Source organism: Notamacropus eugenii, chromosome 5, assembly GCF_028372415.1.
Source record: "Notamacropus eugenii isolate mMacEug1 chromosome 5, mMacEug1.pri_v2, whole genome shotgun sequence".
Classification (NCBI taxonomy): domain Eukaryota; kingdom Metazoa; phylum Chordata; class Mammalia; order Diprotodontia; family Macropodidae; genus Notamacropus; species Notamacropus eugenii.
In genome coordinates, this window is record NC_092876.1 from 206,413,791 (window position 1) to 206,485,879 (window position 72,089).

A 72,089-nucleotide genomic window follows, 5' to 3' on the forward strand; every position below is an offset into this window, starting at 1 on the left:
TTTCCAGAGGACCACTAAGTAATTTTTTTTAAAGGGGCAGTAGGCTAAATAAATTTGGAAACCTCTGGTCTAAAGCCTACATGAGACCAGTTTCCTGTCCTAGGGAGCCAAGAATGAAATTTCTAAGGGCCCTAAACTACAGCAAACTCTAGGAAGGGATATAGGAGATCCCTGCAAAGTCAGTACACTATGGCCTGAAATATTTAGGTCCAGGTGGGAAAGTTTCTTTTACAACTGGGGAAGAGGTAAGCTTGTAAAAGTTTAACAACCAGCTCTCCAGGAAAAAAAAAAGTACATGTGACACATTTGTAAATTTAATCTACAATATTAACATTTCCCCCATTGCTCTCTTAAGTCTAGAAATCAATAAACAAGGCCCTGATATTCAGCATTTGCCAGTTTCCAAAGTGCAAATACTAATACTGAAAACTGCACAATTGGCTCCTGGGCCATTAGGAACAGAGTCCAGAACACTCAGAGAGAAAGTTTGAAGTGCTTACTCAGAACAAACAGCTGTCAGGTGCACAGGCTAGCTTAGCAGTTTCCTCTTTCCCCTTGGTAGAGCTGACTTTTGTGGAAAAGTTGGACCACTCTACAGCAGCTGCACACAGAGATGTACTTGGGGTAGAGGGGGGAAAGGCAGTGTCCTCCCTCTCACATGGCAGCAGGTACCTTATGACCCTGTAGATGTCTTTCACCAGTCAATTAGCACTTAAAAAGTAAGTTTTTTGTTTAGTTTTCAGTTGTATCTGGGATTTTCTTAGCAGAGATACTGGAATGGTTCACCATTTCCTTCTCCATTTTTACAGATGAGGAAACTGAGGCAAATAGGATTAAGTGACTTGCCCAGGGTCACACAGCTAGTAAGAGTCTGAGGCTAGATTTGAACTCAGGAAGATGACCTGACTCCAGGCCCAGCACACTATCCACTGCGCTACTTAGCTGTTCAAGGTGAGCGTTTACCATATGTCAGTTACTGGGAGTAAAAATACAGGTAGAAAGAAAGTCTCTTCCCTAAGGGAGCTTGCATTCAAATGAAGGTGAAAATCAGTGTAGGAGGCAAGGTAGAGGAAGTCTGCAGTGCAGCCTGGACAGGAATGAGACGTAGTTTGTTTGAGTCCATTCCTTAAATGGAGATTCTAGGGGGGAGCCATTTGATCTGAGCAAGAGAATACAAGGTAGAAGAAAGTCTTAATGTGTGGATTCCGAGGCTGGAATGAAGCTTCAGGATAAGAAGTTGGGGTACAGTGATGCTTTGGGGTGGTAGAGACAGGGTGGAATGTAGACTGGAGTGGCATCACTTCTTGATGGTTATTATCGCCACCTTTCTGGACACAGAGGTTCTCCATTGCATTAACACTAAGCTTGGTCAGCTTCCTTAGGGGATAATGATGGCAAAGCCAGGGAATGACAGTGATTCCACCCTTATAATCATGAGTAACATCCCCTTTTCTCCTTTAGTGGGAGATTTGTTCTCTCTCCTGCAGAGTAGTCTCATTGCCCTGTCATCATAATCATCTTAGCCAGGCTTGTGATTTCGTTGTCCCAGGGATGGTCAGTAACAGCTTCGGCAGCTTATAGAGTTGCCTGGGAACGCTGAGAGATCAAGTGACTTGCACAGGGGCAAACAGCCAGTATGTATCAAAGACTAAGCTCGAACCCAAATCTTACTTATTATGAGACCAGATTTCTATTCACTATACCAGTCTATCTTGATCATCATTGTCATATTAACTACAATTAGAGACAACTAGGTGGATAGAATATTAGGCCTGCCTGGAGTTAGGAAGTCCAGAGTTCAGATTTGGCCTCAGACCCTTAATGTTTGTGGGAACCTGGATAAGTCATTTAACCTCTGTTTGCCTCAGTTTCCTCATTGTACAATGGGAATAATAATAGCACCAACCTCCCAGAGTTATTGTGAGGATCAAGTAAGATGGTATTTATAAAAGGATTAGTCCAGTGCCTGTCACCTAGTAGGCACTTAATAAATATTGATTGCCTTCTTCCCCATTTAGGATGGTGTTCTATGGTTACAAAATATTTGACATGCATTATCCTGTTTGATCCTCACAACCACCCTGTGAGGTGGGTAGCACATAATAATACTCAATACTTTGATGGATTTCTGATTTCATTTATGTGGATACACCTTCCAACAACACAGATCACACTTCATCTGAACCTTCTCATCCTGTGCCACTTGTCTGTATCTTCCTGTCTATAGAAGATCCAACCAGTGTCCTTCCTCTCATTCTCTTGACAATGGAGAACACAAGTGGTTCATTTGTCATTCCTCATTCTTGCTAAGGGGTCACCTCACTTCTTTTCTATTCATATACATATTCAGTAATATGACCTGTTTTTCAGCTGAGGAAACAAGCTCTGGAAAATGGGGCCATTTGTCAAAAGTCACACTTATTTTAAGTTGTGGGTCCAGGACGCAAACTCGGGTCCAGTGTCCTAGACTTCTCCATTCTGTGTGGCCCCAGTGCTCTCAGGGTGGGTAGTCATAGAAAAGAATAGCCGTGTATCCGCAGAATTATTCTACACAAGCTATTCTAAGGGGTGTTCTGTGATAAGGTTTGTCTCACAGACCATTGCCTGAAGCCATTATGTGCCTTAGGCAACACCCTTACACATCTTTCATTGTAGACTTGAATATAACATGGAAATGTAGGGAAGATTGACTTTTGGTCTGGCATCCAACCCAGACAGAACTGGGGCAGGGCTGACTCTGGGGGAGAGAATTAAAAGGATGAGTCAGTGCAATAAGAGGAGGGTGAAGTAAGAGGAGACCTAACCCCGTTTTTATCTTCATTGAGGATTAAGTCTAGCCTTTAGATTTTATAACTTTGTAACTTGTCTCCTTTACTTATTATTTTAAAATTTTTCTTGCCCCTGCCCCTACTTTTTTTTTACTAGAAAAAAAAGAAAATTTTTAGAATATTTAAAGGAAGATTATTTAGGAAATATAAAACAAGTTGGGGGAGAAATGGAATCCTCCCACTTCACGTTGAAGCAGCTCAATTGAGAAAAGGAGTGGGGATGCAATGAGCTAAAAAGAGTAGGTGAAGAAGAGGAAGGAACTAGAGAGTCAAGCCCTCGGATTCATGGATAAAAAAAAGTAGAATATAATGAGGAAATGTAGGGAAAGCTGGCTGGAGAGCTGATAGACCACTAAGAAGAACTTCTAGGGGTATGATATCAACAGAAATGCCTCGGTCAACAATATACACATGTATGTATGTATATGTGTGTGTATATATATGTATATGTATGTATATATATATATACATATAAATGTATATGGATGCCATATAAGGTAATCCCTGGGGCAGCTAGATGGCACAGTTGGTAAGAGCTCTATTCCTGGAGTCAGGAAGACCTGAGTTCAAATATGAACTCCGACACCTACTAACTGTGTGATCCTGGGCAAGTCATTTAACCTGTGTTTGCCTTAATCCCCTGCAGAAGGGAATGGCAAACTACTCTGGTGTCTCTGCCAAGAGAACCCCATGGATAATATGGCCCACAGGGTTATGAAGAAACAGACAAGATTAAAGGGGTTGAGTTTGGCTTATTTCTTTAGCTCACCTGTAGAAATTACAGGAGCATCTTGCTACCTCAAGGACTGAGTTATATCGGACTTGAGCAATATATTGGGCATTTCTCTTACACTAATAGGAAAAGCCTGGAGTGCAATTGTTATCTCTCTTCTGGGGCAGCAGCATTTAGACGAAGCTTTCTTGCATCCTTTCTGCTAACATAAGTGAAAAAAGAAGTGACATCCTGGCTGTAGTCCACTCATCTTAATACCTAATACTCAGGTATTAAGTATGGTGGAAAGAGTCTAGGATTCAGAAGACCAGATGTGACTCCCACTAGCTGTTTGATTCTGGACAAGTCACTTAGGCCTCGCTGAAATGCATTTGTAAAATGGGTCTAATAATAATGGTAGTATGGACCTCACAAATTAGTTGTGAGGGAATGGTTCATCTACCCTAAAGCTGACAGGGAAAGGGACTGGACCTAAGATTGCAGTGATGTAGGGTCCTCCTGGATGAAGAAGTCTCCTCTACCAAGGCAGGTGCACTTTTTTTGAAACTTATTGTTCTAACTGGTTGCCTAGAGCATGGAGAGTTTGTGTGACTTGTATAGGGTCATATGGATAGTAAGCATCAGAGACTCTGAGGCTAAAGACCCCTAAAGTACAATAGAAATACAGGCTATCCTTTTTTAAAATCTTGCTACTTCACTTAATTTGCACATGAGGAAAATACAAGGAGAGGATAGCTAGGACTGTTTATAGTTCAGCAAAGATTATGGGAGGCTCATCTGAGCCAAAAGCAGCCTGTCCTGGTTTTGCTCCAGCTTTTATCATTCCTGGGACATTCTCCTAACACAGTTCTGTCCCCTCTACCTCCGACCCTCAATCTCCTTTCACCTCCACCCACCCACACATACAAAAAAAAAGATCATATTTTTTGCATAACTACAAATTGAGACTTTGGACGATTTCTTTGGTTGTAAATAACAGGTCTGCATTTTCCATCTCAGACATGATGTTTATTAGAAACCTGGGGCAGAATAACTTGAATTGAGTAATTTCTTAGCTCCCAAATTTATGAGGAATTGTCTATTAGAAGGGGTGGGGGAATGGAGTTTTACCTCTTCAAAACATGTTTTTATTGGGACAGCCCATTTGCCATTGCTGCTCAGAAAGGACCTGAAAGGGAAAAGACCATGAATCACTGGACTATTTGCCTTGGAGTCATGCCAAGAGGCAGTAAGTTTTCAAGATAAACAGTGCTGAGGCTGAAAGAATGGCACCGAAGGTGGAAGACTCTTCCCTTTAGGCATGTACTGTACTTTACAGCTGTTGGCAGGGAAGGGGCACAGAGACTTGTTGTAGAATATTGTGCAGAAGGCAACTACCCAGCAGTATTTACTTCTTGGCATGTTTTCCAAACTCATCTTGAATAGAAGAAAAGATTTCTTGAGCCTGGAAGTACATATTCATTGGGGAAATACTATCTAGATCCTTGTTCCCATTGATTTCTATTTGATTGTGAATCAAAGAGTTGATTTACTTGAATGTGGGTAGATTAGACAGGCTTGTGATATTTGGTGGTTCTCTTTTGTCACAACTCTTCCGTACAACTGTGTAGTATAATGGGGACATCAGAATGTTGACCTCATTTGTTCATTCAACAAGTAGTTACTGAACACATGCTATGAGGAATTAGGTGCTTTGGCAGGGTGCCCTAATGCATATGGCATAGTTCCTCTTCTCTATGATCTTTCAATGTAATAAGAAGGTTAAGGCATATATACACATAACTAGAAAATATGGCAGTAAATAAATAAAATATGTCAATGAATGGTATCAACAACATTTCAATTGAATCAGCAACTCAGTAAGCAATAATTAAGTGTGTACTATGTGCCAGGCACTGTGCTACAAGTTGGGGTTACAGAAACAACAACCAAACTGACCCTATCATCAAGGAGTTTACATTCTTTTAGGGGGAAATTATATATGCATTAAAAATGAAATACATATTATATACAAAGTGATTTCTGGGAAGGGGACATAGTCTAATGTGAAAGGTCATTTGTAAGGTAAGAGAGATTGGGCTGATGTGAATGGGCATAAGGGAACAAAAAGTTGACTAGCTCATAGCAGCCAGGTAGCCCATGATTCTGAGTGAATCCACAGGGCAATCTAAATTGTTATACCATTCCCCGTAGCAATGGTAATGTTGATTTGATTATCAGTCCCTGAGTAACTGTTAGAAAATGGGCTTCACCAATTCATGGGATGGAAAGATCAGTTCTATCTGGGGGGATCAGGGAAGGCTTTATGGAGGAGGTGATGCTCAAGCTGAGATTTAAAAGATGGGTAGGATTTTGATAGGTGGACAGGGATGATAATGGATAGCATTTCTATAGTGATTTAAGTTTTGCACTTTATGTATTTTATCTCTTTTGGTCCTTACAACAACCCTGTGAGGTAGGTCAACAAGCCATCAAGCATTTATTAAGCACTTACTATATGCCAAGAACTCTGACAATCAGTGGGAATACAAATAGAAGTAAAAAGAACAGTTCCTGCTCTCAAGGAACTTACATTTGAATGGAGAAAGACAACACATAAAAAGCGAGAGTGAGGAGAAGGTGCCCAAAGTGAGACAAGATGGAGAAAATCCAGAGAGTCAGGAGTAAAGGTGGGAGATGGATGAAGATGTGGCTGACCTGGGAACTTCCCTTAAAATGGGGGTCTTGTAAGCAAGTGACCATTCAGAGGAAGGGACCACACCTCACCCTACCTTCCAGGGTTAGAGGGCCAGTGGTGACATCAACTTCAAGGGTTAAAAGGCTGCTGTGGCAAGATGGCAGAGGCAGAGGGGAAAGCAGAGAGATAGGTGTTTTCATTATTCACATTTTATGGATGAGGGAACTGAGGTTCAGAGATTAAGTGCCCAGAGTCTATCACAGCTATCACATGTCTGAGGCATGATTTGAACAGAGTGTTTTTTGAGGTCAAGTGCAGCACTCTAACTACTGTCATCTCCTGGCTTCAGAGAGGCAAAGGAGCAACCTATGACTTGGGGACTGTTACTATAGTTCTGTGCAAATAGATAAAATGTCTTTGTAATTTAACTCAATGTCCATTTATTTACTTAGTACTTACTTTGTAGCATGGTATACTTAGAAGAGTCCTTAACTGGAATCAGATGACCTGGCTTCAAATTCCAGCTCCATCACTATCTGAATGACCTTAGTCAGATCATTTAAGTTCTCTGGGATTCAATTTCTTCAGCTTCTGCACCCAGAGAAAGAACTGATCAATACAAGTATGTATAGAATGGTTTTACACATACACACACACACACGCACAAACACACATACATGCACACGCACATGCACATTCACATGCACACACGCACATTTGTGTCTACTGGTATCCATCTCTAAGGGGTGAGGGAAGAAGATAAAAAGGAAAAAAAAGAAAATTACAGAATAATTTTGTTATATATTTAAATGGAATAGCAAATAGTACATAATAGTTCCATGTATAATCATTTCCCACTATTCTACTATGTTAAGGAAAGGCTTGTTTTTTTCTTAATTTCAGAATAAAATAAATAAAAATTTAAAAAATTGTATATGCATATAGATATATAAGATAGATAGATAGACATGGGGAGAATCTGAGTAGATAATCTCTAATATCTCTTCTAGTTTCAAATTTATGAGCCTATGATCCTAAGACACTGTGCTAAGTAAGCATTATGGATATAAATCCATTAACCAAATAGTTCTTCCTCTCAAGGAAAGTGGTCTAATTTAACCCGAAACGGCCTTCTCTTATTCACAAATAGGGTTGTTTGGCTATTCATTGTTAATAGGTTTGCTTTAGATTTTGGTTCAGAAGAAATGAAGGTCTGTAGGTATGGATGTTGTGCAAGCAGATGTGCGTGCGTTTGTGTTCCATTGAGGAGATAAGAAGGAACTGAGGAGAAATGAAGAAATGTCTCCTCAGAGACCTAGAACAAAGGTTCTGACCACTGCCTTTCCTTTTTTGTGGCTATGCTTTCATTTCTACTGAGTCGTCTAGAGATATCTGGTTCATGGATCCTTCTTCACATTTCCATGTTGCCTTTTTACACGTAACCTTTCGTGAAGTGATGGAAATCTCCAGCTGAGACTTGAGTTGGCCCTTTTTAAGGCCTTTTTTGGCAGATCATAGTTAACTTCATTTAATTCTTTCCACTACTTGATATTAATACAAACTGGCTTTTTATCAGAATCTGGGTCAGTACCTACCAGTGAAGAAGTTATTCATTAGGTTAACTTATTCACCTAGCTGCCCCTCTCTTAGATCATTGTGTTGTATTTAATACGTTTGAGAGAGATTTGCAAAATGAGAGGCGTGTGGAGTTAGAATTGATGAAATGTGCAGACCACCTGAGAAGTAACTTCCTTAGTTGTAGCCATTGGGGTTCTCTTACCACATTTCTGAATGTCTTCAAGCAACCTATTTTATTTAAAAAGTTTTTCTTACCTTATTTTGCTTTTCTATTACCTTTGTTTTCCAAATATAGCCTTTCTACCTTCTCCATTAAGTTATACTCTATAACAATGAATAAAAAAAGACAGGGATATGTGCCAGACCTGTGATTTCATTGTTATAGAGAGAGGGGAAAGTAATAAATGTTTATATAGCACCTACTATGTTCTAGGCACTATGTCTTTACAAGTATCCTCCCATTTGATCCTCACAATAGCTCTGTGAGGTAGGTGCTTTTATTATCCATATTTTACAGTTAAGAAAACTGAGACAAACAGAAGTTAAATGACTTAGCCAGGGTTCGTACAACTGGTACATACCTGAAGCTGGATTTGAACTTCTTGACTCCAGACCAGGTACTCTGTCTACTGCACTAGGGATACCCTGAGATGAGGGAAGTCCCTCTGCTATTATAGACTGACATTTTCCTGTATCTTATAGTCTTAGATCAGGGATTCTTATCGTGTGTGTGTGTGTGTGTGTGTGTGTGTGTGTGTGTGTGTGTTAATGAACCCTTTTGACATTCTTATGATGTCTGTGAATCTCTTCTAAGAATCATGTTTTTAAATGTATAAACTAAAATGTGGGATTGCAAAGGAATTCAAATATATTGAAACAGTCTATCTCTCTATCCATCTATTTATCATCCATCTATCTATCTATCTATCTATCTATCTATCTATCTATCTATCTATCTATCATCTATCTGTCCTCAAATGCTAGAATAAGAACCTTTCTCATAGAGAGCTAACTAGAGTGTTGAGAGATTAAGTGATTTGTCCAGCGTCATACAGACAACATGTGTGAGAGTTCATTTCAAGTATTTCTGGCTCCGGGACCTCCTTTCTATTCATTATGCCACTAAAATTAGAAAAACTAGACCTCACATCCACTCTCTGGCAATATATACAATGTTCTACACCCACAGTCCCCCACCTCTGCAAAGAAGGGAAAAAAGGCACATTGTTTATGTCTTCTTTGGGGTGAAGTTTGATCATCGTAATTATACAACATCCAGGTTAAATGTTGTTGTTCTTTTTCATCTCTATTGCTATAATTTTGTATACTGCTTTCCTGTTTCTGTTTAACTTACTTTGTTTAAATTCATATACATCTCATTTTTCTTTCTGTTGTTCATATTCATTTTTACTTGGGACACAGTAATATTCCATCCCATTCATGTATAAAGTACATGTCATTTCTTAATATGCTAGAATGGGGGAAACCACTGGAAATAATGTAAATCCAGGCCTAACATTTTTAGTAGTTTTCCACGTAGATTTATGCACATGTGAGAGGCTGTCACGTTTGTCTAGTGACAGTTACTTAGAAAGTTTGGATCACTGTTGTGGGTTGCTAATCACTGATTGCAGTCCCCAAAAAGCCTTGTGAAAATGTTATACCCTATGTAGCAGCAAAGTTACATAAAATAGAATTACATTTTGTAAACCAAAAACAAACAACAAACAATTTGTTTAGCTATTGCACCATCCACTTTAGAAGCTCTTTTTAACAAATCTTCATATTCTCCAAACACTATTAAAAGGGAAATAGCTTCAGAGGAGGAGAAAGACTTCAGGCCTGTTCAGAAAAGGTATTGTATAGAAATGGAGAATCATCCCCTTCCCTGACAGAGTTTGGGTAGATTCCTTGTCTCTTGTTGAACCATTTTATCTACTAGGGTGCCTTCTATTTGCTCCCAAACTAATAACTAGTGGAGAATCTAGGAAACAATTTCAGCAGCCTCTGGTTTTCTTCCTATCGATACCTCTGGTTTGGAGCTTTAAGGAAGGGATGATGGATGAGCCAGTGTTTGGAGCACTGATATGGTTCAGATCTCCTTGTGCTATCAACTATGTAGGGGAAGCACCTGCCTCCTACTGTTTCCCAGAAGATAGAGGTCTCATGTATCAGAGCTCCCTTGACATCAGGCCCAGGTGCTTGACTCCCAAAGGGCATATCAAATTGAGTCCAGAAATAGGCCTAGAAGTAACACCAAATTGGCCTCCTTACAAGTTATCTCAAGGGATCTCTACAGATTACATTTTCTAATTTCAAGACCCAGAGCTCTAATTTTCCTTAAGAGCTTCTTAGACTATTTCCTCTGCCCACTCAGTGCTCTTTCATTTTTCTTTAACAGTGTACAATAATTCTAAGTATGGTAATGCCTTATTTATCCAGTAGCTTTAGGGAATGAGATGCTCTAAAAAAATGAATTTTCTAGTTAACCAAAGTTTGCCTTGTTGAGTGCTAAAACTTGCTTTAAAAAATGATTGATAGAAGCCTTTCAAAAACAGATTTCATATTGAGACTTTTTTTGATAATGACTCCTCTTCTCACTACTAGAGTTTAGGGGATTCATGTAAATGGATGTTGATGTTTCTCCAAAGGAAGCTCAATTATGCTGCTAGGTACCGTTTCCAAAGCATTAAGTCTATTGGTAAATTCCATTCTGCTTTAAGTAGATTTTTCAAGAGGCCCTGTCCTGATAAGAAGTACACAGTTCTCTGGGGATATGGTGAGAACACTGTTCTAATTCATTCCCACATAAAAATTAGGGTACTTTTCCCCTGAAAGGTGACAAAGATGCCTTTAAGACTTGATTAACCCAGAGGGGCCAATGCTCAAGCTTCATTTTCTTTGATACAGCTTCCTGGTCACCTAACGGCATAAAAGGCCCACTTGTGGAGTTGGGGCATTTCAGAGTTGACTGATTTCTCAAGACCACTAGAATTTGCCCTGCTGCCCAAAAACATTTCCATAAAGAGACAAGGAGTAACCTTGGCTACCAAGCTAAGTACTAGAGTATCCTTGTGGAATGTGTTTTCTATGACATACTTAAGTAAATTTCTTTTTAAAATTGTTGAATGGCTCATAAGCGTATCATTCATCTGAATCTAAGCTGATGGATGATAGACCTGAGTCAAATCCACTCCTCACAGAGAGCCCCAACCTTTGCTAAGTGTATCCACTGTCCTACTTGAACCTTGACTTTGGGGTGGGAAGCAGGAGCAAAGTCAGGTGTAACTATTCCCTAATTCATAGATTCCCAAAGTGAGTGATATCACCCCATGGAGGGTGCTGGAATGATCCAGGGTAGTGGTAGTAGCCTCTGGTACAATTTGGGGGCATTAAATAAAAATAAGGGGGCAGTGGGAGCATAAGGAAAGAAGAGAATTTTGAAAAACCATTCATACATGTTTTGTCTGTTGTGTAACAGAGTTATGTCATAGTGATTACATTATTTTCCAAATAAATACACAAAATGTAAGTTATAACTTCTCAGTGGTCAAGTCATGGACAGGTCTTAACAAGCAAGTGTTGGCAGAAGAAGAAGTGCCTTCATTGTTGGGAAGTCCTGAATGCAAGGGCAGAAATATGTGGGACAGGAATATGTGCATGTGATGACTTGTTTACAGTGTGGTACCATATGGTTATGTGAATCAATATTCCACCATCAAAATTTCAGTGCTGGAAAAACTCCACAAATTTACAATAAATTATCAATTTTAAGATGCATCATTTAAAAAATATATTTTTGAAATGATGCAAATTTCAAAAAAAAATTTAAAGGGAAATAGATTTCCAGGAGGGTGCCCAGTAATTTTTTTTTAAAAGGGGTAGTAGGCCAAATAAGTTTGGGAATCTCTGCCCTAATTCATGGGCTCCATTTTATTTCATAGCTTCATTGTAATTTGTTCATTATATACTGTGTGACCTCAGAAGCAACATAAGGCATGACCCAGATTAATGCAAAGATCCATGAACATCCCTGTGTACTACTCCCCATTTATGACGCAAGGGAAGACCTTGGCATGAAAATTAGTATAACAGCAATAGAATGGCAGCTCCTTGAGGGCAAGAATTATTTTTGTTTTCTATTTTGAGGGAATTTTTTGAGGGCAGGAATTTAAAATTATTTTTTCTAGTTTTGACTTTATATCCCCAGTAATTAACACAGCTCCTTATACCTAGTAGACACTTAAATGTTTGGTGAGTTGCGTTGAACTTTGGGGAGCAGCTATATACTGTGTCTCAAGTAATTGAGTTGGTCTGTGTATCTCAGATAATTGAGATGGCATGAAGAAAACATGTTTATTAAATTTTTAGGTATTGTTTCCATTTAAAAAAATTTTAAAAATTAATAAGAACTTGAAAATAAGTTTCTACCTGCCTCATTGAAAAAGCGAGGAAAAGAAAACCATTGTTACAAATGTGTATTGTCAAGCGAAACACATTTTTGCATAGGTCATGTCCAGAAAATTATGTCAGGGTCTATACACTGAGTCCATGAACTTTGTATCAGGAGATGGTTAGAACATTTAATCATCACAGAGTTAGAGTCAGAGTCAACTTTTACTAAGAGCCTCCTATGTGCCAGGGAACCTGCTAAGTGCTGAAGCTACCAAGAAAGGTATAATAATCCCTGCCCTTAAGGATCTCACTATCTGATGGTACAGACAGCCCAAAAAAAGAAGCTAAAAAAGGTGAGTAGGGGAGAGGGAGGTCACTCTGCCACTGAGGGAGGGCATGATGAAGTCCTGTGACTGGGAAGGGGAAATGATTTGAGGAAGAGAGGGTTTTAGAGTTGATTTCATCTTTCAGAGTGATCAATTTCCAGAGATCATGAAGTTTGGGAAAGCAGCCAAATGGGAAATGATGATGTAAATTCCCTGGATGCAACTCTTTAAATAGCGGAGGGTCTGAGGAGTGCTCTCCCATGTCAACCCTCCATTCTCTTCAATAAGAAGGATGAAGGGACCCCAGAGACTGAGGGTTTGGAGGAGGTGTGAGTTTCAGAATGGAAGGCATGTTTAGCTGGAGTGATTAAATAGAAAGCATGGGAGTGACTATTACCTAGAGATATTAGACTGGTATTAGACACTGCCACTTTTGAGTGACATGGCTTTTCTGTAGGGAAAAGAGTTAACTTACCTCATGTCAGCAAGCACACTGCGTCTGGTTCTAGAGGACCCGGGTTTGAATCCTGCCTCTGAAGTTGGCCAAGTGACAACCTTCTGAAACTTTAGTTTTCTCATCTTCATAAAAGGAAAGAGGTGAACTAGGTGACCTTGGGAATCTTTTCATCTTTCAATCTATTATTTAACACTTTGAGACACCAGGAAAGGTAACTTTCTGTTGAGGGATCTATGCTATAACTGTCTTGTATGAGTATCTCAGTAAATCTTCCCTCATACAGGCGTTTCTGTGTGCTCTGATAGAGTAAGGCATGTATGTTATGTCTTATCTCCTCTAGGTGTATGTATAGATTTAGTCACCATATATGAGTGAGACTGTGATGGCATGGAAATACACATGTAGCCAAGGTTTTATGCTATAAAATCTAGGGATTGGAGCCTCTCTCTGCATGCTGAAAACTGTAGAGAAGAGCTAACAGTGAGGATGCACCAGCTCTTCCATCTTTGTAGCTTATTCTATTAGTTTCTCCCTTGAATGCAATCTACTAACAACCAGCACCCTCTTCCAATGACATGTAATGTACTCTCCATTGTAGCTGCTCATTTTGTGCCATTAAATAAGATTCCTCTCCAGATTCAGTGAATTCCTGTGTAACAGTTTGGGGACTTTAACTATCCCAAAGGTAATGCCATCTGGCATTAGGATCCCCCTTAAGTGAACCTTTACTTTATCTTGCCTAGAACCAAGATTCAGTGCTACCTCTTGCTCATCTCCACACCTTGTCACCTTTCTTCCCCTTTTCCAAATCTCCTTTATGTATTTGATTCCCTGCATTAGAATGTAAGCTCTTTTTGAGGGCAGGAACTGTCTTGATTGTATTTGTATTCCCAGACTTGACCAAATAAATGCTTAATATCTATCTATCTGTCTGTCTGTCTATCTATCTATCTATCTATCTATCTATCTATCTATCTATCTATCTATCTATCATCTATCTACCTACCTATCTATCATCTATCTGTCTGTCTGTCTATCTGTCTTCATCTACTTCCCAAGTTAGTTAGTTCCCCTATTCAAGGAAAACAGAAGGGAGAATTCCTTTTTTTGTGCATGTTAATACCAGCATTCAATAGTCTACCTCAAATTTTCATAGTACCCCAATCTTCTGATAGAAAATTGAAGATATTACCTTCTTGAGTTCATCTGTGGTTAGAGATGAAAAGTTTCATGGAGTGCCTGGTTCTCTGATAAAATACTCGGAAAATCTGGAATGCACAGTTAGACCTCATTTGCTTGCAGCCAATAGAAACTTACCTTCCCACCTGGGCCACTGTAGCTTCTCAGTGCTGCTTGATGCCTACAAGGCAGATAATGGAACTTGATTACCCCTCATTTCCTAGTCCCCAATGCAATCTGTACTGCCCTCTTAAATTCTAAAACAAATACTTGTGTTTTCTTTTCTATTCTTTTTTTTAAATAGTTTTTCTGTTTCTTTTCTTATTGAGCGGTTACCACTTGTTGGTGATCTCATTGTGCTTTCTTATACACACTCTCATCTGCGCTTCTAGTTTATAGTTTTTAATACAATGGAGGAAAGAATTGGTAACTAGATAACAGAGATCCTTTGAATTATAATTAAAATAAGAGTTAAGTAGGCCTCCAGTGAGGGTATGAGAGTATCTCCTAAAGCATGAAATTTAGTGCATAAATTTTGACATTTCTTCTTACTATTTCAGGTTTTGTTTTGTTTTGGTGGAGTTTTTTTTTTGTTTGTTTTTTCATCCCTAAATTCTTAATTCTCTGCTCCTTTATAGATGATTGAAATGATTGGGCATATAAATTTTCAAATAATGAGACTCAAATTATGAAGAGAGAGACAAAGGGAGAGGTTTATATATTGTGTCCCCAAAGTCTTAAAATCTTAGTGCAGCTTAAAACAGCACTAAGACTGTTTGGACCCTGTATTTGCTCTTAGAAGTACTAGGTAGCCATTGGAGTTTATGGACTAGATGAGTGATACAGTGGCAGCTGTGTGGAGTATGGACTGGAAGGAGAGAAACTGGAAGCAGGGAAATTAATGAGCTGTTGCAGTAGTAGAGATGATAAGGGCCAGAATTATATGGTGGCTATATTAATAGAGAGAAGGTGATTGACTATAAGGAGGATATTATGCAACTAGAAATAATAAAATATGGCTATTTATTGGATATATGAGGAGAATAAGACTGAGATGTTGGGGATGATACTGAAGTTATGAACTCTCATGACTATAACATAATAGTAACCTTAATAGAAAAAAAGAGGAAATTTGGAAGAGGACTGGGTCTCGGTGGGATATAATGAGTTCTCTGGACATGAGTTAGAAATGCTACAGGGCATCCAGTTTGAAATATCTAACAGTCAATTGGTGAAGTGGATGTGAAGTTCAGGAGAGAGAATTGGGTTAGATTTATAGATCTGGGAGTCATTTGCAGAGAAATGATAATTAAACTCATGGGAGCTGACATCTGAATTTGGCTTATTTCCAGATCTCCATGAGCGGGTCTCCAGTTCCACTGTGAACATCAGGTTAACAAGAAGTTTTTAAATATAGAGCAAGTTTATTAATTGGCATGTAAATGATAGTAAAGGTGAGTCCCCTTTGAACTCCAACAGCCAAGTCATCATTACAACCTACTTTCCCCTGAGTGTCATAATCCCCACATAACATTGTCCCAGTAGTCCAGTCCTTGTCTCAAGCTCTCTCAGGTCTCAGGGTCGTTCTGGTGTCAGATGCCAATCTCCATTTCTCTGGGTCTTCATATTGCTCTCTTTTGCCTTAGCATTGACTCTTTTCTCTCCAAGTCTATTATTTTATATTTTAAAAGAAATATTTAATTGTAAATTAAATAATTTAAAATTTTTATTTTTATTCTTAATTACATGTAAATGCAAGTTTTTAACATTCATTTTAAACATTTTTTAAAAATTCATTTTTTAAAAATGTTGAGTTCCAAATCCTTTCTCCCGCCTCCTCAAAAAGACAAGTAGTTTGACATAGATAATATGTGTGTAAGCATTGACTCTCTTTATTCCTGGTTCTTAACCACTTCCATCATTCAGCACAATCTGCCAGTCATCCTAACTCCTGCAATTCTTAGCTTGAACCAAGAACTCCTTGTTGCTCAGCTGCCAGCTACTGACATTGCCACTGCCAACTTTCCTTCCCTGAAACCATGACACCAGGAATCCCCTCATCTCTTTCTCTTGGTCCTGTGCCTGAGGTCTGTGGCATCATGGAGAAGGGTTTCTTGGCCACTTTTGTTGCTGCTCACATCACCCTTTTTGGATGCATTATGAATATTTATATCTTTCATGATCAAGTTCATAACATTAACTCATTAATCAGGCCATATGTTTCTTGAATCTTCTAAGAACAAAACCCAGTTTTAATACAGAGAAGCATGCATACAGCACACATTTCTAGACTGAATGGAGGTACCTCAAACCAGAAGTATCAAACTCAAAGACCTTAGTGGCTAACTAAACTCCCTCATGTGGTTCAAGCCAGATCAAAATATAACTGATAAATGTTTAGCAGAATAAGAAAGAATAAAATATAATACAAATAATGTTAATTTTTGGTTTTCTAAGTCAATATGCTTCTTGTAGAATCCATTTCTATTTGAGTTTGACACTCAATTGTTTCGTGTACTAATGGAAGATAGAAGTGCGATAACACAAAATAACCAACAATGCCATTCCCAAACCATGTATGCTTTGTTACAGAATGAAGCAAAATATTCTCACTCTCTTCCTCCCTCCTCTGTTCCTCTGCCACAATCTTAGTGTGCTAAACATTGGGCACATTCAGGGCTGTGCTGGATAGAGCCAGTTTGCAGAGGTTCATGAGAGCTGATTGTTTAATTTTCAGTGTGAGCATTTATAACTCAGAAACTGGAAAAGGCTACAAATTAGGGATTAATATTTTTATTGTCTAGACAGAAGAAAGTGATATAAAAATATTAATAATGCAGAGCAAATTTAAATATATCATCCATCTTCTATCTCTTTCAGAAAACTGATTGTTAAGCATTTACCAGCACACCACTAGTCATATCCTGTTGGAGAAAGTGTATTTGTCCTTCGCTGCCAAAGAAGACCATGCCATCAGAGAAATGATGACATGACTTGCACTTGACTTTGTTTTGAGTGAGGGAGGGCTGTCCTGGTCACCAGCCTCACTTCTCCTCCACAGCCATCTGAATCCAGTGACCAGATATTCATCAGGATGACTGGAGATGACCCAGGATGAGGCAATTGGGGTTAAATGACTTGCCCAAGGTCACACAGCTAGTGTGTGTCAAGTGTCTGAGGTAAGATTTGAACTCAGGTCCTCCTGACTCCTGCACTAATGCTCTATCCACTGCACCACCTAGCTGCCCCTAATGGAAAAAGTCATCCTTTCTTGAAACAAGACTCCTCCATAGACCTATTTCTTTTCTTTAAAAAATTTGCCATCTTTTGTTTTTACATCACCTACATTTCCCAAGGTATTCCTTTTCTTTCTCTTCTCTCTCAGAGAGCCATCCTTATAACAAAGAATTTAAAAGGGGTGGAGGGAAGCTTACCAAAACTTACCTGTATCTAATCTATATCTATATAAAAATCAACAGTGTTATCTTCAGTGTTCAGTACTCATAGCCCCTCACCTTTGCAAATGAGGGGTATGATGCCTTTTCATTTTTCTTCTTCTAGTCCAAGCTTGGTCATTATAATTTCATAGCATTCAGTCTATTTACTTCATTGTAGTTATTGTATATGCTCTTTTCCTGGTTCTGATAACTTTACTTTGCATTGGTTCTTACGTCTTCCCCTACTTCTCTATATTCATTATATTGTTTCTTATAACACAGTATTATTCCATCATATATGTCTATATGATGCATAGGCATACACACATGTATATGTATGTTATGTATCTATGTATATGTATCACAATTTGTTTACCTATTCTCCAGTCCAGGAGAATTTGCTTTGCTTACATTTTACACAGACCTATTTCCTATCTGGAGGTATAACATAACAGGTAGTTTTGAATTATCTTCATTCTTCTTTGAGAGATGGTACCTCTAACTAATTTCCTCAACTCACCTTCATTTCTTTTGTGAAGCTTTCCTAGATCCCCTCAGCTGTCCATACTCTCTCCTTCCTAAGTTTTCTTTATAATAAGCTTATTCATGCACTATTGTATCCTCTTAGAAGAAGGTACACTTTCGGGTTAACAGTAGGGGATAGTCTCAGGATCCTGCCACAGGGTCTGGAGCCAGCAGGAAGGACAGATGGAGACCAGTTCATCAGATTTCCAGGGTGGCAGTAAAAGAGGAGAGAGTAGCAACCTTCTGGTGCTTCTTTTTCATCTTTACCTTGCTCCAAGGTCTAGACAGATTTTGATCTGGTTACAGGAAGGGTAAAGTTTGAGCAAAGAGCTGGGACAGGAGGTAAGAGCAAAAAGGGCAGCATCTGGGTTCCTTTGGCCTGATAGAAGGCAACAGTAAATCAATAATTTATAAAGGGTCTATTAGGTGCTGGGGCACTATAGATCCAAATACAAGAGTGGAAGTCTCTGCTCTTGAGGATCCTCTCATCTAGCTAGAGGAGACAATGTGTACACATGTAGATATATACAATATATTTAAAATAAATGCAAGATAATTTTTGGGGAAGGCTTTAGAAGCTAAGGGAAATCAAGAAAAGCCTTGAAGGAAATTGGGGATTCCCCGCATACAATTTTTTTACTCATCTGGATGTGTGAACAAAAAAGGTAGGATACTATTATAACATGAGACCTTCTATAGAAATAGGAAATATTTCTTGAGGGTAATGGAACCAAACTCAAGCTTGTCTTCCATCCCTGGATACACTGTAACAATAAACAAAAATTGTAACAATGAAACCAAACCTTGTCTCTCCAGTATTTTTGTTTCCAGTGTACCTCATGTGTTATTTATTTTACTTGGCTTTTAGTATCCAGGTAGAAGCTAAAACTCCGCATAGAAGTAGGGCATATACTCCAACCCAATTTGTCTAGACTCCCAAGGCCAAGATGGATGTAAAAAGTATGTTCTCATTTACAGGAACAATATAGAAATTATTGGTTAGTCTGAATTCTATGCACAGAATAAAGCCAAGAGACAAAGCGTTCTAATGATAAAATGACTGTTGAGAGAAGTTAATATTTTTCTATTTTATTAATAACCAATTATTAAATTAGGTTTGAGGCTTTTCCTTTCTGTTTCTTCATTCAGAGACCAGTCCCTGTAGATGAGGCAGTCAGTGGGTCCGTCTCTGAAGCACGTTGCTGAGAGATGAGACTGCTCAAATCCTCCAGGTACATGCTGTATTCTGAGATCTTGGGGGAACCCTACTCAAGTAGAATGAACAGAATTGAATCTAGGTGAATTCTTGCCCTTAGGAAGTAAGTGCTTGCAGCCCTCCCATTGTGGTCTAGGGTACCCCAGTTTAGGAAGGAGAAAACCAACCAGAGAAGTCTGGTAGAGATATATTCCTTGGTCCAGGATTTTGAAGGCAGCTGAATTGCATGATCAAGTCACATTATCAGTAGGAGGAGCTGAAGACTTTTAGCTCATCTCCTCACTTGAAAGTCTACCCCTCACTAATTGTTCACCAATCATGGTTGATTTTCCACCTGTCAAGGGCACCTTCTTTTCTAAATGTATTTAAGAATTCAGTGATCTCCATGGTTTACCTTTGGTTACCAAGAGAAACCACTGACCATCAATTTATTGATGATTTGCTAGCCTAATTAATAAATCAATTACTAATTACCCAGAAATTCTTTCCAGGTTTTCATCTGTCTCACTGCCATAGTTATAGGGAATCTAAATCAGAGAGGTCTGTTTGACTTAAACATACCTAGGGAGTTAATTTTTTTCCCAAAGGAATTTGAGTGAAGAATGAAAATATAATGGATGATGAGTGGAGCTGGGGTGAGCACTATTTTGGAAAGTGTTTTTTTTCTTTTTAAATGGACCAGTAGATTGTCATCTATAATGGCTTCAGGACAGTCAGAATTCTAGGTGGAGACACTTCCAGTACCATTTCCTCCTGCTTTAGTTGATCTCAGGAGAACTTGGTGTGTCTACACATGATACACTATTCTTTATGAGTGATTTTGGTGACTTGTGAACAAAAGGCTTGATATTAATGAGTACTCAGTTGTTACTTAAGACTTTTTCTCTGTAGATACTTATCAAGTCCTTTGTCTCCTGTTTACTTTGTAGATCTATGTAGTCTGAGGACTCAGCTCCCAGTTAAATCTCCTTTCAGGTGACTGCATGGGAATATGGTCCCTCAGCACATGTGTCTGACTTCTGTTGTTAGTTCAGCCACTGTTGGGGGAGACATCTGAAGAGATTTCTTCAGGAACAAAGGTAGTTACTTTGCTGTGAGAAGATCTGGCTTCAAGGGGGAGAAAGCTTTATGCTTTATTTGCATAAGGATTTCATTACTACAGCATCACCAAGGGGATGGTGAGAACAAGAAAGCATATCTCAAGTGCAGAACTTGAGATTACCTGTTAATATTAAAGCACTTCACTGCTGCCACACCTGGGGCCACAAATGATAGTTTGTTCCCTGTTAATGTGAAAGGTCTTCTAGGATGGCAGTTTTTTAACCTAGGGTCTTTGGACAGAGGGTCTATGAACTTGTATGGGGAAAAATAGTTCTATCTCTCTGTCCGTCTGTTTGTGTATCTATCTGTCTGTCTTCTGGGCCAAGGTCTCCCACTGTATCCTGGGCTTTCTCCATTCATCCTGACTGTTATCTGGCCACTGGACCCAGGTGAGTTTGGAGGAGAAAATGAAGCGGGTGACTTTGCACAGCCTTCTCTCACTCAAATCAAAGTGAATTGCAAGTCATGTCATCATCTCCCTGATGAGGTCCTTTTTGAGAATGAAGGCCAAATCACACACATCTGTCTCTACTTCTATCTATCTACACGTACATCTATCATCTATCTACACCTCTATCTATCATCTATTTATACTTCTATCTTTTCACTAACCTCAGACTGGAAACTTCTATTTTCTTCATTTATTAGTTAAATTAATTAAAAACAAATTATTTCACAGAGGGTTCTATGGATTTCACTATAATGCCAAAGATATCTCTTACACAGATTTTAGATAAAAGGAAAGGTGGTTCGGCATTGGACTTTGTATACTCCTTGGGTCATTGATTTAGTTGACTCGCCATACTTAAGACTTCATTATCCTTTTGTCTCACACTATCACTTGGTTACAAGGCAGGTTGATGTAGTGGAAAGGGAATTGGGCTTGGGGCTAGAGTCTTCTTAAATTCTGCCTCTGGTGCTTCCTATATGTGTGACCTTGGACAAGTCACTACTCTCTGGACCTCAGTTTCCTCACCTGGAAGGACTAGATGATCTCCCAGTCATTCATCCTCAACTAGACTGAATCAGATCACTTACAAGCTTTCTTTTAGCTCTAAATCTCTGATTCTTTTAATTTCTTAAGGAAAGAGATCCATCTTATTTGTCTGTGTTGTACATCTAGTACCTGATAAAATGCTCTGTGTGTGTGTGTGTGTGATATCAGTTCAGATTTATGATTTCATTAGTTCCAGGAACCCTTGGACACAGGCTGTCACCTCTTTGGTACTAGTCACTCAATAAAACTTGATTGTATAAGACTTATTGAATAAGTGGTCCTAAAAGTTTCCTTTTAAGGAACTCTCAGACTTTACTTTTTTCCCCCTTCTCAGCAAGGTTTTCTTAGTGTCTATTTCTTCACTTAATCTCTTTGGACTTCAGTTATTCAATCTGTAAAATGGGAATAATACCTTACCTGTGTGTCTGAAGGCAGGAAGATGTATCAGATCATCTCTTAAAACCCTTTCCAATTCCAAGCCCTCTGATCCTTTTACACACTTGTTACAAATATATAGGTCTTTGGAATCCAAGTCCATTGCTCTTTCTTACCCGCTGACTTCCCCCTTCCAATTTTCTCTTTCTTTATAAATATCAACAAATATGAACATTTCCACTTATGAGGAACAGAAAAAAGTTTTGTATATGATACTGTGAGTCTCTGTTGCACATAATTTTTTAAAACTACCTATTAAATTAACACAGTATCAACACTGTCTTGCTTGTTAATCCTTTCCTAAATTTCTTTCTGCTCTCCTTTGTGTATTTTTAAATATTTTGCTGACACTTTTTAAAAAATCTCTTTCACTCCTCTGCCCCTTTTCCTGCCCTATAACTCTCCTCCCTGCAAAACATAAATCTTGTTTTGCAATAAATAAGTAGTCAAACAAGACAAATTCACGTATTGGTTGTGTCTGAAAATATATGCTTCATTCTTCAGCAACAGAGAAATCACTTCTTTGCCAATAGTGGGGAAGCATGTCTTCTCATCAGTTTCCTGGAGCTATAATTGGTCGTTGCATTGATCAGAGTTCTTGAGTCTTTGAATGTTTTCTTCCTTTATAAGTTGCAGTTATGTATAAATCAGTGGTTCACAAACTTTTTTTTGGTACTGGTACACCCTTGGCTTTTAGCAAATTCTTCTATACTCCCATTTAATGCAAAAGGAAATAAATTCTAAAGTTTACTATGCAGATACACAAAAGAAATACAATGGAGATTAATTTTTCTTAAAAAAATCAATATGCACAATAATCTCTATCAAATTGTTTACTGTCTTAGGGAGGAGGGAGGGGGCAGAGAGAGAGAAAATTTGGAACTCAAAATTTTATTTTAAAAAGATTGATTAAAATGTTTCCATGTAATTAAAAAATAGAATACTATTTAAAAGAAAAAAGAAGAAATCAATACTTAATATTTTTTAGTATCATAAATTTATCGAAGGTTTGTTAGAACAGTCAAATAAATGAGACCCTTGATTCTGTTTCTTGTCAACCAAAGCTTTTATTCTCAGGATAGGCTTTTTTGTGTGTATGTGGGTGAAATATCCACATATAATAACATTTCTAAGAGTGAACGTTTATATAGTGCTTTAAGATGCACAAAGCACTTTAATTATTTTCTCATTTGACCCTAAAAGCGATCTTTGTTTTAGGTGCTGTCATCATGTCAAAGGTTAAGGAACTCTGTCTGAAAGTGATGATGATTCATTCCAGATCATGAAACTAACAAGTGTCTGAGGTAGAGTGTGAATTCAGTTCCATTTTATCCACTGTGCCATATATGTATCATTTTCCATCTCCAGTTTTTTTCTTTAGATTTGATTGAGAGCAGGACTGAGAATCCTGATTCACAGAGGTAAGTTTTCATAAACGAGATTAAAGTCTTGTGAGCATGTTTAATAAGAATGGAAAATTTTGTAATTTCACTGATCAACATTTTGTTATTTCATTTATTAGAAATTAATTTGCAGTTTCTCATTACTGCATAGACCAATTAGCTCATCTTTCACTAGTATTTTTTTGCTGATTTTTGACACCTCAATATGAAAAGAGTTTTCTATTCAAACCTCATTAACTTTCTTTTGATCAGGAGGAATCGTTCCTTCCTTTGTCCTATGACACTCTTCTATTCTTACCTTTCATTCCATCTCTGCTTCCCTTCTTACTGTTCTCTCTCCAATCTACATTTTTAAAATTTTATTGACACTATTACTTTTGTAATATTTTAAAAGGACCATATAGTTATTTACAAAATATTCCCCATATTTCCTTGATAAGCTTCTCATACCATCTAGGGTATATGTATATACACACACACACACCCCAGGTTAGGAACCTTTGATATAAATTGTTCTCCTTGTTTTGATCACTTTATGTCAAGCCATACAAGTACTCTCATGTTTCTTTGCTTCCTTCCCTTTATCCATTTCTTATGGCCCTATAATATTTTGTTACATTCATATTCCATAATTTGTTCAATTATTGCTCAACTGATGGAAACACTCATTGTTTCCAGTTCTTTACTATAAAAAGTGCATATATATATATATATATATGTATATATACACCCTTCTCTCTGTGTTTCTGTCTATCTCTCTTTTTCTTCCTTTGAATACTCTGGGGTATAGGCATATCACTGAGTTAAAGATTTTGTATAGTTTAGTGAATTTTTGAGGATAATTCCAAATTACTCTCCAGAATGGTTAGATTACTTTATAACTCTACTAATTAAAAAATTGTGAACTTTTCTTCCAAATAATCTTCATTTTCCCTTTTTGTTATCTTTGCCAATCTGATGTGTTTGAAGTAGTACTATAGAATTCTTTTAGCATGCATTTTTGTTATATTAGTATTTGGAACCTTTGTTCATTGGTTATGGATAGCTTACGTTTTTGTCTTTTGAGCACTACTGCATTACTCTTTCCACTGTCCCACACTGTCTTTTCTCATTAGTGAATAAATTAAAAAAAATACTAGGCCAAACAACCCCTTCTTGGAGATGGAGAAGGGGTTTCCTTCATCATTTCAATACTGCATCTATAATAAACTGCCTCCCACCCTCTTCCAAAGTAGCTCTCCTTATGTGTTCTTGATGGGTTATTGAGTACTCTTTGCCTTTTGTGTTTCATCTCTTTAGGGTTATCCTCTGGCAGTCTTAGCTCCTGTATGCTAAGGCATAGGACCACAAAAGCTGTACCTTGACAAGGACAAGTTGGCATCTAGTTTAGTGAAGCTGTAAGCCACCACATCTTGCTAGGAACAACCTCAAAAATCAGAGAGGGTGCCTTCAGGTAAGGCTGTCTTCTTTTACTACCTTTGGTGCTGATTGAAAGTCTGTTGAAGCCCCATACTACCTAATTTACTTTGAGAAAAATCCATATAGCTCCTGTTTAAGCTCTGAGGGCTATCCTGCATCCCCCAAACCCATTTTTGCTTTCCACCCACATTTCCTTATCTCCCTCTCCTGCTCCCCCTGCCCCCCTTAACTCCATAGAAGATGAATAATGTACAGTATGAGGCTATGAAGAACAGATCACTCCTAAGACACTTTTTGACTGATATGCAAATAACTCTGAGGAAAAAAAATTAGCTAAGCAAAAAAGTAATTTCCCTTTATCCTCCTGGCCCCAATTCTTGACTCTGAATGTAGATCAGAAGCAAGATTCTCTGTTGAATGTGTGTTTATGCATGGGTGTGGGTGCATGTGCACATGTGTGCATGCTGTATTTTGGTCTGTGCAAATCTTTGTTTACCTACTTCCACAAGCATATATTAAGTGTCTACTACATTTCAGGTACTATCCTAATCACTGCGAAACAAGGTAAAATGGAATAGTCCTCACCCTCAAGGATCTTATATTCTCCTGGGCTGGTGGCCCAGGCTTCCTGACAACGTTACTGATTGTATCTCTTCCTAGCCTTCTTTATTCCCCGGCCAGCTTTGGAGGTGTCTGTCCTGGTCCCAGTGTGCAGGCCAGCAGGCTGCCTTGTACCATCGTTATCCCTGCCTTCCCTTCTGTGCTCCACTGTGTGTCTCCAGTTGGGCTAAATGACATTCACTTAAACATAACATATAAAAAGACTTTCTGCTCTCAAAATGAACCAGTTCATCTGATTCTCTGTGAAGTCCTTTTAGTTCCAGAAATGGATAGGATCACAGACCTATAGGCTTCAAGATGGGACAGAGCATAGATTTCATCTAGTTCAGACCCTTCATTTTGCAGATGAGGACACTGAGATCTAGAAGGCAAATCATAGTGTCTCCATAGTCACTCAGGTGCTAAGAAACAGGACCATGCTTCAAACTCAGGTTCCCTAACTTCAAATCCAAGGTGCTTTCTGGTTAGACACACATGCTTTCACAAAACAGAAATATTTCAAGTAGTTGGAATCAAGATGTCCTTCCATACATTCCAGACTGGTTTATTAAATGATCACTTATTCCATGAAGTCTGGGGTTGACTTTTCAGCACTCTCTCCCCACTCTCCTATTGGTTCTGCCAGAACTAATTTTAGTGATAGAGAAAAGTTTAGAAAATTGAAAAGATAGATGAACCTTACTGCCTTCAGAGTTCCCTAATTCTTTGAACAATTTTCCTAAATTTGGAGCCTGACCAAGCCTAAAATTTGCTTGGCTCCACATGATTTTCCACTTAATTTTTACGCACACACCCTTTCCTCCCCAGTGTTATTTGAACCAATAGTAAAATCATGTATTGTAAGTAAAATGCCTTTCTATTTGAATCCTCATGTATTATTCATTAAGTGCTGCAATAATGCAATTGAAGTCTTTCTTAAAAAGTGCCAATTACATTTTTAACTAAGGTAAAAGAAAGATGGATAGTCAAAAAGTTTGAAAGCCAAACCTGTGATTAGAGATAGGGTTCAATATGATCAGGGCATTTCTCCTTTCCTAAGTCGGGTGTGTATTCATGATTTGTCAACCTGCACTTAAGAGAAATTCCTTCCTCTGATTTTGAAAGCAAATTGAAGGACTGACTTTACATTGGGAGTGTGAGAGTGCCCAATGAGATTCACTCTGTATGTTGATCACTGAGTATTTGATTTTGGTATTTGGTGATATTTCTCCTATTTTAAGGATTGAAGGAAATATGAAATTTAGTTAGCCATCTTTGGAATGAGAGTTTGAGAATAGTATAAATCACTCCACAGAAAATGATTAAGAAATCAAATTAGAATGTGAATGAGAAAAGATAACTATTTACAATTTGGATTTTTCATTTTTTATGTTTGTAAAACACGGATGCTCGGTAGTGCACTGAGGAATGCCCGGGAGTCTCTAGGTGAATGTGAAAGCTTGTCTGTAGAAATGAATCTTAGCTGGGTCAAGATTTATAAAAATCAGGCAGTTGGCATTGGACTTGGAGTCAGATCTGAATCTTGCTTGGATACTTAACTCTTTGACTTTTGGTCAGTCCTTAATCTCTTTGGCCTCCTTTTTCTCATTTGTGAAATGAAGGGAGTAGGCTCGATGATCTCTTTTATCCCTTCTAACCCCAAATTTATGATGCTGTGATAGAGTAGTATTCCACAAAGCCAAAGAGGGATACCCTTGGGTTTACTGAAGACCATGAGAGGAATGGAAAGCGAGATACGGAGAGTGCATATTGCTGCAAAGTAAAGAATATATCAAGGAGTGGAATTGGAGACAGATCCAACTGTCTCTTGAGATCTGATTGTGAAATTTTCTACACCTTTGAAATCAGTAAATATTACAAATCAAGACTTGATTTATTTTATTGGGTGTCCAGACTTAAGAAAGTGATAGAGGAGATATTAATAATATAGACTAAATTTAAAAGTGTGCCTTAGGTAAATTTATTTACTTTTTGAGGAGCTGATTGTTAAACATTTACCAATACTGTTGATTATGTAGACTCTTTAACCTTGAGTTCCTGGCTGCTTCTTCTGATTTCCTCTTTTCCTTCATGAGTATGCCATCACCATGTAATGTACACCAGTTGTGTCAAACTCAAATGAGAGCAAAACCCTGTGGACTGCGTATTGACCTAGAAAGCTACAAATGAACATTATTTATGTTGTATTACATTTTTATTTATTTGGTTAAACTTTTCCCAATTACATTTTAATCTCGTTAGGACCTCAGTGGGGAGTTTTGCTTAGTGGCCAACATGATTTGACAGCTCTGATGTACATTTCTGGGATATAGCCCAGAATCAAGAGTAGGGGATTATTGGGAAGTATAGTTGTCCCAGATGTAAGCAAAGAGTGAAAGATCAAGAGAAGGGGAGTCTTCATATGAAACAGGAAGGAGCTCCATATGGAGGAACCTGTCATGTGGGCATGCACCAGAGTTAGAAGCCATTTGAAAGTGAATGGCATTGCTATCTTGGATTGACTATAACTGTGAACAGTTGGTACCCTTATTGATCTGCCTCATTGATCCACTCAAAGAATGATCTTCCTGGACAGAAAGAACTTCTTGTTTGTGTGGAAGTGTCTTCCTCCTGGCAATTCTGAATGAATTTATCAGATCTCTTTCCTCTCCCCTCTCATCTCTTCCCCTCCCCTTTTCTCTCCTCCCCAGTTCCATCATTATCATCTTTTGTTATCTTACATTTTGGAGCTTTCTATGCTTTAAAAAGCTTTTTGAAAGCTAGGTGGTATAGTGGGTAGAGTGCCAGGCCTAGTATCAGGAAGACCAGAGTTCAAATTCAGCCTCAGACTCTTACTAGCTGTGTGACCCTGGGCAAGCCACTTAACCTTGTTTGCCTCAGTTTCCTCAAATAAGCTGTAGAAGGAAATGGCAAATCACTTTAGTACATTTGCTTAGAAAACCCTAACTGAACAGCGACTCTTTTAAAACTTTGTTTGTTTGCCATTTGTACATTATGGTGAGTTTTGCCTCCAGATAAAAATAAGCTGACTTTGTGTTCTGATAAGTGGATAACAGAAGAAACATAATGGCTAGCAGAGATTTTTTTCAGGGTGAATGAATGAAAAAGCATTTAAGAAGTACTTACTATTTGCCAAGCATTCTCCAAAGTCCTAGAGATACAAATAGAAAAGCAAGCCAGTCTTTGTTTTTAATGAGCTTACAATCTGTTTGACGAGACAACACTTAAAAGAAAATTCAGCAGCAATGAGGTCTTGAGGTCCTTCAGTTACTTCAGCAGGCCATACGACAGCGGCTAGGGAAGAAAAAAGATTTTTTCTCTAGGCTGGGGATTCTGTCTTACAGAATTTCATAAATATATGGTGTGACCAGTTCCCTGAAATAGCAGGGAGGACAGGACAATAGCTAAACCATGAAATCAGTTACCCTGGACTTAAAAGAGAAAAATGAGAGCCTATGTTAAGGTCTCTGGCAATTCAGAGGGTGGTGCCTACCTTGTGGATCAAGAATTCCAGAGTTCTGAATGGAAACTTTGGCTGACCAAAAGAGGGAGGCTTCTCAGAGAGGAAGGCAACATTAACAGAAGGGTCCTGCACTTGAGGATTAGAGAAAGCCTTGATCAGCGGGTCTGAAGGGCTGGACCAGTTACTTAGACAGTGGGGCTCCAAAGTGAATGTCCTACAAAGAGACTTTCTTTACTCTGCCACTGAGCATGATGAGTATCATGGGCTTATTGAGTGTTTTATATTTCTTGTATTTGTTCTTAAAATCATTTTTGTCTTAAACATTTTTCTATGGAGGAAAAAACAAACCTCTTTTGTACATCTGGAAAAAAAAAAGAGATGAGAATCTTTCCCATTTTGAGGCCACAAGCTAAAGAAACATATGCTCAACGAAGTGGTAGATGTGTAAACATGTCAGACAACTCCCTTAATAAATCTGGTAATTGGGGCTTTTCCTCCACAGTTGTGTCTTTCCTTATCTGATGCCCCATTGTGCTATGGACTTGATGCTGGGCTCTTGAACAAGCTCTGGCATGGTCTACCACAGGGGAAAAGCTAAAAGAATGGCTTTGGTAACTGACTGGATCTGTTTTCCAAAGATCATTCCAACTCGTTGCTTACAGGCACACCACCAGGAGGCTCGCCACTTTCTGGTGAAGAATTTCCTTTTTATCTTTTCTTTTTTTAGCTATGACAACCCATGAAATAAAAAGTGTGGTGAACTCTTGGGAGAACTTAGGGATTACATAGACTTGACAGGTACAAATGGGTGGTAATGTGTATTACTAAAGAGGATTTCTGGATTGATGAGATCACTGATCCGCCAACCACAACCTTCAATGGCTTATTGGGTCAACTCTATAGTCAAATTCAGACTCCTTTCTCTGGCATTCGAGGTTCTCGACAATCTTTTGGTGCCATCCTAATTTTCCAGACATATTGATCTATTCCTTTCTATAAACTGGAGTACTTGCTACCCACTCCCATACATGAGTTTTGCTTTCCTGTCCCTATGTCTTTGCTCAAACTCTTCTCTACATGTGAAATCTCTTCTCTCACCCTTTTCCTCAATTCACTTTCACAGGATCATAGATTTGGAAAGTACTTTCAACATCATCTAATAAAATGCCTTCATTTTAGAACTGAATAAACTAAGTGACTTCTCCATGGTCCCATAGATAGTAAGTTGCAGATTTGAATATGGGTCCTTTAAATAAAAAACCAGCATCCTTCTCAAAGATGTAAGGGAAGACATGATGACAGTGGACTACCCATAGATCCTTTAAACCATTATCTCAGCATCCATCAGAGACCTGAGTCCAGAGTTTGGGGGAAGACATTGGGTTGGCACCCTCTCTATAAATCACAGCTCAAGCAACCTGTGAGTCAATTGGCATTATAATTCAGAAGGGCTTCTAAAACCTACTTTATCCTCAGGGGCATGGAAAGTCCATGACTGGGAAGGTAGGTAGGACAGTGTCAGAAGGACCTACAGAGCAGGGGAGTCCTGGCCATTGGTCCGTGCATCTGGGGATTCTCCTGAGGGTGGGGAGGGGTGGTCAGTGCCCAAGCACACAAACAAAACCAATAGGTGCTCCTTCCATGAGAGAGTATCCCACAGTTTGGAAACTGTTTCTTTACCTCCTCTCTCCCAAAAGAGAGCCAGTTTAGAGGACCTGATTGTCTTTGGACCCAGGACATGTTTACCTTTGTTCTGATTGCAACTGTTGTTTCTAAGCTTTTGTCATATGATAAAACCCAGTCAGATCATACTTAACCATGGGTCAATCTATCAACAAGCATTTTTAAAGAGTTTACTATGTGCCAGACACTCTATTAAGTGATAGAGATACAATGAAAGACCTCCCCAAATGTCCCTGTGTCTGTTTTATTTAATTGTTAGAAACAAAATATGAGAGAGACAGAGAGACACAGAGAGAGAGAGACAGAGAGAGAGAGAGACAGAGACAGAGAGACAGAGACAGAGAGAGAAAGAGAGAGAGAGAGACAGAGAGAGAGGGAGGGAGGAAGGGAAGAAGAGAAAGAGAGGGCAGGAGGGAGGGAGAGAGAGGGAGGAAGAAAGAGAGAGAGAAAGTGTGAGCTATTTTGGGGTCTGATAGCAAATTTGGCACCTTTGGGGATAAAGTGGGAAGATGGATGTTGCATTGCATGCATGACAAAGAATTAGCAACTAAGTTATTCCTAGTAAAATCAGAGCCGACAAGAAGCCCAAAGAGTGAGCACCATCAGGACTTATTTTGGTGCACTGGGTTCAAAAACAGAGTCAACTCTTGGAAGGGTGGAGGGGGTGTGGCTGCCAGACAAACTCTACATTCAAGAAGGGAAAAGAAAATAAATTCTCTTCATATTCTTAGTCCAGTCCTGAGACCCATGGATGACTGATAGCTCATCCTGCTGATATCACTAGTGCTCCTTGGAGGTCCTAGAATTACTCAAAGAAACTAAGGATTCTCGGGTGGAGGAAAGGAAGGAGGGGCACACCCTAGACATTGGAGAAACCTTTGCAAAGATATGGACATGGCAGATGGAATATTGAGTAAAGGGAATAGTAAATAAATTAATTTATTCTAGATTGTAGAATGTGTGAGGCAGAATAATGTGAAATAAGTTTGGAAAGGCAGAGTCAGATTATAATGGGCTTTAAATGCCAGCTTGATGACTTTCAGCTTTATCCTAGAGTCAATTGGGAATTAGTGAAGAAAATTGAGCCCTGGGATTGATAGGGCTAAATGTGTTCTTTAGGAAGATTATTTTTGCAGCTGCATAGATCAGAGGTGGGGTGGGTAGGAACCTGAAGCAGGAAAATCAATTATGAAACTCTTTCTATAGAAGTGATGGGAACCTGAACTAGGGAGCATATTTAAATGGAATATAGGGGACAGAGGATTTCTCTTTCCCTCCAGTTACCAATGGCCCTCCCTCATAAATGATTAATGAAGGATTATTATGTCTATACCACTTTTATACACTTAGTATGAATTATTTTATCCAATCATTTTTTTGTGAATGTGCCCTATCTTCCAGTAGACTAGTCAGTCAATAAAAATTTATTAAATGCCTACTATATGTCAGACACTATGCTAAGAAGTGGGGATAAAAATAAAAGTAAAAAACAGTCCCTGCCCTCAAGGAGCTCACAGTCTAATGATGGAGACAAACATCTGTGTGTAAACAATTGTTATACTATGTATAAATTGGAAATAATCAACAGAGAGAAGGCACTTGAATTAAGAGGAATCAGCAAAGTCTTCTTGTGGAAGATAGAATTTAAGCTGGGACTTGAAGGAAGTCAGGGAAGACAGGAGGGAGAGCATTCTAGACATGGGAAGTCAGAAAATGTCTACATTTGAAAGTTAAAGTGTCTTATTTGAGGGACAACAATGAGACCAGTGTCACTGGTTTGAAGAATATGTGTGTGTGTATGTGTGTGTGTTGGTGTGGTGTGTAAGATGTAAGAAGACTAGGAAGGTGAGGGGAGTGGGGGAGTGGAGTAGTGGGAAGACCTTTAAAGCCAGAGGATTTTACACTTGATCCTAGAAGTGATAGGGAACGTTGAAGTTCATTGAGTCAGGGGTAAGGTACTCCATGATGCCCAAAACTATTTCTTTGTTTTTCATAAGTTGTAAAAATTCATTTCATTAAATATTTCACAATTATATGTATGTATACACACATACATGCACATATATTATACATATATATTTTAAAAATTAACATTCATCAAAAATTTTTTTGAGTTCCAGATTCTCTCCCTCTTTGAGAAAGCAAGCAATGATATTGATTATACATGTGAAGTCATGCAGAACATCTCCATATAGTCATGTTTTAGAAGAAAACACAGACCAAAAACAAACCAGAAAAATAAAGTTTAAAAAAGTAGATTTTGATCTTCATTCAGACTCCATCAGTTCTTTCTCTGAAGGAGGATAGCATTTTTCATTGTAAGTCCTTCTGAATTGTCTTAGATAATTGTATTGCTGAGAACAGCTAAGTCATTCACAGTTAATCATCATACAGTATTGCTGTTACTTTGTACAGTGTTCTGTTCTTCTCAATTCACTTTGCATCACTTCATGTAAGTCTTCTCAAGTTTTTTTTTGAGGACATACTGCTTATCATGTCTTCTAACACAACAATATTCCACCACAATCATATTTTAAGCTGTACTTTTTTATTCTAATATATAATTTATTTATTTTTCCATTCTTAACATTCACTTCCACAAGAATTTGAATTCAAAATTTTCTCCCCATCTCTTTCCACCCCCACCCCAGGACAGCATGCACCCATCCATCCCTTCCTTCAGTCTGTCCTCCCTTCTGTTACCCACCCTTCTTCCATCTCTCTTCCCCTCTATTTTCCTGTAGGGCAAAATAGATTTCTGTACTCCATTGCTTATATAGCTTAATTTCCAGTTGCATGCTAAAACAATTTTTAACATTCATTCTTAAAAGTTTGAGTTCCATATTCTCTCCCTGCCTCCCCACCTTTTCTCATTGAGAAAACAAACAATTCAATATAGGTCATACATGTGTAACAATGCAAAGCGCTTCCATAATGTTTATATAAAAGACTAACCACATTTCCTTCTGTCCTATCCTAACCTTCATTTATTCCATTCTCTCCTCTGACCTGTCCTCCCACAATAGTGTTGCTTCTGATAATCCCTTTCTCCAATTTGCTGTCCCTTCTATTGTCTTCCCTCTTGTATCCCCCTCCCTCTTGCCTTCCTGCAGGGTAAAATAGATTTCCATATCCAATTGAGTGTGTGTTATTCCCTCCTTAAGCCAAATACCATGAGCATAAGGCTCAATTATTTCCTTTCATCTCCCTCCTCTTCCTCCCAACCCCCATTGTAAAAGCTCTTTCTTCCCTCTTGTATGTGGGATGATTTGCTATATGCTACTTCTCCCTGTCTCTTACTCCTAATACATTCCATTCAACAATAAATTTTTTTTAGGTATTCTCCTTTCATGTTCAACTTACCCTGTGCCCTCTGTCTATGTGTGTATATGTGTGTGTGTGTATACACATATATATACACATACATACATACACACATATACACACATATATATACACATATCCACATATATCCATACACACATACACACATGTACATATATACCTATATATATATATATATATAATATACACATACATACAGACCCATACACACCTACTTATATATATTCCTTCTAACTGCCCTAATACTAAAAAAAGTCTCATGAGTTATAAGCAACATCTTTCCATGTAGGAATGCAAACAGTTCAACTTTCATGAGTTCCTTAAGGTATCTCTTTCCTGTTCACCTTTCCATGTTTCTCTTGATTCTTGTATTTGAAAGTAAAATTTTCTATTCAGCTCTGGTCTTTTCAACAAGAATGCTTGGAAGTCTTCTGTTTCATTGAAATTCCATTTTTTTCTCCTGAAATATTATATTCAGTTTTTGTGGGTAGGTGATTCTTGGTTTTAATCCTGTCTCCTTTGACCTCTGGAGTATCATATTCCAAGCCCTTCGATCCCTTAGTGTAGAAGCTTCTAAATCCTTTGTTATTCTGATTGTATTTCCACAGAACTTGAACTGTTTCTTTTTGACTCCTTGTAATATTTTCTCCTTGACCTAGAAACTCTGGAATTTGGCTACAATATTCCTAGGAGTTTTCCTTTTGGGAGCTCTTTTAGGAGGTGACCTGTGAATTCTTTCCATTTTCTATTTTGCTCTCTGGTTCTAGAATATCGGAAGTTTTCCTTGATAATTTCTTGGAAGATGATGTCTGTACCCTTCTTTTTGATCCTGGTTTTCAGGTAGCCCCATAATTTTTAAATTATCTCTCTTGGATATATTTTCCAGGTCAGTGGTTTTTCCATTGAGATATTTCATGTTGTCTTTTATATTTTCATTCTTTTGGTTTTGTTTTTATAATTTCTTGGTTTCTCATAAAGTCATTAGCTTCCATCTGCTCCATTCTTATTTTTAAAGAACTATTTTCTTCAGTGAGCTTTTGAACCTTCTCTTCCATTTGGCTAATTTTGGTTTTTAAAGCATTCTTCTCCTCATTGGCTTTTTGGATCTCTTTTTTCATTTGAGTTAGTCTATTTTTAGAGGTGTTATTTTCATCAGCATTTTTTTGGGTCTCCTTTAGCAAGCTGTTGACACACTTTTCATGATTTTCTTTCATTGCTCTCATTTCTCTTCCCGATTTTTCCTCCATCTCTATCCTTTTGAGCTCTTCTATGGGTTGAGACCATTGCATATTTTTTTTTTTGGAGGTTTTGGATGCCTTGACTTTTATGTCTTCCTCCGATGGTATGTTTTGTTCTTTCTCATTCGAATGGATGGAAGAAGATAACTTTTCACCAAGAAAGTAACTTTCTATAGTCTTATTTTTTCCCCTTTTTAGGGTACTTTCCCCAGCCAGTTACTTGACTTTTGAGTCCTTTGTCAAGTGGAGGGTATACTCTAGGGACTTGTAAGTTCTTAGTTCCTCCAAAGTAGCACAATCAAGGGAGAGGAGCTCACTCCTCTCCTGGCCTGTGCTCTGGTCTGGCGGCAATAAGCACTCTTTTTTGCCCTGGAGCTGTGTGTAAGTTTTCCTCTCCAGAGCCTCCACTAGCTCCACCATGCCAGTGCTCCTCCTCATCCCAGGACTACCACTCAGGACTGAGACCCAGATCTGCTGTGTGATTCCCCCAGATTCTTTAGGTCCAGGGCTCCAAAAGTGGACAATGCTGTGGTAGTGGCTGCTGCTGCCTTGGGGCCATGGCTAGGGCCAGACCATATTACCTTTTCACCCAGGTGAAAGAGCTTTCTCACTGACTTTTGAAGCTATCTTTGGCATTTGTGGGTTGAGAAATCTGGGAATCACAGTTGCTACCTGTGATTCTGGGCCCTTAAACCTGCTCCAGTCCTGTCAATACAGCACGGCGCGGGCTAGGCTGCTCTCTACTCTGAGCCTGGTGTGATAGACCTTTCCTGTTGGCTTTCAAGGCTCTCTTGGACTAGAAATCTCTTTCACTCTGTTGTTTTGTGTCTTCTACTGCTCTAGAATTTGTTTAGAGTCATTTTTATAGGTATTTTATGGGCTATGGGGTGAGAGCTACAACAGGTCCATCTTTCTACTCTGCCATCTGGGCTCCACACCCCCCCCCCTTAAGCTCTACTTGTTAAGCCATTCTCAGTTGATAGACATTGCCTCAGTTTCCAATTCTTTAAGGCTATGTCTTTCTAAAAAAAAAAAATTATTTCATTTAGGGACGACTAGAACAGTGCTCATAGCAAGAGTTTATAGATGTTTGCTTAATTGAATTAAATGTCTTCCTACTAACTATAATGATGTCACAGTGAAAAGAGCCCTGGATTAGGTGTCAGAATAACTCTGTATTCTTCTCTGTTTCTATTTCTAACCAACATGACCTTAAATTTCTAAATCTCTTTGAGTCACAGTCTCTCTCTTTATAAAGTAGCAGGGTTAGACTTGATGATTTTTAGAATCCTTTCCAGATTTAATCTTCTGTGCTCCTAGACAGCCACTCACTCAATCCCTAAGGGAGTTGAGGGTATCCATAATGGCAATGAAATCCATAGAAATCTGTATTCTCCCCATTTGGTGATGGTGAGGTATTTTGCAATTGCTATGAATCTATGTATATCCAGTCCTTTATAGTATATATCACTGCAGTGTTCTTAGCATTTCTCAGTTATTTTTTCCATATAAAGCAAACTGGAGCAGATAAAAAGGTAGTGATGGAGCTTCAAGGAGAAAAGTTGACAAACACTTTTCCTGCAATGATGACTTTCATTATCAGGGATTATCGACATGCAGCATGGCCACATTCACATAGGACAGCCTTTGAGAAGCTCAAGCATTCAAAAAAAAACTATTTAATATTGTCCTAGCCCATAACACCAAAGAGGCAACATTGCCAGCAATCAGGCTGAATCTAGAGACTGATGAAGCTTACTTCACAGCTCAATTGTCTTGTCCTCTGGTATATTGTTCAAGGTAACAAATCAATTCTAGCCTAAGACAATCAGTGCCTTTTTTTCTCTGCATGGATTGCTGTTTCCTCTGACACTTTATCAAAGCCCCCAGATAGAGGAATGTCCTTATTGCTGTGTAAATGAAGACCACACCACAAATCATGCTTTATGAATTCACTCTGGAAGCACTAAGGTTCAAAGGTAAAACTGCCAGAATAGCCCACATTGATTAATTGATGCAAGTAAGGGCAGGCTAATCTTTGTCTAGCTTAAAAGACTTCAGTTGTAAGCAGCAGGGTGGTTCAAACGATTCCTAGGTAAAGAGATAAATAATTGGAGCCCCAATGGAAAGAAAGAGAGCACTCACATCAAAACGTCACTCAGGAAAAGGCTAATGGAAGCTAAAGCACTAAAAATGGAAGGACTGAAAAGTGGGTCTTATTTAGATTTTTCTTTATCTTTATCCAGGAGAAGTTGTCAGGTACAAAGGGGATGAGCCAAGGTTTTTCCTTTAAGTCAAGGAAGGATAAAAGGTAGAGAAGAGCCTCCCCTACCCTTTCTCTCTAATGGAGAGAGCTTAGATTTCCCAGCTATCTATCCCACATTTTCCTGCTCCGCTGATAAGAATTAATGTGACCACTTCAGTGTGGATAGAACATTTCTCCTAAATAGCTATGGGTGGGCTGAATATCCTATAGGGTGTTGCTTCCACTTCTTCTTTGGACCATTTTCTTTTTCTTGAGGTGGCAATGGGATTTCCCAATTAAGACAATATGCAGGCAGGGCAGTGACCCATAACATTGCTTCAAGATGGGGCTCTGGGGAAAGTGAATCCCCTATCCATATCTGAAGGTACTTTGAGCATCAGGAGTGTGTTTCCAAGAGATAAACCCAAAAGAGAAAAACAAACACTGAGCAGTCCATCCAGAGAGGAAAAGTGCATAGCACCGATACAAAATGAAGAAGGATTAAGGACTTGCTATGCTGTAATGTGGTGGAAGATGATGCAGGGGTCATAGAAAACAACAGAGTGTAAAACATCAGTATAACACTATTGAAAAAGAAGTAAGCATATCATAAAGATTCAGAAATGGAAATGCAACCAGGAGGCTATAATCCTATTATGGACATTGTTGAAACATATACTATAAGCCTCTTAAGTCTAGGGACTATTTCATTTTTGCCATTGTATCTTTAGCCTGACATTTGGTATGTATGTAATAAATGCTTGTTGAATTGAATTGACTTGAATCATAAAGTTTTTCCTAGTTAATTGTGTCCAGGTTTAAACTAGTGTATATGGGATTTAAGTTAGATTCAAGGATGATTTCTTTCATTATGGGAGCTGAATTTGTGAAATGTTTCTCACTGCTGCCTGGAAGTGAAAGGCTAGCCTTCTCAACTTTTCAGTACTCTTTCTCATAGACTCATAGGAATCTATTATTGTATTGGCTTTTCAAAAATATAGATGCAAATAATAAAAGCAATACATCCATTGTCACTAATTCTTAAATTATTTGGATTAAAGTTACCTTGGCTGTCTGTACATGTAGGATCCAAACAATGCAATCTCAATGTATCTCAATCCCCTGGCATATATCCAGTTTATGTCCAAATACGACTGACTTAGGTGCAACAATAATCACTTAGCATCAACGTATACGTAAAATATTAGAGAGAGAACCTTGATACCATAATCACTGAACCTGAGATAGGCTTGTAAGCTTATTATTTTGCATGTTTGTATTACTGACTTCAATATATGTTAACTAGATGGTAATTGTATGCCTTTCATTTGGATAGTCTCTCTATAAGAATGATTTAACCTACCTATGTCTAATGGGTCACACACAGCTATTGATCATGTGGATCCGAGTTCAATTTGTGGGACTGCTAGTTAGATTGGAAATTGTAATCATGGAGAAAGATAAATTACAAGGTCTCTGAAGATCAACCTTGTCTTCAGATTAGTTGCCCTCTTTAGATACAGAGCACTAAATAGAGAAGGTCAGAGAAAATCTATGGAGGTGTTATTATTATATGGGTTTGCTGACAAATGTATTCAGTGCCTTCCTTCCCCCCAAACTCGATAAGTACAAGAATATTCATAAAAATTATGTAGTACAGATCTCACTAAATATTATTTTGACTGACAACATTTTATTAAAGAATAATGAATGAACATACATGAGTTATTAGTGAATTATTTTTGTAGAATTGAAAAATAAATTAAAAAATATTAATCAGTAAATATTAATGTTGATAGTAATAAACAAAATTAAATATTGCATATAATTGGTCCTTAAGACCCAGAGCTTTGGTTTCATTTGTAGGATTCCTCAAAAGATGACAGACTTGAGCCAAGGAAATTTCTGGTGATCTCAGTGTTGTACATGATGGGATAGGTGCATAATCTTCCTATTTTTATTTTTAAACTATTTCTTTCTGGGTGGTACTTAGTGAGATTGACTTTAGAAAAGTACAGGAACACAAAATGAAGAATTAATTATTCTAACCAGGGGGAAAAAAGATGTAAAAGAAGGAGAATCGGCAGTATCGGATTTTAAAGTACATTATAAGGTGAGAGCATTGTTGAAGTGTAAAATGGAGAAATTTGATTATTTTAAATTAAAAATTTCTTGCATAAATAAAACCAATGCAGCTAAGGGTAAAGGGAATGCAGAAAAACACTTTCATGGACAATCTTTCAGATAGTATGTGTTTGTGTTAGAATATTGCTGTGATGTTGGAAATGATGAGTTGAATAATATAGATAAATATGGAAAGACTTGGACTGATGAATGAAGATGCTGTCTACCTCCAGAGAAAGAGATGACTGGTCTTACATATATGTGTATTTAGGGCAAGGGTGGGAGGGGAAGAAGGGGGAAAAAATAAAAGGTGCACAGCAGAGAACAAAAGAAAACTTACAAGGAAGCAAAGAAAAGTGGATAGTTTTGAAAATAATGAGTAGTATTTATTACATAGGTTTTCTTGAAATGGAAATTTATTGTTTTATGTTGAATCATCTCTTATATTCTGTTGCATACATGAAAATGCTTTAAAATTTTTTCTAGTTTTGTATTTAAGTTTAAAATGAATAAAAAATTTACAAAATAATTAATTGTTCTGAAGTTACATTGCTTCAACAGTCCAGAAATGTTTTGAAAGAGAGAAGGCATAGAACCAGTAATTTGGTGTTTGTAATATGCCCCAAATATTTTCACTAAAGATATCGTGCTAGATCAGTCCAGTGATTTTCCCCTCTGCCTGATTTATGATTTAGGCTGCCATGCTTGTTACGTGATTGGCCCTTGGTTAGGACTGAATGAGACGTGCGAATAATTTTCATCTGAGAAATGCTGGTAAGTGGAGTTAACATCTGTCTAAGAATAGTGGACCAGAAGTTGTAGAACATGAATTCAAATCTCAGTTTTGCCATTTATTACTTTCAGTGAATCACAACCTCTATGACCCTCAAAAATCCTGACACTATTTACCCCACAGAATTATTGTAAATATAAAATGAGCCTCCCCTTTTGAATTCCCTTTCCTTTTTGGGTTTTTATGACACTACTCTCTCTTGATTTGCTTCCTACTATCTAAAGTTCCTTTTTAGTCCCCTTTGTGGGGTCATTATTCATGTTGCAACATCTAACTATGCATATTTCCTTAGTTTCTGTCTTAAACCTTCCTCTTTCCTTTCTCTGTATTCTTTCAACTTGGTAGTCTAATCAGCTCCCAGTTTAACAATCCTTTCTATGCAGGTGACTTTTTGTATTTATCTAGCCTCACTCTTTTCCCCAAGCTATAGTTCCATGACACCAATTACCTACTGAACACTTTCACACTGGAAGTCCTGGAAATATCTTAAAATTAGCATATCTAACATTGAACTCTTGTCTCCTATCCCTTTCCAAACCTTCCCCTCTTCCTGGCATTCTGCTTTCTTTTCTTTTCTTTTTTTTCTTTTTTTTTAATTTTTAAAATTTTATTTGTTTTCAGTGTTCTACAATCACTTCCATATATCTTGGATTTTTTTCCCTCCCACCCCCTTCTTCCCCACTCCCTTCCCACTTCCTCCCTGAGACGGCATACAATTTTATATAGGTTCTACACATACATTCCTATTAAGTATATTTTCACCTTAGTCATGTTGCATAGAAGAATTAAAATGAATGAGAGAAATCATAAAAGAAAACAGAACACAATACAAAAAAAAAAAAAAGATCTGCTTCATTCTGCAATCGAATTCCATAGTTCTTTTTCTGAATGTGGAAGGCATTTTGCCTTAAGAGACCGTTAAGTCCACGCATTTCAATGAAATACTAAGTCAATCAGAAAAAGTCCTTGCACATTGTGGTTGTTGCTGCGTACAGCGTTCTCCTGGTTCTGCTCCTTTCACTCAGCATCAGTTCATATAAGTCTTTCCAGGCCTCTCTGAAGTCTTCCTGTTCATCATTTCTTATAGCACAGTAGTATTCCATTACATTCATATACCATAATTTATTCAGCCATTCCCCAACTGATGAACATCTCCTTGATGTCCAGTTTTTGGTCACCACAAAGAGAGCTGCTATAAATATTTTGGTACATGTAGGACCCTTTCCCATTTTTATGATCTCTTGGGGATATAGTCCTAGAAGTGATATTGCTGGGTCAAAGGGTATGCACATTTTTGCAGCCCTTTGGGCATGGTTCCAAATTGCTCTCCAAAATGGTTGGATCAACTCACAGTTCCACCAACAATGAATTAGTGTTCCAACTCTCCCATGTCTTCTCCAACATTTATCATCTTCCTGTTTTGTCATTTTAGCCAATCTGATAGGTGTGATGTGGTATCTTAGAGTTGTTTTGATTTGCATCTCTCTAATCAATAGTGATTTAGAGCATTTTTTCATATCATAACAGATAACTTTAATTTCTTCTTCTGAAAACTGCCTGTTTATATCCATTGACCATTTACCAATTGGGGAATGACTTGTATTCTTGTGCATTTGACTCAGTTCTCTATATATTTTCAAAATGAGGCCTTTATCACAGACACTAGTTGCAAAAATTCTTTCTCAGTTTTCTGCTTCCCCCCTAATCTTGGTTGCATTGGGTTTGTTTGTGCAAAAACTTTTCAATTTAATGTAATCAAAATTATCCATTTTGCATTTCATAATGTTTTCTAACTCTTACTTAGACAAAAATTCTTCCACTCTCCTTAAATCTGATAAATACCCTATTCCTTGCTCCACCAATTTGTTTATAGTATCAATCTTTATACCTAGATCATGTATCCATTTGGACTTTATTCTTGTGTATGCTGTCAGGCATTGGTCTATGCCTAGTTTCTGCCACACTGTTATCCAATTTTCCCAGCAATTTTTGTCAAACAGTGAGTCCTTATCCCAGAGGCTGGGGTCCTTATCAAACAGTAGATTGCTATATTCATTGACTACTGTGGCCTGAGTAACTAATCTATTCCACTGGTCTACCCCTCTGTTTCTTAGTCAGTACCAAGGGGTTTTGATACTTACTGCTTTATAATACAATTTTAGATCTGATAGAGCTAGGCCACCTTCCCTAGCATTTCTTTTTATTATTTCCTTTGATATTCTGGACCTTTTGTTCTTCCAGATGAATTTTGATATTATTTTTTCTAGCTGTAAAAAATAATTATCTGATAGTTTGATTGGTATGGCACTGAATAAGTAAGTTAATTTAGGAGGAATTGTCATTTTTATTATATTAGCTTGGCCTACTCACAAGCAACTGATGTTTTTCCATTTACTTAGATCTGACTTTATTTGTATAAAAAGTGTTTTGTAATTGTGTTCATGTAGTCCCTGGGTTTGTTTTGACAGGTAGGATCCCAAATATTTTATAGTGTCTACCCTAGCTTTAAATAGGATTAAATAGGATTTCTCTTTCTATCTCTTGCTGTTGGGTGGCATTCCTCTTTCATTTCATATAGGTATTTCATTCCAGAAAAACAACCTCAGGTTTGTGGCTAGAGTATAGCCTCCTCTTCCCTGTTTTCATGTTTTTGCCAATTCTCCAGAATGACTACTAGTTCAACACAGATAATATTTATTCAAAGAGTATAGCAAATGAAGTGACAAGGAAAAACATTACCATATACACATGAGGTATACTCTCCCAAAAGTATACTCTTTTTACCCACAAATAGTGGATACCCAGATAACTCATATGACTACTGAACAAACGTGGAAGATACACATGTAGGTCATGCGTGGTTATAGCACATATATAACTAGGATATTTTATATCTACATTGTGGCAGACGCCAATATTTTCTGGTGATGCTGTCTTGTTGTTCTGTACTGGGCACATATTTCCATTCTGACAGTGTCTTTTCTGGAAGTCTTTGTCAGGGGTGGGTCTTGTGGTTGCCAAGCTACTGTCTTCTCTATGTGGCTGAGCTTTTGCTCTTTAGGGACATTTACTGGCTTTCTTCTCCCATCTCCATCTATTGAAATGTGATCACTAGAAATTATCTTCCTGAATAGGGAAAGACTGATGCTCTTTTAGTGCATAGCTAAATCTATGATTTTTCTATACCAACAAAAGGCAGAAGAAAGACCCTAGACTAAGGTTGTTGTTTTTAAACTGCTTTGTGTGTTGCTGCCTCAAAGTCCTTGGCCCTAGATAGCTATTTGACTTGGGGATAGGAATTCACTCTCAATACCAATCAAAGCATCCTGCTTGTAAACCTCAGTCCTCCGAACTCCATAGATGCTGCATGGTCAATGGCTAACAAATCAAATCTCATTCCCATGGTTCTGTCTGATTATCCAGTAAATAAAGTTAAAGCAAAACCAAAAAAGGCTAAATGGAGCAAATTAGTAAACTTCTTGAGGGCAAGGTTCTTGTTTATCATTGTATGTCTTCCTGCAGAGAAATTCTATGAGAAACTTGGCAAAATCCTCTAAACTGTCAATATCATTTTACTATTAGATGATTTCAGTGAGAAAATGGATCCAGGGGAAGAAGGCAAAACTATGTTGGAAATAATGATGTAGGTTTGAGAAATAAAAGAGGAAGTAAATGAAAATGTCAGATTTTTTGGTTATACTGATCCATTTTTGCTGATTTTTTTCTTTTCGTCTCTCACTTTTTCTTTTTTCTCTTTCTCCCTTTTTAAAAGCATCTATTGTTAAAAAGGATAGCACTTTTAGAGGCAAAAGAACATAAAGGAAAATGTAGGAGAGGTAAAAGCAAAAGATATCAATTAAATTTTTAACAAATAAAATTACATTAGTTTGAGGGTAAATTTTATGCTTGAAGAGTTTTGTAGTTCTTGGATTTCAGTAATGAGAAAGTCATACCAGAATTACCTGTGTACAGTCAGACCATCAGTTATAGAAAAGGCCAAAATTAACATCAAATTGGAAGAAAGAATGAAGATGGCAGGTAGATAATATCATGGACAAAATGCTGGACCTGGGGTTTGAAAAACCTAAGTTCAAATCCTGTCTCCAACATTATTTGCTCTTTTATCCTGGGAAAATTACCTAACCTCTCTCAGTCTCAGTTTCCTCATGTATAAAATGAAAACAATAATACCAGCTAATACAGAAACTCAACCTTAACGCATCATATATACATATGTGATTTTGTTGTTCAGTCATGCCTGTCTCTGTGACCTACTTTGAGTTTTCTTGGCACAAATACTGGAGTGGTTTGCCATTTCTTTTTCCAATTCATATTACAAATGAGGAAACTGAGGTAAATAGGGCTAAGTGACTTTCCCAGGAACATACAGACTAAGTATTTGAGAACAGATTTGAACTCCCCCAAAATGAGTTTTCCTGAGTTCAGGTCAGGCACTCTATCCACTCTGCCACCTGGTTGCCCATATATACATGTTAACTACATTATGGCTGAGTACAATCATACAGTCATAATAGTTTCAATTTAATCTATTCAAAGAATCTATCTATGCTGAAAAATTGAAAATAAACATACAAAATTATTGCCATTGATTATCCCTATAGGTAAAGTAAAGCCATTGATCCAATGAAGAAACAAAAAGAGCCTTAAATTTGCCTTAGCCAGTGCTTGATCTCTTTGCCAAGTGGAAAAACATGGCAACCAAAGGAAACACTGGTTTAGAATGCAGATTTATTTCTTAAAAGACTATGGGGGACAATAGTAGTTTACTAGCAATATGGATTCATAAAACATTGAAAAGCAATATAAATAAAAATAAGTTTTAGAAGACTAGATGTAAATTCATTTAAGATATATCATCCCAATGAAATTGTCAGAAGGAAAAAAAAGGAATAGATTTGTCAATATTTCTATAATGGTCTGTTTTCTTCATTAGGGCAAATAGAAACACAACATTTGGACACTTAACATCTCAGTTCCTGATGTACTCCATGCAAAAGTAGAAGTAGGCAAAGGTTAGAAGAGGCTGGATCAAATCAAACAATGAACAGAGAAGAAATGCTTCCTGGAGGTCACATAAAACTGAAAGTACTGAGGAATCACTTTACAAGGTAAGAATGAAAAACACTTGGATGATATTGCTGTTAAAAAACGGGTGTCAGGAAAATATCAATAACTCCTTTATGAAAATGATCTACACGTGTGTCAAAGGTACCCTTGATGAAAATAAGAGAAGATGATAGGCAGGCTTATGATAGAAAACATCCTTATTATTATTGCTTGCCTAGAGGCAACCAGGTAGCACAGTGTATCACACAGTAACTGTGTGAGCCTAATATTGGTAAAATGCTTAGCACAGTGTCTGTCACATACTAGGCATTTAATTATGCTTATTTCCTCCCTCCTCCCTCTCTTTCTTCCTTCCTTGTGCAAAAATATAAGACTTAATGGTGTGTATTGTTTTTTTGATTTAAAAAAATGACATTTAACTCAGTGGAGAAAAATTCAGTCTTAAAGGCTCTCCTCCAATGAAGAGACCATAAAAATTATTTAATAAATGTTATCTGGTAACCAATATCAAGGAAGGCATAAAACAGAATGGTAATTTCTCACAGATGTTCACCATTGCCTTGAAGAATATTCAGACTAATCCATATAGAATGGAGGTTTCCCATAAATACTGAGGTTCTTTGGATGCTTCTGTGTGCAGATGGCATCATGAGAAGAAAGGAGGTTGAAGGAGTTTATATCTGATGGCTTAGTAGTCCAAAAAACATTTTCATAGTAAGATTGTTCTAGGTACCCTAGACTCCATATTAATTGCCTTCCTCCCTTATTCATACCAATATCTCCTTGATTAATCCTCCAATTTTACCTCTTGGTAGTAGGAAACTACCCTTACTCCCTCTCTCCATAAATGAATGATGAGTCCATCAGGAAAAAAATAATAAAGGATTTAATAAGATAGTAGGTGGATAACTTTATTTTAGAAGAGACAGATTTGTAGGATGGCAAGGCAATTCCATTTCCAAGCATGGTCTATTTAAACATTGCCATTACCATGAGTTTAATTTCCCATTGCATAGTCAAATCTTCCTTCACTGGGTAATGGAGAGAAGAGATTTAGGATCTTTGATTCCATTTCATATGCTCAGGCAAACTGCATTAATTTCATAAGGGTAAAGGAGAACATAGACTGGTTATCCTCATTCACTTGACTGAAAAGCTCTTGTCCCTACTCAGAGTTTTGTACAATTCAAGGTCAGCCATATATGTGTGTGTGTATATACAGCCAGAGGAGTTACCCTGGGGAAGCATATTCAGCGGCCTTAGCCTTAGTAACTTCCTATTCTCTCTTACTCACTTTGAATCTCAGCAGCAGGGGAACATTGTACAGGCTTCCATGCTCTGGCTTAGGGAAAGAAATGATTCTATTGATGTGTTTATACACTGCTTCCTCCCCTGGCTCTGTGGGCCATGGAGAATTGGATTAAATAATTGGCACTCAACTCATCACATTCTTTGTCTTTCAGGAAGGCTTGGAGAAATAATTCCTTTAGTGAATGGGTGAGGGAAATAAAAGAAGTGGATACCTACTATGATTGAATTCCTAGTTCTGCATCATCATTATCATCACCACCACCATCACCACCACCACCACCACCACCACCACCACCACCACCACCACCACCACCACCACCTCCACCACCATCACCACCACCACCACCACCACCTCCACCACCACCACCATCACCACCACCACCACCACCACCACCTCCATCACCACCACCACCATCACCACCACCACCACCACCATCACCACCACCACCACCACCATCACCACCACCATCACCACCTCCACCACCACCACCATCACCACCACCATCACCACCACCACCACCACCACCATCACCACCACCATCACCACCTCCACAACCACCACCATCACCACCTCCACAACCACCACCACCACCACCACCATCACCACCTCCACCACCACCACCACCACCTCCACCACCATCACCACCACCACCACCACCACCTCCACCACCACCACCATCACCACCACCACCACCACTACCACCATCACCACCACCATCACCACCTCCACAACCACCACCATCACCACCTCCACAACCACCACCACCACCACCACCACCACCTCCACCACCACCACCACCACCACCACCACCACCACCACCACCACCACCATCACCACCATCACTACCACCACCTCCATCACCACCACCACCACTGTCCTAACCAAAGACAGGAATCTGGCCTTTACACTCTTAAATGGCCTTAGATTTATAGTGACATCAGTGCTTTTCTAGTCACCCTTGCCAAGAAAACTTTAAAGAATGAAATACCCCTCCAGTAGTGAAGCCCAAGCAGATCCTTCCAATGCCTCTCATTGCCGTGAGGACAACTGCATTGAAATAAGTCCTTTAGAACCGAGCACCCTCACTGTCCAGCACACGGGGCGGGTGCATATCAATGATACTTTTCTTCAGCAGTATAGATTTAATGGAGGCTATGTCTGGCCTGAGGAATTTAAGGATTCAATTTGCTTTTTGAAGACATTAACCCAGCTACAAGAATTAATTTCATTTCTGCGTGGATCATTTACAGGACTTATCTCTGAGTTCGGCATGTGTTGCTAGTCTCATTTTTAAAATGTTTATTTGCATCACCCTGGCTACAAAGTAGCGCAATTATTTGCCATGAAGTGAATTAACACATTTTGCCACTTAATTGTTGTACTTTTTTATTTTTTGAAGGGGAGAAAAAGTCTGGTACAGTTTCTGGTTTTTATCATCACTTGCTGACCTGGATCTATGTCCTTCTTCTCTGACTTTTAAAGTACCTTTCTGTATACAGCTGCTTTGGCAAGGCAGGAATCAAACTGACAGCCTGTCTGGGGAGGCAGACTCAGATACCAGCCTAAAGAGACACCGAGTGACATTTCACAGGCTGAAGTGCGAGGCCCTCCTTTCAATCTTCCTCAGCTGGCACGGATTTCTGCTGCCGCAGGGCTCCAGTACCAGACAGCAGAGGGCCTGAAGTAGCAAGCATGAGGGCCTGCGAGGTAATTGGGACTGACAGAATGTTTGCCTGCCCCACAGATTCCTCTTCGACAGGCAGCCAAGTTTAATATATCCCATGGGAGTCTAGGCACATATATTTTTTCTTTCTTTTTTTTACTCTCATTCAACTATATCACTTGGTCTGTGATCAGCAGGGGGCATGAAAATCATTTTGTTTTCCTTTTCCTTGGATTATGGTTTAACATAAGGGACACTCCTGCACAAGGTAGGAAAGACCCTAGAGCTAAAAAGTGTTCCATTCAAAGGAGGGAATCCATTCTGAATGACTGAGTATCTTTAAGGTGTTACTCATAATCTGCTATTACATACTAGGGTGTGGTGAAAGGTATGGGGTGGGGACAGACCGATAATAAGGCCAGACTCACTGTCAGGTTTTCAGTTTTGGCATTCGTCAAGTAAGATAAACTGTCCATTATGTGGAGGAACTCAGATTTCAAAAATAGCGACTAAGAAAGGTTCTTACATGGAGTAAAGTTGTGTAACCTCATATTGGGGAAGAATTAATAATGCCTGACATTTACACAGTGCTTTAAAGTTTATGAGGCATTTTTCATGTGTGATATCATTTAAGCTTCAATAACTCTATGAGCAAAGTACTACAGCTATTAATAATGACCCCCTTATTCAAATGAAGAAGTGAAGCTCATAGGTCAAATGATTTGCTCATGGCCATAGGGCTAGGAAATGTCATTAATGAAAGTTGGACTCAGGCTGCCTGACTCTGAGTCTAGCAGTCTATCCCCTATGATGCACTCCTCCCACCCTTCTGTGAACCTGATTATATGATTAGGGTTGTTCCTGGAGCTGGCCAGCACAAAGCAGATAGCTGTGAAGTCATTCTCTTCTACGGACAATCCTAGAATCTGGGCTGCTTGTAACCTCTGGAGCATTTTTCTGTTACCCTGAAAGGCAGGATAAAGATCTTCTGGATCTGAGGGCTGGGAAGACACAGAGAGTGTATTCAGAGGCTTGTCATTCTATTTTCAAGTGACCTTTTAGAAAGATTCATCCATCCAAAAATATTTATTGTACACATTTATGTTCTCAGTACTTGCTGTAGGCAGTGTGGGGACCAGAAAATTGATGCAAGTAATTATAACGGTTGGCCCCAAGGCTCCAGGAGGTTTACAGTCAAGTCTGGAGAGAGGAGATACTTTCTTATGCACCTCAAAATATTTCCTTATCCACAGTATTATTGCCACTTCTCCCATTTTAGAGGAAGATGTATTCCTTTCTAAGGCTACTATTCTTCTTTCACACAAACTGTTCATTTCAAACCTTTGAACCTTCTAAGTTCTTGAATCTCTCATTCTTTACTGTTTCTTTTCTGCCTAAAAATGTCTATGAGCCTCTCATCATGACAACATAGAGCTATAAGTCCCTTTCTCACTCATGCCATCCCTGCAACACTGAAAAAAGCAAAACAAAACAAAAAACAGAAATATCCTAAGTTTAAGGTACTCTGTGGATCATCAATCTCCACCTAAAATCATGACCCAAAATAATCAGTCAGAAAACATATTATTGCTTCAAACAAAAGACATTTACTCAAACAGCATCGCAGATAAATGACAAGTTTTTCCAAGCATACATGGGATGCACTCGTTCACAGATTTGTTGTTGTTTACTCATTTCAGTTGTGTCTGACTCTTTGTGACACTATTTGGGGTTTTCTTGACAAAGATACTGGAGTGGTTTGCCAGCAATTCTACAGCAATTTTATAGATGAGGAAACTGAGGTAAAAAGAGTTAAGTGACTTGCTCAGGATAATATAGCTAGTAAGTGCCTGAGGCTAGATTTGAACACAGGAAGATGAGTCTTCTTGACTCCAGACCCAGCTCTCTATCCACTGTGCCACTTAGATGCCTTTCACAGGTTACCGTTCTACAAGTGGGAGATGATTCATATACAAAGATCATATATTAATAATAATAAATGCCTAGCATTTGTGTAGTATTGTAAAATTTGCAAATAACTTTATTCTCACAACAACCTATGACATAGGTGCTGTTATTATTATCCTCATTTTACAAATGAAGAAACTGAGGATTCAAGGGGTTAAGTGACTTGCCTAGGATCACACTATTGGTAAGTGGCCAAAGCAACATTTGAACTTGAACTTCCTTATTTCAAGTCCAGTGCTCTATCCCCTATGCCAGCCTAGCTACTCACCTTATGTAACAAAGGAACGTATGTGGATGATACACACATAGGTAATACTTTCAGTCAGGGAATATTAGGGAGGAACACACGTCAAGAACCTTTGTAGCCAGAGCATGAACGCAGAGGATACGTGTGATAAGTGAATTGAGGTTTCTAGTGTCGTGACATTATTCTTTGTGGCTCTCAGCTGAGCTGAGTACTGGGTCTCTGTTAGCTACTGTTATCTCTGTTATTAGGTTATATTATAACATATATATTATATAACTATAGCTATATCTATATATAGCATATATATAGATATATGGATGTAGATATATAGACGTGTGTGTGTGTGTGTACAATTTGTACACACACACATACACAGAAAAAGTGTGTAAAGGATAAGGCTACAAGGCCCAATTCATTTTTCACTCTCTCTACCAGACTGGTGTACAAATAAAGTTGAGCTAGAGCAAAATTTAGTGAAAAAGGACAAGCCGGCTATTGCCTTCCATTATTCTTATTGAATAATAATTTTTTCCCAGCATTTTATAAATGTAGGTTTAACTTATGTATTTTAGTTCCTTGATTTGAATTCTGGATTTTCTATTTTATGATATTGATTTATTTTCCTATTTTAATTTAGTGCCTGATAATTTTAGCAATTACAATTTATAGTATAATTTGAAATATAACAGTTTTCTCTCCCATGATTTTTTTTCTCCTTATAATTCCCGTAATAGTACTGCCCATTGCTTTTTCATACACATTGTATTGCCATTTTATCCAATTATATGATTGAGTTATTTTGACTGGTATAGCTTTAAATCTGTAAATTAGTTTAGGTAGTATTGAGCTAGCCATATACACGGGTTATTCCTCTATTTGTGAAGTTCTTTCTTTATTTCTTTTAATGTTGTTTTATAGTTGTATTTCGTTCTTGAAGAGTACCAAAATGACATCCCTGTCTGACTCTAGCTGATCAGATCAATATGAGCTCAGAAGGCTCCACCACAAATCAGACACAAGTAGTCCAAATCGTTGTCTTTATATAACTGTGGTGAACATTGTAACAGTCTGCTATCCAAATATCCAATGGATATTTAATTCATTTTTGTTATTATAATTTCTGTGTGTTATATATAAAATTGCAGATCCCCTTTGTGAGTTTATCTCATTGCCTGCCGTCTTGCTGAAGTCATTTGTTACCTCAGTCTTTTTGCTGAATCTCTTGGGTTTTGTAAATAGTCGATGATGTCAGTTGTCAACAGCAGTATTTTAGCCCAACCTTTCCTAGTGCTTATTCCTTTCATACCTTTCTCTTACCTTATTGCTAAGTTAGCTTTTCTAGAACTATGCTGAATATCAGTGATGATAACACTCAACCCTTCTTTATATTTTTATTTTTAGTGATAATGACTCTAATACTACTAGACTGTGGTCTTAGTTTCAAATACATTTTTTATTGTGTTAAGGTAAGCCTTTTATTCACATACTTTTTTAGTATCTTTTTGAAACATAAATATCTATTATATTTTATCAGTCTCTTGCTGCATCTGTTGATATAGTCTTATGATTTTATAGCTTTTTCTTATTGGTTTATTATAACAATTATTATTTTATAATATAATTATATATTATTACAATATGTAAGTACCAGTTTTATTTTATCAGTTATTTTCCTGATACCAAACTCCATACTTCTTGTCTAAATTCTATGTGATTGTAATGATAATTTTCATACATTGCTAAATTCCATTTACCAGTATTTCATTTGATATTTTTTGCATTCTATGCCTTTGAAATATTCTATAGTTTTAATTTTCTACTTTAAAATTACAAGTTTTGGAAATTAAAAGCCATGTTTACCTAATATAATTAAGTCAGATAGCATCTTTTTCTATATTTGAAAAGCTTGTGTAATACAAGCTTTCTTTTCTTTAAATGTTTGAGAGAATTCACTTGTAAACTTATTTGGTCACAGTGTTTTAAGATTTGGAACAGGAAGCATCCTTTAAAATTATTTAGTTTAACTTCCTCATTTTAAAGAGAAAGAAACCGAGAGTAAAGAGTTTAAGTGACTTTTTCAAGGTCATATGGATAGCAAATCACAGTAGTTTTGACATTATACCATGCTGGGCTTTTATTGTGGTAGTTAATTAAATGTCTCCTTAATTTCTTTTCCTGAGATTGGTTTTCTTAATTATCTGTTTCCTGTTTTATCAATGTCAATATTTTAAAATATTCGTTCATCTCCTTTATGTTCTCAACTTTTTGAGTTGCTCATTATTGTCTCTAATAGTTTTTTATAGTTATATATAGTTTTAAAAAATCTGCTTTTTCTCAATTACACATAAAATGATTTTTATATTTGTTTTAAAAATTTTTGAATTTCAAATTCTCTCCCTTTCCTCTTTCCCTTAGCTACATTACAAAATAAAACAGACCAAAAAAAAGGCTAAATAAGAAAAATAAAGTTTAAAAAAGTGTGCTTCAATCTGCATTCAGTCTCCATTAGTTCTTTCTCTGGAGGTGGATGATATTTTTATCATAAGTCCTTCTGAATTTTCTTGGATTATTGTATTTCTGGGAATTGCTAAGTCATTCACAGGTGATCATCATACAATATTGCTCTTATTGTGCACAAAGTTCTTCTGATTCTGCTCAATTCACTTTTCATCAGTTCATATGAATCTTCCCAGGTTTTTTTGAAAACATCCTGCTCGTAATTTCTTAAAGTACAATAATATTCCACCACAAGCATGAGCCACAATTTGTTCAGCCATTTGCCAATTTATGGGAATCCCCTCAATTTCTAATTCTTTGCCACTAGAAAAAGAGCTGCTATAAATATTTTTGGACATATAGGTCCTTTTCCTTTTTCTTTGAGCTCTTTGGGATACAGAGCTAGCAATGGTGTTAATGGGTAAAAAGGTATTTTATAGCTCTTTGGATATAGTTCCAAATTGCTCTCCAGATCTAATAGTTCTAAAAACTCTTCATATTTCAGTCAATAAGGCAATCAGCATTTACTGTTTTCCAAACGCCAGTCTGTGGATATAAATACAAAAACAGTAGCTGGTCTACCCTCAGGAAGTTTATGTTCTTCTAGGGGGATAGAGAATGTTCACAAACAAGTAAATACAGTCTCTCTCTATAATACACACATAGTGATTTAATTTTTTTTTGTGTAAACCAGTTAGTTGTTAAAAAATAGATGTGAACTCCTTGAGGACAAGGATTTTTGCTTTTATCTTTGTATGATCATCACCTAGCATAATACCTACCACACAGTAGGAACTTAATAAATATTTTCATTAAATTAAATATTCAACATTTTTGTTAAGCATAATATAATTTCTTTGTTCTTTGTTAATATTTTTCTATCCAAATCATACTTTGACAGAGATAATCACTGCAACTTCAGATTTTTAAGAACTACCTGTGGCATGATTTTATGAAATAACAAGAAATAATAAAATAAAGTTGAAAGAATGAAAACTATAGAAGAAAATGTGAGAGATCTCATAGCAGGAACAACTAATCTGGAAAACAGATCATGGACAGATCACTTAAGAATCACTGGTCTTCCTGAAAGCTGTGACCAAAAAATGAACCTAGATATCATATTTCAAGAAATGATAAAAGTGCTCAGATCTCTTAGAATCAAAGGGCAAAGTGTACATAGAGAAAATCCAGTGGGTACCTCTTGAAATTCCAGAATAAAACTCTAACGAGCATTACAGCCCAAATCCTGAATTTCCACTTTAAAGTCAAAATACTACAAACAATCAGAAATAATTCAAGTACTAAGGAACACAGCAAAATTCATACAAGATATAGCAGCCACCACTATTTGTGTATATCCATATGGGAACATGGGGGCAAAGGCTATGGGATGGGGAATAGCACCAGCGGAGAAGTGAAAGATGGCTGGCCTGGGCCCTTGCTCAGAATGGAGGTTCTGGAAGAAACTCACCAATTGGAGAAGGTGGTGTGTGTGTCTTTGTACACGTACACTCAGAGGTAGTTTAATACAATGTAAAAAGAGTTGATCTTTGAGTTGGGAAGACCTTGGTTTGAGTCCTACTTCTGACGCATACTGGCTCTCTGGAGATCTTGGGCAGGCCACTCAACCTTTCAGGGTTTCAGGTAAATCTCTAAGAATATTTCCAAAGAAGGTGCTGATCTGCATTTCTAGGGGGTATTTCCTCACCAGAATTTCCCTTGAACAATAAAAGCACAGATTCAACTCTATTGTACTGGGGACTTAAACAGCATTGGTTTCTTTTTGAGCTTTGGTCAAGGTCAACCCTAGACAAAACTGTGAAGCAGCTGACCTTTGTCTTTGGTGCTTCTGAGAGATCATGTGGCAAATTGCAAGGAGTTTTTGACTTTGCATCAGTAGAGAGCCAGGCCAGAATTCTACCTCTAATACTTATTAACTGTGTGAACATAGAGCAAATTTCTTTCAGAGTATGTTTCATCATCTGTATCATTGGAAAGTAATAACAGCTGCAGGATCTACTTTATAGGATTATTGTGAGGATCAAATGAGTTTTAAAAGCTTTAAAATACAATTGTCAGTTACTGTTATTTTGAATTCTCACCTGCCCAGGTCTTCTTCGCCCTTTCCCATAAAAGTGTCCAGAACTCATACACTCTCTAACTCTAACAGGATTTGCTGTTGTGGTGTTCCTTTTGAGTCTGCCATCCTTCTAGATTTCTCTCTATTCTTCCTTCTATCCATTCCTGAAACCTCCTTATCTCTTTACTTCAGGGGCCTAGGCTGTTAAGTGACAACTGCATGAACTGATAAAAATCCATAGATACTAATTCATCAGTTGCTCTAAGTAGTCTCTTGGGTATTTCAGAGGAAATCAGCACATTTAACAGATCTCCCCATTCCTCCATCAGTGAAGGTGCTTCCTTATTATGGCCATCTTCTCTAGGTGAATGGGAACTAGGAGTTTGGAATGAACTTCTGACTCATGTCTAAATGCAGATTGAACAGTTTACAAAGCTGTTTATTACTCCACTTACCTGCCCTTAACTCTAGTTTCCTACAGTCTTAAATATTCCTTTCACTCCTGAAGTGAGGAGATTGCAGGATTGACTCTTCTGCTACCAAAACCTCCTCTACAATGAGTAAGTTGAGTGTATCTGGAGCCTTCCTTGGAGGCTATTTGGATATACCCAACAGTGGTGTAAACATGTTGTTTTTCCTTCTAGGTATGGTCTATTTTAACAAGTTTCTTCTGGAGATGAAGCCTTCATGTAGCATTTCGCAAAGTGTTCAAGGTATCCTACCTGATGTGAGGAGGGATTCCTGTAATAAAATTATGTTAGATATATTTTTCATATAAAATATTTTATATGAGATTATCTCCACACACACATATATGCAGTTGGAGTATGCAAAGACAGATGGGTAGGAGAAAAATACAGAGAGATCAATGTCATAGAAGCCAAGGGAAGAGAGTGTATGAGGTAGCAAAGGAGTGCTGACAGTGTCTTAAGCTGCAGAGAAATCAATTGGAATGAGGATAGAGGAAAGGACCCTAGGTTTAGCAGATCACTGGTAAATTTGGAAGGAGAAAATTTGGGTGAGTGGTGGTATCAGAAGACGGGATCCAAAGGGACTAAAAAGTGAATGGGAGATGGGAAATGGATGCAACAAAGGGATTGGACCTTTTCCAGGAAATATTAGTAACTTAAAGAATAGTTTCTAAGGTGAAAATTTTCCCCTGTAATGGGAAAAAGATATTTTTGGTCGTATGGGACCTTGTGGCATTACTTAAATTATAACACAAAGGAAGCTACTTCTGCCCAGCTCTGATTTTGTGTATTTTAGTTAGAGTCAGTGAGGTTGTAGAGTTTGAATCCTGAGATAAAATGTAAGTGTCTGGACGAAGGGGTAGGCATGGTTGGATTGCATTTTGCATCATCAGAGGGGGGGCCAGCAGAAAATTCAGAAGAAGGAAAAGAGTGAAGAGAAATTGAAGTGTACATCCAGTTTATGAGAAACAACATGACTGCTGGTATGTTTAACCTCTCCATGAAAGATAAGTGTTGAAATCCATTTGGGAAACTGATGGACAAAATCAAGGAAAAATAGCAATGATGATCTTTCTGATACTGTGGAGACCATGATCTCCCACATCAGTAGACGGCGATGACTCTTACAAAAGACAAGAAGCAGAATTCCAAGATCAAAACCTTATTTTCTAGGTCTCATTTGCAGAAAACACTCCTTCTATTGTCTATGTCTCTGTTTTCTATAGCTAAGCCAAACACACTTTATCCAGAAGACTCAATTCCAGTGAGAGGAGGATGATAAAATGGATCAATCCTCTTTTCCCTCAAAGATTATGTCTCACAGCAGAACAGAAAATGCAGATCCCAAGCAGCTAAGACAAACCAACTTCCCCTTTTCAAAGATGGAAGTGATGTCCTTTTTTGGGGAGGGGGTGGCCTTCAATTTGAGGATGATCATCACTTCTATCTAATATGTTTATCAACGGGAATCACATTTTTGGAGCAAACAGCCCCCAAATGAGACTGTGCTAAAGGACAGTACCCCATTTTATTTCCTATCTCTTCAACCACTTGTTTTCTTCTAGAGAAAAGCATTTGCTTTCACCCACAGAGTGATGATGAAGTCACAAGTCCATTGAAGTGTTTGGAGTATGGTTCTGAAGTCAGGACACTATAGTTTGTGATTCTCAAGAAAAGCAAGGGGACCTGGAAAGAACTTCTATTAATACATCTTTCAACTCTTCTCAAATTTTGAGCTTCTGAATTAAGTCTGGGTAGGATGAAATGGAACGTGGTTCTTGCAGCATTTTTCATGTCTCCTAGGTTTAGCATTCAAAATGTTTTCAAAGTTCATGTGGTCAACTTACATGCCAGGGATTCTCCACATATTCCTGTGATTTTGTGAGTGATTTATCTATTAAATGTAGCAGTGATGGAAAACTATGCAGATACTACTTCCTTTTAAGGTCACTAAACCAAGCTGGATTACAGAGCGTGTTGTGTTTTAAATAGGAAAGTTTATTTATGGAAAATGCATTATGCCTGTGCTGGTAGCCAATAAGGTAATATTTTGCATGACTACAAATAGTGAGGATTTGGTGCTATTGAATTCCCAGGAAAATGTAAGATTATATAAGAGCAATCTGAAGTTTCCAAATAAATTCTTCCTTTGATTGACTATTTAATTACCATGACATTTATGCCTGCTTCTTCTACAACCTTAGCCATTTAGACACAGATTTATTTTTATGATCCACATATACAGTACTTAAAATCTAAGTGTTCCTTTGGGCCTTAATTACAGTACCTTTAGAATTTAATGTACCCACCACCTGTTGGCTTGCTACTAAGGTTAAGAGATGTCTCCTTAGCAATTTCTGCTTCTTTGGAATTTTCATCCCCAATGGATAGAAGCAGCTGTGAAAATAAGTATTTGTCACACGCATTTATATCCTATAAGAAATTTTGGAGTGGGTCTAATGAAGGTCAAGCTAAAAAAAGTGTATTTTTAAAAAAATCAAATTATCCTTTCTATTTCTTTCTGGCTTGGTTGACATGGGAATTTCTGCCCATGGGGAAATTTATTAAATGGGGCTGGTAAGGAAGGGTATGATTACCCTTAAAAACCTCACCACCATATTCATAATGCCAGAATTGAAAAGGGATCTCAGTATATACCTAATGCAGCCTCAATATGTAAAAACAATCAACATCTTCAGCATTTTCTACAGACCTGCAACATGGTCATCCTTCCCTTACTTAACTGTCTCTGATGACATAAGAATCCAGAGCCTCTTGATGTAGCCCATTTTGTTTGTATATAGCTTTAATTATTAGGAAGTTTTCCCTCTACATCAAAATGAGATTTACCACTTTGTAACTTCTACCCATTTCTCTTGAGTCATGCTGTTCCAGGTCAAGCAGATCAAGTCCAATGTTTCTTTCACATGTCAGCCATTCATATCCTTTTTAATGCCTACTCTCTTTGTGACCATTGGCAGATCACTTACCTTCCCTGGGCCTCATCTGTAAAAAGAGGCCATTGGTTTAGTTGGCTTTTGAGGTGCCTTTCAGTCCTAGATTTTTGAAATGAAATATTTTCAATTTATTTCTTCAACCAATCCTTCCATGGCAAGAATATGGGGCCTTTCCCAAGTTGACTGGTTTTCCTCTGAAAAGTATTCAGCTTTTTAATATCCTTTCACACCAGACATTTATATAGCACTTAAAATTTTACAAATTCCTTTCTTGCTTCATCTGAGAAGAGTAAACTGCATGTTAGCTAGAAAATTCAAGTAAAATCATCACTATTTTATAAAGAATCTGTTATTCGGAGACTTGTGCAGTGTAATAAAAAATGAGCATCAGAACCGGGATACCAACCCAGGACCCTTAAGTCCAGATCTTATACTTCTTATCATAACATGGCGCCATGTCAGGCTGGTGGGGGAAGGACAGTAAAGGGAGCCTGAACACTATGAGGGAAGCTATTGGGAGTTTTCTTAGCCCAAAGGTTTTGGAGAACCATATACAAGGCTAATCTTTTGTAGTTTTCTTTTTCACATCATTAATCTACTTAGGTGGAGAGAATATTCACACCAAGAGATAATTGATTGATATACATTTTGAAACTCAGATTATTAACTTATAGTATAGAGGTTATGGAAGATAATGCTTTCTGCATGGGCAATACTTATGTTCTAACAGAGACATGTCGTTCTATTGGCATGGAGAATTCTTAGGTGAGGAAGCTTTGAGAGGCAGTGAATGAAATGCTGGGCCTGGAGTCAGGAAGTCCTGAGTTCAAATTTGGCTTCAGATACTTAGTATCTATGTGACCCTGGACAATTTACTTAATCTCTATTTGCCTGAGAAGCTTTTCTGCAACCTTTAGTGTTGGTTGCTGGAGCACTGAGAAACAAGACTTGAACCCAGGTCTTTTTGACTCCAAGGTTGCCTGTCTTTTCTACGTACTCATAAAACCATAATAATAATTTACATCTTGAAAAAAAACTACAGAAAAAATTTGCCTGCTATAGTATTTATCATTTTAGAAGGGTCCTGGAATTCATGGAAAGTTTTGTGACATACTAGATTGCAACAACTTTAGAGAGGAGAGAATCTAATACTCCTGGGCAGTGCAGTTCATACCTAGATAAATATACAGAAGACTCCTTTTCATGTAGGCTCCCTGACTTCTAGCCCAGTGGTAGGAATTTGGGTTGAAGCACCAGTTGCTCAGGTTGCCACAACAACAAGAAAGCTATTTAAAGCACAGTGCTTTACTTATGCCAAAGTCATGGCTCTAATCGCTGTCTGGTCAGTTAGGTTTAATCTACTGCTAGACTCCATCTCTAATTCTGGCCATCTACATTGTAAATGGATATTGTCCTTTTGAAAAGGGGTCAGGAGAATATGAATGGTATGGTGCAAGTCATTACCCATCCTGGAAAACAATTCAGCACTCAGCACCCTGACAATGTCATTAGTGCCATCACATATGAGTGAGAGAATTATTATTTAATAATAACATAGAAATGGTACAGCATGATGGCACAGTGTGTAGAGAGCCAGGATTGGAGTCAGGAAGACGAGTTCAATTTCAGCCTCAGACACCTGGTCAAGTCACTTAACCCCATTTGCCTCAGTTTCCTCATCTGTAAAATGAGCTGGAGAAGGAAATGACAAAACCATTCCAGTATCTGCTGTGAAAACCTCAAATGGGTCATGAAGAGTTGGACAGGACTGAAGTGGTTCAACAACAACAAAAACAGAGAAATATTTGTCATACTTTTTAAAATGGGTGACATACATGCTCCTTTTTCTTTTCTTACCAGACCTTGGACCCTGAAATCCTGAGTTCTGATAGGTTCCCAGGACCAGGCCTCCATGCCACTTTCCAGCTACTCCCAAACCATGTTGCCTGCTCTAGTCATCCTCCTCATCCCCTTCCTCCCCAAGAACTTGGACTCTGCACCTGGGCTCTGATAAATGAGCATTTGTCTTACATTGCACTGAATCGCTTTTTCACATCACTTTCCTGTCACTTCTGAACCAAGTAGAAATCTTGCTCTCCCTGTTCCAGGTCCCCCTTTGCTTCTTGAGAACAGAAACAATACCTTAACACAGTGCTGATGTATAGGCAGGTTGGTCAGTCTCATTCAGAACTTTAAAACATGAATACTAAATAATGATACAGAATAACAGTTAAGTCTATCAAGTTGTGCATTGTTCAATATTGTGGAAAAAAGGCAATCATAACCTATTTGGGACTTAAAAGTGTTCCCCAAACAAAGCTTCATTCCAGCAGAGTTGAAAATGAAGTAGAAACTTAACATTTATTTAGTGAATGATTAAATTCCAGGGCCCCTAATGATACACATTGTTTGTCTGTGTTGATCAAATTAACTGTGTAAATGCCATTCCTCTACATTACCTTGTATTCTAACAAGAGCACAGTAGCTAGTATACAGCATTGTCATTCAATGGTTTCAGTTGTGTCTGACTCCTTGTGACCCGGTGGACCTCTGTTCATGGGGTTTTCTTGGCAAAGATACTTTGCCATTTTCTTTTCCAGTAGCAAACAGAGATTAAGTGACTTGCCTAAGGTTATATAGCTAGGAAATTTCTGAAGCTGGATTTGAACTCAGGTCCTCCTGACTCCAAACCTAGTGCTCTATCCACTGTGCCACCTACCTGCCTGTTAAATACTGTAGTTGAATTGTTCATATCCAGGTCAATTCTTAAGATGACAATAAGCAAATCATTGCTAAAGAGCCTGGACTGAACTAGAACAAGACTCTAGATGCTGTCATAGTCTTAGTGGAATGGAGAATTGGGGGAATTAGTTACATAATTTGGATAAAACAAGGAAGGGATTTTTAACATGCTTTAAATTTCATTTAAATTGGATATTCAGTGTTGCTGAATCCACACTGACTTTATTAACTACACACTTTTCTAGTTCTCTGCTTCATTTAGCCTACTATGGAGAGACCACTAAACAGATAACTATTAGAAAAACTGACACAGAGTCATTTTTTAGAAATAATAGTTTTAAGTAAATAGATGAACTATTTTGGATGGTTTTGTGGAACAGAATATAAAAAACACAAGAATCCCATTTGAATAATGAATAAAGGTATGAAATAATTTCATATTATGGAATGGATTCTAAAAAGAGAGGGAGAGAGAGAGAGAGAGAGAGAGAGAGAGAGAGAGAGAGAGAGAGAGAGAGAGAGAGAGAGAGAGAAGCCACTTTTCCAGAGCTAAAGACAGCTAGGAAAACAGATGTTTGAAAAGATTGATATGAAAGAAATTTTCTTTGGGAAGAGTGTTATTGTATTTAACTTGAAACAGGGCCTCCCAGGCTAAATAGAAGGCTTAGTATAATAAAAATTTATAACTAGTAAGCTCAAGCATGTCAAAGAATACCTCAGGCTCCTGTGTTCTAGGCATATTTTATTCCTTTTGCCTAATAAAACAAGGGGTTTGTTTAAGTTGATCTCTGAGATTCCTTCCAGCTCTAACATTCTATGATACCTAATTCACTTTGAATACATTAGACTTTCTGTTATCCTGCACAGTTAGAGAATGAAGTGTTACAAATAAGCTAACTGTTCTGGTTAATAGAGAGTTGCCATACTGCACATAAATTACCAACTTTCAAAGAATGAGGTTATCATCAAAACATGAAAAATTATAACTAATGTAATTTAATCTTTACTGATGATCTCAAAGACCCTTCAGCATTTGGCAATGCCTCAACATCTTCATTTCAAATGTCATTTATCATTGTATGCCTCCACAGAATGCATGTAAACACATTTATTAAACATTTGCGATGGGCAGACACTATATGAAGCTCTGCGGATAGAAATATGAAAAGTAGGACAATTCTTGCCCTCAAGTCTACTCTGATCCATTATCAAGTCACAAAGTGGCCCTAGTTTATTGAAGGCTTTGTCAACAGAGTGCAAACTCTGACAGGTTCTACAAAGCTGAAAGAGTTTGGAAAATCATCCCACTGAGAGACAATCCCAGTATCGAAGGATCAGATTATCTAAGGACTGAAGGTTTATCACCAGAAGGTTAGCCACTAGATAATAAAATTTTTGGTCGTAGAAACCTGTGAAAGAGATACAAAATAAAATAGGAGAAGGTACTTAACTGACCTTCTCTACATGTGTGGGGTTTTCTTGGGAGAGATACTGAAATGGTTTGCCATTTCCTTCTCCAGCTCACTTTACGGATGAGGAAACTGAGACAAAAAAGTTAAGTGACTTGCCCAGAGTCACTTGGCTCCTAAGTATCTGAGGCTGAATTTGAATCCTGAAGATGAATCTTCCTGACTTTAGGCCTAACACTCTATCCACTGTGCCATCTAACTGCTGCTTGATTGATTGTTTGAATTGAAATTATACAGAATTTTTAATAACTGAAAGCTGTGTTCTGATGTAAAATGCCATTTTTTTTAGGTTGACATTCTGCTGATAAAGCAATATGTGCCTCACTGAAAATCATGATGTCAGAAAAAAACCAAAAAAGTCGGGTGACTCAAAGTGCAGTGAAGGTCAAATGATGGATCCAAGAACACATTACCAATTTCAGAAGAGAAAAGGAATAAAAAAGATGATCATGAATATTTGTGACCAGAAAATGATTTGGGTGCATAATGGAGTAAGAGTGATGCTACACTACTGTTCACAAAAGATTAAATCAGAAAAAGGCCTCCACCTCCAAACCACACAAAATAGACCTTCTGTGGAGGCTCTATGGATAGACAGGGAGAAGAATCTTCCTTAATGCCCAGTGGAAGTAACAATAAGAGATCATGGAGCTTCTGAAGTTATAGGAACAAGCTTCATTATACAATAGATACATAGTAGCAGGAAATGCAGAGTTCTGGTTAAAGAGATCAGGGCTAATGTGCTCTATCTAGCCCCCTACAGACATTATTCAGCATAGAGTTTGGCCATTTCTTTCCTAGTAGGTGAATTGGATTAATTGACTTCATTGTTCAACAAGGGGCCTCCGGAGGCAGTATTGTTCTCTTGGCCACTTGTCCATGTTTGGAGGAAATTCTTGGTCAGTTACATGTTGAGCTGGATGGGCTCTAAGGACTGTCACTTTCAACCTGGCCATTCTTCTTCTGGAAGAAGAAGATAGCACTGCTCACCTAACAGTGAATATAACACAGTGTCAGTCTGGGAATGAACTAGTTGGCTGCAAACTACATGGCAGACCCTCTGAAGCAACACATTTGCTGGCTCCACTAGCCATTCTGTCCTTTATTGATATATTGCCTAAGGAATGCACTGGCTTGTCGCCTGCCTGAGAAGTGAGCATGCTCCTCCCTTCCTGTGTAGAGCAATGGAGGGATGCCAAGGGCATTTTTTCCTCCACAGTATAATGGCAGCCCATTTCTACCTTATGGCTGATTATTCTATCAGACCAAGGAACAATATGTCAAATTCATTATGCACTCAGGCTTTCCTGGGAGGAATCCCACAGTGTCTGATATGCCATTTTTTTTTTTTTGGAGGCATAAGAAAAAAGTGTCCCTACGGCCCTTCTCACACAGGGCTATGCTGTCTTGTCTAAGGGTGAGCATAGAGTGGAAAGGAGGGACAGGGCAGTAAAGCCACTGAATTATAGGAACTATATTCACATAAAAACACTTTCTCATTTGATGTCACAACAGTCTAAACTTTTTGCAGCTGCCTCAGGAGAGAATCTTAGATAAGGTACATTTTGTTCTTTTTTATTTTTTAAAAATTGTAATTTTATGTGATATTTATGCGATACATTATTATTTTTGAGATACTTTATGTATTTGATTCCATTTGTGAAGTACATTACTCTCATTTTACAGATGAGGAAAGTAAAGTCTAGAAGGTTCAAGTGATTGGCCAAAGACATACATAAAAGGGATAACCCATATCTACTGTGACATTCCAGTTGACTTCAACCTCATTGAAAGCAGGGATTGTTTTTCTAACATGAAAAAATGCTACTAGGTCCTAGGAGTTGGGTCCCTGTTCTTTATCCACTAAGGATCTCCTCCCTTTATTCTGCAGCAATGAACTCAGTGATGGAGGAGTTTAGTTTCCAATGGGCAGAATTTCAGGTTTCTTTTTCTCACACTCTTTTCCTCAATAGTGTATACTGGGATCCCAGGGAAAACTTGCTTAAAACTTTGGGGGCCATCTCCACTTGTTCTGATCTGTATCTGGCCATTGGAGAGAGTGAGGCTGGTGACTTTGCACAGCTCTGCCTCACTGAAATCCAATTCACTTGTAAGTCATGGTATCATCTTCCTGATGCCATTGTTCTCTTTGAGAACAAAGGACAAGCCACAATAGCTTAAAGCTTCATTGTGGTCTATATCCAGGATGTTCCCAAATGGTAAAGTTGAAAGGCACTCAAAGTTCAATATGGGACTGTCTTTTCTTTCCTCCACATCAAAGAATTAATAAAAGGCACATACCTATTAGCTACTGTTACAGTCTGCCCAGGGTTTAGCCATAAACTTTGGAATATGAAGTCATTAGTTAGACTCTTGAGTAGGCATTCTAGATTATATTTTGGTTCTGTATGGTCCTTTTCACGGTAGGTTTTTCTGGTGAGTGAAAGACAAAGATTGGGTTCACCTTTCTGCCAGTGATCACTGTCTCCTAAAAGCACTAGAGGAATTCGGAGACTACCCTTTGCTGCCTCTTGCCAAAGGTTCTTTGGGATAGTCTCCATCTTGGCATCAACGACTAAGATCAGGAAATTACAAATATGGAAGATGAAGTCTAAAGCTAAGGGTCAGGTTTCCCTAGACAGGATGTGGGCTTTAGCTGTGATGTGCATATGGCTGGTTACACCCTATCTCTCACCCATCCAGGGTTGCAGATGGGGCAAACTGACCTTTCTCCAGCTCCACAAGATATCATAGAGCCACATTAGGCTACCAGAAGGAACAAAGGAGTCTCTTCTTTGTTTTTAGCATTTTACCAAATCATTTGCCCTTCCTGCTCAGTGGCAAATGAGGTGATTGCATCATCATCTCAAGGTGCCAATCATGTCAGGTCTGAATCACATCCATGCGGTTGACAGGAATCAGACAGGGAATCTCTACACAATTTTCAGATTCATTTTGTTTTTATCTTTATTTCTCCAGAGGCTAGTTCAGTGCCTGGCAATTAAGGGGGAATAAGACTAGTGGGCTTTGGAAATGAATTTGCCTTTTCCCTCAGCCTTTTGCATGGTTAATTTTCAAAGACCAACTTGGTCCTAAAGTCTAACAGTTTGTTGGGAGGGGGCAGGAATAGTTCTAAGCGTCTCTGAGCAATTTGAGCTTGGAACATACCTTTGGAAATGATCTAAAGTAAATCACTGAATGCATTTAATATAAACATGTCACATTATTTTTGGTACAGCTGGATCCATACAGTGCGTGTAAGCTTTAAAAAGAACCAGGAGCCTGCCCAGGCAGTCTCTGCATTTCCCTCAGCTGCCTTCTCCACAAAATCAAGACAGGAATGACTGAGACCATGGCTTAGGTATTAACATTTCATCACGAGCTTTGCCTCTCTGACATATGGTAAATATCATTTACCAAAAGACACCAGTCTGTGAGGAATGAGATAAACTGTCTGTGGGACATTAAGGACGATAAGCCTGTGTCTGGCATTAATTGAAACATTTTTGAGACACATTTCATCCCCAGAGAAATAGTTCTATTCTGTAGCCAGAACTACAGCTCGCTTGCTTTAAATTGATGGACCCTTTCCCCCCCTTTTGGTGAGATGGCAAATCTTTGTCATTTCAAATATAAATTCGGGCAGTATCAGTGTGTTTGAAAGATGTTTCCAATGAGAAAATTAAGTGGCTTGAGTGTTTTCTGTGAAAATTACCCTCGCCACAGGATAAATTGGATCATATTTGAATCAGTGGATGCTTGGCAATTTATAGTATCTTTGACAGAAATCAAATGGCAAGTGTTAAGTGTGGGAGCTTTCCTAGGGTTATAAGGGAATCCCCATTTCTTACTTATGAAGGGTAATTCTTTATGCTTCAATAAGACGCAGCCTGGCATTGTGAATAAAGACCCAGCCTTTCAGCTAGAATGATCTGGGTTCCATTCCTGTCTCTGACAAATAGAAACTGTATGGTCAATGGTGTCAAATGTTGTACAGAGGTCAAGAAGGATGAGGATTAAGAAAGGGCTACTAGATTTGTTAAGAGATAATTGTCAAGTCTGAAGAGAGCAATTTTAGTTGAATGATCAAGTCAGAGTGTACTATGGAAAGTTTGTAAGAGATTAATACAATGTATATATGTTTACTAAAAAGTCGGATGGAGGAGCAGAGCAGAGTTTGATGAAAGAATAGTTGAAATCATAGTCTTAAAGATGGGACAGTAGATATATTCCATTGCTTCTTTTCACTCAGAAGTAGAATCCTCTCTCTCACATTCTGACAGATGGACACACTGGTCACTACTCTAAAAGCCCCTATGGGAAAATGATGCATAATTATTTAAACTAAGTCCCTATGCTAAACTACCCCTTTTGGGAAAAATCCAAGACCCTGGGAGGAGTTCTTTATAATTCAGCAAATTTAAATTGAAAAAAAAAATTATGACTCAAAACATGCCCCAGTAAGCAATATGCTTGTCAGCCTGGTGTAAAACATTATTCATTACACTTACGTGAGGAAATAGTAAAATTTAGAAGGCTAAGCAATAGTATAATTTAGAAAAAAGGTTAAAGTTATAAAGTTTCATGTTAGTATTAGCCTTTAACATTAGTTAGACATGCAACAAATGTACTTATTTTCTTAGCTTGCAAAAGAATTCTGGTCTCCATTTGGAGAGGGAAAAAAATCAATATTTCGTTTCAGACTTACTCTGTTGTCCCTTTAACTCTGGAAATTTCTTTCTCCATGGAAATTCCGGAGTAAATTAAATCAGAAAAGTTTTTGCGAAGGTGTATTGAAGATCTTGTACAGCATGATATCCAATCTCTGCAGAGAAATTATGGTATAGAGCAGGGGTTCTTAACGTCACACTCCTGAACTTACTTTTTGATTTGCTGTTTTGATAATTATATTTTGATATAATTTAGTTTCCTTTGTACTCCAGTGTATTTTATTTTATCCATTTAAAAACATGATACTAAGAAGTCTACAGGCTTCACTGGACTGCCTTAGAGGTCCTTGATACCAAAAAAGCTTAAGTTCCCCTGGTGTAGAGGGGAAAGACTGTTGAACCTGGAGTCAAGAGGATCCTAAGAGTGACTCCTGCTTCTATCACTTACTAATTGTGTGATCACTGGCAAGTCACTGATGCTCAGTGTTTTCCTTTATAAAATGGTGATAATAATTTCAATGATACTTTCCTTTTAGAGAGAACATGTATCTACTGGATATATGCTATACATGTAGCATTTACATATAGCATTTAAATGTCACTTTAAAGTTTTCAAATGTGGAGATAACAAGTACATAAAATACATATAAATTAAATTAAAGACATACATTTTAGACGTGCATGTATGTCTCTCTACATGTGCATAAATATATATGTCTCTAAATATTTGAAAACTATAAAGTGCTATTTAAATGTTAGCTATTATTGAGAATAAACCAGTATAAATAAGTTACTCATTATGAGCTACCTGGAAGAAATGCAAAGGATTCAGATATTTACCCAGTACCATAATGACCCATGGAGTAATCTGCACCGTTGAGGTGTTTGTTTCTCCTGAGATTGTTTATTATCATGCCAGTGTGGAAATTTGGGACATCAAGAACTCTCATGTAGACTCATTAGATTGGAAATTAATTTTGTAAAAAATATATTTTTAATTATATGTAAAAACAATTTTTTACTTTCTTTTTAAAAATTTTGTTCCAAATTCTCTCACCCTCCCCTCTCCCACCAACTGAGAAGGCAAGCAATACAATAGCCATTATACATGTGAAGTCATGCAAAATATATTTCCATATTAGTTATGCTGCAAAAGAGAAAGAAAAAAGCAAGAAGAATAAAGACAGTAAAAAAGAATGCTTCAATCTATACCCACAATCCGTCAGTTCTCTCTTTGGAGGTGGATAGCATTTTTATCATGGTTCCTTTGGCATTGTCTTAGATAATAGCATTGATCAGAGTAGCTAACTTTTTCACAGTTGATCATCACAATAATATTGCCCTTATCATGTACAATGTTCTCTTGTTTTGCTTGCTTTATTTTGCAGGAATTCATATAAATCTTCCCAGGTTTTGTCTGAAACCATCATGCTCATCATTTTTATAGCACAATAGTGTGCCATTACAATCATGCACCACAATTTGTTCACCCGTTTCCCAGTTGAGTATCCCCACCAATTTTTAATTCTTTTCTACCAGAAAAGAATTTTTGTTCATTTAGGTCTTATTCCCTTTTCTTTGATCTCTTTGGGATACAGACCTCGTAATGATATTTCTGGGTTAAAGGGTATGCACAATTGGATAACCTTGGGGCATAATTCCAAATTGTTCACTAGAATGGGTGGACCAGTTTGTTCACAATTCTACTAAAAATGCATCAATGTACCTATTTTTCCCACATCCTCTCCAGCATCTGTCATTTTTATTTTTTATCATGTTAGCCAATATGAGAAGTATGAGGTTGTTTTAAGAGGTATCAGAGTTGTTTTAATTTGCGTATCTCTAATTAATAGTGATTTAGAGCATTTTTATGTGACTAATCATGGTTTTGATTTTTTAACCTCCTGTTTATATCTTTGACTGTTTATCAATCAGATAATAGCTCTTTTTTTTATAAATTTGACTCAGTTTCCTGTATAGTAGAGAAAGAAGGCCTTTGTCAGAGAAACTTGCTGTAAATTTTTTCCCATACTCCCTTAATTTTGCATTTATTTCTAAATCATTTTGACCTTTTTTAGGTATATGATATGAGATATTGGTATATAACTAGGTTTTTGCCAAACTGCTTTCCAGTTTTCCTAGGATAGTGAGTTCTTTCCCCAAAGTCTAGATCTTTGGGCTTGTCAAAGACTAGATTATTATGGTATTTTGCTGCTGTGTGTTGTGTACTTAACCAGTTCCTTTGATCTGCCATTCTGTTTTTTGGCTAGTACCAAACTGCTTTCATGATTACCACTTTGTAATGTAGTTTGAAATCTGGTACTGCTAGGCTACTTTCCTTCACATTTTTTTCATTGATTCATTTGATATTTTTGACCTTTTCTTCTTCCAGATGAATTTTGTTATGATTTTTTCCCCTAACTTTATAATTCTTTGGTAGGTTGATTGGTATGACATTAAATAAGTAAATTAGGTAGAATTATCATTTTTATTGTATTGGCTCAGCCTACCCATGAGCAATTAATATTCCTCCAATTTTTTATATCTGTCTTTATTGTGTGAAAATTGTTTTGTAATTGTTTTCATATAATCATATAATTTGTTTTGACAGGCAGACACTCAAGTATTTTATATTGCCTGCAGTGATTTTAAGTAGAATTTCTCTATCTCTTCCTGCTGGACTTTGTTAGCAATATATATAAAAATGATGATGATTTATACAAGTTTATTTTATATCTTGCAATTTTGCTAAAGTTGTTAATTTTTTCAATTAATTTTTGAGCTGATTCTCCAGGGTTCTCTATACTATAATATCATCATAATAGCTTTGTTTCCTCATTGCTTACTTAGAGTCATCTAATTTCTTTTTCTTGTCAATGTTATAACTGACATTTCTAGTACAATACTGAATGATACTGGTGATAATGGAAATCCATATTTCACCCCTGATCTTATTTGGAAGTCTTCAGGTTTATCCCCATTACAGATAATGCTTGTTTTTGGTTTTAGATAGGTACTCATTATTAGTTTAATTGATTAATTTAATTAAATTAATTTTATTGATTAATTTGATTCCTATGCTTTCTAGAGTTTGTAATAGAAATGAGTGTTGTATTATGTCAAGGGCCTCTCTTTCATCTATTGATATAGTCATGTGATTTTTGTTGTTATTATTGATATGGTCAATTATGTGGATAGTTTCCCGGATATTGAACCATCCCTGCATTCCTGGTATAAAACTCACTTAGTGTATGATCTTTGTTATATATTGCTGTAATCTCCTTGCTGGTATTATGTTTAAAATTTTTGCACCAATATCCATTAGGGGAATTGACCTATAGTTTTTTTGTTTTTTTTTACTTTCCCTGATTTAGGTATCAAAATTAGATTTGTGTCATAAAAGGAATTTTGTAGGACTCTTCTCCATTTTTTCAAATAGTTCATACAGTATTGGGAATAATTAAATGTTTGTTAGAATTCACTTGTGAATCCATCTGGTCCTGTATACTTTTTCTTAGGAAGCTCATTGATGGTGTTTTCATTTTCTTTTTCTAAGATACAGTTAACTATTCTATTTCCTCTTCTGTTAATCTGATAAATTTTTATTTTTAAAATATTCATCCATTTCATAGATTGTCAGATTTATTGGCATTTAATTGGACAAAATAACTCCTAATAATTGCTTCAATTTCACCTTTGCTAGTTCTGTATTCCCTTTCTTCATTTTTAATATTGGAAATTTAGTTTTCTTTCTTTTTTAAAAAAATCAAATTAACTAATTGTCTATTTTGTTGTTTTCCCCATAAAACCAGCTTTATTTATTAGTTCATTGTTTTTATATTTTTTGCTTTCAGTTTTACAAATTTCTCCTTTGACTTTCAAGATTTTTATTTTCATGTTTGGGGGTTTTAATGTTATTCTTCTAGAATTTTTTGGTTGCATACCCAATTTATTGATCTGTTCTTTCTGTAGTTGATGTACACATTTAGAGATATAAATTTTCTTCTGAGTGCTGATTTGGCTACATCCCAAAAATTCTGGTATATTGTCTCATTGTTGTCATTCTCTTTAATGAAATTGATTGTTCTCTGATACTTTGACCTACTTATTCTTATGATCAGATTATTTAGCTTTTAGTTAAATTTTAAGCTTTGCTTCCATGATGCTATATTGAATATAATATTTGTTTCCCTATAGTCTATGAAGGGTAAATTTAAAATTTCTGCTTTTCTGTATTTATTTGTAAGTTTTAAATTTTTTTTGTAAAGCTACCATTTATAGCTAAGAAAAAGATACTTTTAAACATTCACTTTTAATTTTCTTCAAAAATCTATTATATCTAACTTTTCTAAATTTATATTAAATAATATATTAATTTTATTTATATATTGCATATATTAAATTATTAATTTATATTATATCTAACTTTTCTAAATTTCTATTCCTCATTTATTTTATTGTTAGATTTATCTAGCTCTGATAGGGTTAAGTAGTATAATTTAGTAGTATAGTTTTACTTTCTATTTTCTCCTGTAGCTCATTTAGCTTTTCCTTTAGGAATTAGATACTCTGTCATTTGGTGCATGTATGTTTGGTTTTGATATTACTTCATTGTCTATGGACCTTTTTAATTAGGTCAGTTTTTGCTTTAGTTTTTTCTAAGTTGATGACTGCTATCTTTGACTTTTTACATTTCAGTTGAAGCA

General features: G+C 37.4%; 2 long non-coding RNA genes across 2 annotated transcripts; one reads left to right on the forward strand and one right to left on the reverse strand.

Moving 5' to 3' along the window:
- Positions 1-4,533: 4,533 nt before the first annotated feature.
- On the reverse strand, positions 4,534-14,323 carry LOC140505698 (uncharacterized). The gene is made up of 3 exons (XR_011967622.1): positions 14,187-14,323; positions 13,013-13,116; positions 4,534-6,829 (listed from the first exon to the last, which is right to left on the reverse strand). It is a non-coding gene; the product is annotated as an uncharacterized lncRNA (long non-coding RNA).
- An 8,779-nt stretch (positions 14,324-23,102) lies between these two features.
- Positions 23,103-45,672, forward strand: LOC140509084 (uncharacterized). The gene is made up of 4 exons (XR_011968561.1): positions 23,103-23,188; positions 24,587-24,740; positions 40,121-40,199; positions 45,173-45,672. It is a non-coding gene; the product is annotated as an uncharacterized lncRNA (long non-coding RNA).
- The last annotated feature ends 26,417 nt before the right edge of the window (positions 45,673-72,089 follow it).